The 72089-nt window shown below is 38.0% G+C and overlaps 1 protein-coding gene across 1 annotated transcript; it reads left to right on the forward strand.

The window, feature by feature from the left end:
* The first annotated feature begins 8784 nt into the window (after positions 1-8784).
* On the forward strand, positions 8785-57745 carry LOC126077138 (sulfotransferase 1E1-like). The gene is made up of 8 exons (XM_049886173.1): positions 8785-8865; positions 15590-15750; positions 18809-18934; positions 19688-19785; positions 34911-35037; positions 35576-35670; positions 47279-47459; positions 56763-57745. Exons 2-8 carry the CDS (start codon positions 15603-15605, stop codon positions 56873-56875), a joined length of 888 nt encoding a protein of 295 aa, XP_049742130.1. The 5' UTR covers positions 8785-8865; positions 15590-15602; the 3' UTR covers positions 56876-57745.
* The last annotated feature ends 14344 nt before the right edge of the window (positions 57746-72089 follow it).

Genomic DNA, 72089 nt, shown 5'->3' on the forward strand with positions numbered 1-72089 from the left:
TACAACCAGGATGCTCCTTAGAAGCAAGGGTGGTGAGAGTAGGTCTCACATACTTTGGACATGTTATCAGGAGGGATCAGTCACTGGAGAAGGATATCATGCTTGGAAAAATAGAGTCAGCAAAAAAGAGGAAGACCCTCAACGAGATGGATTGACAGTGGTTGCAGCAATGGGCTCAAGCATAGCAACAATTGTGAGGATGGCACAGGACTGGGCAGCGTTTCCTTCTGCTGTGCACAGGGTTGCTATGAGTCGAAACTGACTCTACAACACTTGACAACACAACAACATTATGTATATGTGTATGCGTATGTGTATGTATATGTGTGTGTATATATATATATTTATAATCACAGAGAACCAGCTTCTCTAAAAACCTAGCCAAAAATAATTGGTATTTCTTTTATTGAATATGTGATGAAAATGTTCCGTAATGGTAGGCAGGACCCATCTAGTTCCTCCAATCTAATGGCAAGGAAGGAGTTGTTCATAGAGGCAATTGGAGACACATTTCAGTTAATCCTCCGATTCCTGACTTTCCTCTTCCTCTGCTAATCCAGGTGAATAGATACCAATTATTGTACCTTGGTTGGCCACTGGAAAGATTTTAAGACCCCAGGCACCACACAATAAAATAGAATCTAGAACAGAAATGCTAAAAAAAATTGACTGGGATGTCCCATGACCCTAAATCTCAGAACCAGGAAAACAAACCCTGGTTGAATGAAGTGTTTGAAGAATGGCTTGGTTTTCAAAGTTTACTCAGACATTTGAAATGTAAATTGACTATACTTTATGATATTTTAGTATCCTGAAGTATGATAACAATTTTTTTTCTGTTGATATGCCTGTTTAAGCTACACAGCAAATATAAGTATGTAAATTTATAAACTGCCTCCAATAATTCAGTGAGGAATGATTGGATACCTAGTATGCCCAGAAACCATGCTAGCCACTGTTGCAAGAGTGAGTAAGGTACAGTTAAGGGTCTACCAAAGAATCTAATGATTACAATTCTTTACACAAGATGATTCTTTCAGTGTACAAAATTTTTTGAGTAAAATGCATTAGTATCCATAATATCAGTGTTGAAATGATTAAAAAAAAGTGGAAATAAAATGAACTTAATTTTTTTAAGTGTTTTAGGCTTAAAAAATCTTTCACATTTTAATGTTTAATGTGAATTAAGGCAAGTTAATTTTCTCTTTTAAACAGATATAACATTTAATTTTTTATTTTTAAAATTATATGTAGTCACATCACCCTGCGAGATAAACACAATTTGACCATTGCCCTTGATTCCTGAGAGAAAACGCTTGAAATCTCTTGAGTACTTGAGATGACTCACAAGGAAAAGGAAGAATTAACTGGTTAAAAGTAAGAAGCAGCCATTATCTTGGGAACATTTTATCACCCGGACATGCTGGCCCCGTGTTTATTTTCAGTGTTTTGGGATATGACAACAGATCTACCCAAATCCAAAAAGTCAAGATAGAGGGTTTTTTTTTGTGTGTGTGCTTTAGTTGAAAATTTGCTGCTTAACCTGGTTTCTCACGCAAAAATTTATATGCACATAGTTATGTGACCCCTTGATGGCATAGTGGTTAAGTGCTACAGCTGTTAACCAGAGGGTCGGCAGTTCAAATCTGCCAGGCGCTCCTGGGAAACTCAATGGGGCAGTTCTACTCTGTCCTGTAGGGTTGCTATGAGTTGGAATTGACTCGATGGCACTGGGCCTGGGATGTGACCCTAGTTGTTTTTGTTGTTATTGTTAGGTGTCATCAAGTCAGTTCTGATTCATAGTGACCCTATATACCACAGAACGAAACACTGCCTGGTCCTGTGCCATCCTCACAATCATTGTTATGCTTGAGACCATTGTTGCAGCCACTGTGTCAATCCACCTCATTGAGGGTCTTCCTCTTTTCTGCTGACCCTGTACTTTACCTTCTCCAAGGACTGATCCCTCCTGACAACATGTCCAAAGTATATAAGACACAGCCTCACCATCCTTTCTTCTAGAGAGTATTCTTGTTGTACATCTTTCAAGAGAGATATGTTCATTCTTTTGGCAGTCCATGGTATATTCAGTATTCTTCGCCAACACCATAATGCAAAGGCGTCAATTCTTTGGTCTTCCTTATACATTGTCCAGCTTTAAAGTGCATATGATGCGACTGAAAATATCATGGCTTGGATCAGGCACACCTTAGTCTTCAAGGTGACAACTTTGCTTTTCAGCACATAGTTGTCATCCCTATAATGTGACAGCACACTCCTCCTTTCCACCCTGGATTCCCCATGTCCATTCAACCAGCTCCTATCCCTTTCTGCCTTCTCATCTCGCCTCCGGACAGGAGCTGCCCATTTAGTCTCTTGTAACTACTTGAACTATGAAGCACACTCTTCATGAGTATCATTCTATGCCTTATAGTCCAGTCTATTCTTTGTCTTAAGCGTTGTCTTTGGAAATGGTTTTAGTTTTGGGCTAACAGCGAGTCCGGGGGCATGTCTTCTGGGGTTCCTCCAGCCTTAGACCATTAAGTCTGGTCTTTTTATGAGAATTTGAGATGTACAGCCCACTTTTGTCCTGCTCTGTCAAGGACTCTCTGTTGTGTTCCCTGTCAGGACAGTTATTGGTGGTAACCAGGCACCATTTAGTTCTTCTGGCCTCAGGCTGAAGGAGTCTCTTGTTTATGTGGCCCCTTTTGTCTCTTGGCCTAATGTCTTCCTTGAGTCTTTGGAGTTCCTCATTCTCCTTTGCTCTGGGTGGGTTGGGACCAATTGATACATGTAAGATGGCCACTCACTAGCTTTTAAAACACCAGATATCACTCATCAAAGTGGGAAGCAGGACGTTTTCTTTTGTTATGTCAATTGACCTAGATGTCCCCTGAAACCATGATGCCTAGACCCCTGCCTCTGCTACACTGTCCCTGATAATGTTTGGTTATATTCAGGAAAATTCTAGCTTTTGGTTTAGTGCAGTGGCGCTGACTTCCCTTGCATTGTGTGTTGTCCTTCCCTTCACCTAAGATAGTTCTTATCTACTATCTACTTAGTGAACTCCCCTCTCCCTCCTCCCCCACCCTCATAACCATCAAAGAATGTTCTCTTTTATGTTTAAAACTTTTCTTGGATTCTCCTAATAGTGGTCTCATACAATGTTTGTACTTTTACAACTAATTTCACTCTGCAGAATGTCTTCCAGATTCATCCATGTTATGAGATATTTCAAGGATTCTTCACTGTTCTTTATTGTTCGGTAGTATTCCATTGTGTGACTATACCATAATTTGCTTGTCCATTCGTCCATTGATGGACACCTAGGTTGTTTCCATCTTTTTGCTATTGTGAACAGTGCTGCAATGAACGTGGGTGTGCATATACCTATTAGTCTGATGGTTCTTATTTCTCTAGGACATATTCCAAGGAGTGCGATTGCTGGATCATATGGTAGTTCTATTTCAAGCTTTTTAAGGAAGTGCCAGATCGATTTCCATAGTGGTTGTACCATTTCACATTCCCACAAGCAGTATATAAGTGTTCCAGTCTCTCCACAACCTCTGCAACATTTATTATTTTGTGTTTTTTGGATTAATGCTATCCTTGTTGGGGTGAGATGGTACCTCATTGTAGTTTTGATTTGCATTTCTCTAATAGCTAATGGTCATGAGCCTTTCCTCATGTATCTGGTAGCCAACAGAATGTCTTCTTTTGTGAAGTGCCTGTTCATATCCTTTGCTCATTTTTTAATTGGGTTATTTTTCTTTTTGTGGTTGAAGTTTTGTAGTATCTTATAATTTTAGAGATTAGACTCTGATCGGATATGTCATAGCCAAAATTTTTTCACAGTCTTTTCTTTTTTAATAATTTTTATTGTGCTTTAAGTGGAAGTTTATGAGTCAAGTCAGTCTCTCACATATAAACTTATATACACCTTACTATATACTCCCACGTACTCTCTCCCTAATGAGTCAGCCCGCTCCCTCATTCCAGTCACTTCTTTCGTGACTGTTTTGCCAGTTTCTAACCCCCCCACCCTCCCATCTCCCCTCTAGACAGGAGATGCCAACATAGTCTCAAGTGTCCACCTGATATAAGTAGCTCACTCCTCATCAGCATCTCTCTCCAACCCATTCTCTAGTCCAATCCATGTCTGATAAGTTGTCTTCTGGAATGGTTCCTGTCCTGGGCCAAGAGAAGGTTTGGAGACCATGACCACCAGGATTCTTCTAGTCTCAGTCAGACCATTAAGTCTGGTCTTTTTATGAGAATTTGGGGTCTGCATCCCACTGTTCTCCTGCTCCCTCAGGGGTTCTCTGTTGTGCTCCCTGTCAGGGCAGTCATCAGTTGTGACTGGGCACCATCTAGTTCTTCTGGTCTCAGAATGATGTAAGTCTCTAGTTCATGTGGCCCTTTCTGTCTCTTGGGCTCATAATTATCTTGTGACCTTGGTGTTCTTCATTCTCCTTTGATCCAGGTGGGATGAGACCAATTGATGCATCTTAGATGGCTGCTTGTTAGCATTTAAGACCCCAGATGCCACATTTCAAAGTGGGATGCAGAATGTTTTCTTAATAGAATTTATTTTGCCAATTGACTTAGAAGTCCCCTGAAGCCATAGTCCCCAAACTCCCATCCTTGCTCCACTGACCTTTGAAGCATTCAGTTTATTCAGGAAACTTCTTTGTTTTTGGTGCTGTCCAGTTGAGCTGACCTTACCTGTATTGAGTATTGTCCTTCCCTTCACCTAAAGTAATTCTTATGTACTATCTGATCAGTAACTAACCCTTTCCCACCCTGCCTCCCTCCCCCCTCTCGTAACCACAAAAGAATGTGTTCTTCTCAGTTTAAACTACTTCTCAAGATCTTATAGTAGTGGTCTTCTACAATATTTGTCCTTTTGCATCTGACTAATTTCATTCAACATAATGCCTTCCGGGATCCTCCATGTTATGAAATGTTTCACAGATTCGTCACTGTTCTTTATCGATGCGTAGTATTCCATTGTGTGAATATACCATGATTTATTTATCTATTCATCCGTTGATGCACACCTTGGTTGCTTCCAGCTTTTTGCTATTGTAAACAGTGCTGCAATAAACATGGGTGTGCATATATCTTTTCTTGTAAAGGTTCTTATTTCTCTAGGATATATTCCGAGGAGTGGGATTTCTGGGTTGTGTGTAGTTCTATTTCTAACTTTTTAAGGAAAAGCTAGATAGATTTCCAAAGTGGTTGTACCATTTTACATTCCCACCAGCAGTGTATAAGAATTCCAATCTCTCCGCAGCCTCTCCAACATTTATTATTTTGTGTTTTTTGGATTAATGCCAGCCTTGTTGGAGTGAGATGGAATCTCATCCTACTTTTAATTTGCATTTCTCTAATGGCTAATTATTGAGAGCATTTTCTCATGTATCTGTTAGCTGTCTGAATATCTTCTTTAGTGAAGTGCGTGTTCATTTCCTTTGCCCAATTTTTAATTGGATTGTTTTTCTTTTTCTCGTTAAGTTTTAACAGAATCATATAGATTTTAGAGATGAGGTGCTGGTCAGAGATGTCATAGCTGAAAATTTTTTCCCAGTCTGTAGGTGGTCTTTTTACTCTTTTGGTGAAGTCTTTAGATGAGCATAGGTGTTTGATTTTTAGGAGCTCCCAGTTATCTGGTTTCTCTTTGTCATTTTTAGTAATGTTTTGTATTCTGTTTATGCCTTGTATTAGGGCTCCTAACGTTGTCCCTATTTTTTCTTCCATGATCTTTATTGTTTTAGTCTTTATGTTTAGGTCTTTGATCCACTTGGAGTTAGTTTTTGTGCTTGGTGTGAGGTATGGGTCCTGTTTCATTTTTTTGCAAATGGATATCCAGTTGTGCCAGCACCATTTGTTAAAAAGACTATCTTTCCCCAATTAACTGACACTGGGCCTTTGTCAAATATCAGCTGCTCATATGTGGATGGATTTATATCTGGGTTCTCAATTCTGTTCCATTGGTCTATGTGCCTGTTGTTGTACCAGTACCAGGCTGTTTTGACTACTGTGGCTGTATAATATGTTCTAAAATCAGGTAGGGTGAGGCCTCCCACTTTCTTCTTCTTTTTCAGTAATGCTTTATTTATCCAGGGCTTCTTTCCCTTCCATATGAAGTTGGTGATTTGTTTCTCCATCACATTAAAAAATGTCATTGGAATTTGGATCGGAAGTGCATTGTATGTGTAGATGGCTTTTGGTAGAACAGACATTTTTACTCTGTTAAGTCTTCCTATCCATGAGCAAGGTATGTTTTTCCACTTATGTAGGTCCCTTTTAGTTTCTTGCAGTAGTACTTTGTAGTTTTCTTTGTATAGGTCTTTTACATCTTTGGTAAGATTTATTCCTAAGTATTCTATCTTCTTGGGGGCTACTTTTTCAGTCTTTAGGTTGTCTTTTTACTCTTTTGATGAAGTATTTTGATGAGCATGAGTGTTTGATTTTTAGGAGCTCCCAGTTACCTAGTTTCTCTTCTGGTGTTTGTGCATTGTTAGTTGTGTTTTGTATTCTGTTTATGCCATGTGTTAGGTCTCCTAGAGTTGCCCTTATTTTTTCTTCTACGATCAATATAGAGTTAAAAAAAAAAAAAAACTGACTTTTTTTTTCTAGATAGAATGTATAAATCGGCCAAGGTTAGATCATTGGTACACACATTTTGTAATTCTTTGTGGACCCGTATTTAAGGAAACTAAAGATCTAGGTGAGAGTTTTTCTGTGGTTTTATTTTTACCAGTTAGTGAAGTCTTATCATTAGAAGATTTTCTAAGGCAAAGTATGTTCGGAACCTCCATAGTTGCAGTCATTGCGTTATTTCGAAGCATTCCTAACATCCTTGCAGCCAGTTGCTTACATGTGAAAGTGAGATGGACTTAAGGTTAAACCCACTGAGATTAGTTTGTTTTCATATCCTGCCATTTTGGTTGAAATAATTTTTTTTTTTCACTAAACATTAAAGGAAGCCTCAAAAACTCTTATCATTAATAACATTAATAATTTTAAAATTAAAAATTTGAAATCATGCCACAGGGTTAAAATTATAGTGTATATTACATTTGTACATGTAATGAATTAAATTTTTAAACATGTTTTATTTTAACTCAAATAAAATGACAAACTGCATAAAATCAAATAATATCAAATACTAAATTTAATCCCCTAGTTACTCCTGTTATACTTTGATTTTCTATCATGAAAAGCCCCATTTCTCAGAAACATTGAATTCTTCTTTATACTTTGGATAGGTTTGGAGAGTATTGTCTTCTGCAACTGACAACTACTATGCTTCTAACTTCTTATCTTTTTTGAAAAAAATCAGCAGTTTCATTCAGTAAATATGTGTTCAACATTTAAGCTACTAGATTCCAAGTAGTGTACTAATTACAGAGAAATACACTGTCCTTAAACTACATATAGTCTAGTAAGGAAGCTGGACAAGTAAACTATTAATTATAGCACAGTTAAATAAGTGATAGTAGGGAGTAAGCTCAGTCCCTGGGTGGCACAAACCATTAAGCACTCGGCTACTAACTGTAAAATTGGCAGTTCAAATTCACCCAGAAGTACTTCAGAAAAAAAGCCTAGTTATTTACTTCCAAAAGGTCATAGGCATTGAAGACCCTATTCACAGTTGTACTCTGATATACACGAGGTTGCCATGAGTCGGAATCCACTCCATGTAAACTGGAAAAAACTAGAAAGAGCAAGTGCAGGGTTTGATGGGGGAAGCGGGAGGAACATCCAAATTTCACTTGCAAGAGTCAGGGAAGGCTGCCCAAAAGAAGTGCCATTTTTTTTAAATTGAGAGAAAAATGGAGAACTAACCAGGGTCAGCTAGTTTGGAGATACTTATGGTGGTGGTGGCACAGGGGAGGGGCAAGGGAGAATTTCCTCAGCTGAAGACAAAGTACATGCAGAGACATGAAGAGGAGAAAATTGGCGGATTCAGGGATTCCACAAACCCTTGGCCTTTCATTTTTTCATTCCTTTGTCTAACTTCCAACATTGTCAACGGCTCCATTTATTTGGAATGTCCACATTCTACCATTAAACATGTGATTGGTAACAGAGAGAAGTCAGGATCTTTAAAATAATAATCTAAAGATCAGAGATATTTATATTTTCTTTAGCTGTCACCTGTTTTTGCTTTTCAAGACTGTGAAAGAGTTAAAAGAGCAAAATATTTTTAATAGAAGGTGTTTTCTAATTGACTTTTTAGGACACCACCGAATACAACAGAGCCTTTTTTGGCAGGTCTGAGTAAAATGAGCAAGGTGTTGGGATCCAGGGTCCTCACAGCTTCCTGTTTCTTCCCTGTCCTTTCCTTCTCTCCTCTTGCTCCTCTAAGAAGTTTATTCTTTTCAAGGTCAACCCCACCCATGTTATCATTAATCGGTGAGTGAGTTAAGGACTTCCCCTTCCCAATCTCTCTCTTGTTTTGCTCCAGACCCCTTCTCCCTCCCCTTATTCTTCATTTCCTCTCCCTCCCTTTCCCCAAACCCCTGGTGGCTATAGGCAGACTTAGGAATTTGATTATGAGCAAAGGAAGGAAAGATAACAGCAGAGGCTTCCCATGTCTATGTATGAACAAGCATGACTGTATGGCTACGTGCATCTGTAGGTACGTGTCTATATTTATGCTACTCTATTGCATCTGCTAAGCCAAGCCCCACAATTTAATCTCCACCTCCTTTCCTGGCATTCAGTATAAATACTCACAAGAAACATTCCAAATGCACAAGTGGTTCTCATCTTTTCTGCAGCTAAAAACCTGTGTGGGGATTTGAAGAGGACTGACAAAAGCAGCCAGTTTCTTTCACAGGATCATCTAGCCAGGTTGTATCTTTTTTTTTTTTTTTTTTATATTATTAGTAGAATTAATCCTCAGGTTTTAGGTATAGAAAATATGGAATATAAATTATACATCACAAAGCTGTTAAAAAGAAAATATACAGAAAATAGATTTCATATTGATATTTTGGTTAACTAACAATATAAAGCATTTAAAGTCTTTTTTAATCATTTCTCTGTGACTTAAAATAGTAGCTTCCCTTTACATAGGGCTTTGCTATTTCAGGAGCTTTAACATAAAATTGCAATATTGTGGTTACCCTGTAAGTCCTGCACACCGGATTATCCACAGAGCAGTATAGGTAGAAACAGGTAGAGCGGAGCCTGACTTCTAGTCTTGTGTTCATTCCTGTGCAATGCATTGGAAGTGGTCTATTAGCACAGTGGTTCTTGTAAATATGGCTGTTACTTTAAAGACCCTTCAGATAAATGCAGAAGTTCAAAGTCCTTGACAGCTAATCGACAGATAGGTCATTGAGAGAGTATTGCCTAATTTACCTAGGAACCTTTAGTAGAAACTAGAGAGTGCAAAGAGACTTGATGTAAAAATTAAATTTAACAAATATTTCTGAGCACCTACTTTGTGACAGAGACGGTGCTGAGAGTTGGGGTAGCATGATGCACAAAAGGATAGTTTCTGGTCTCTCATTTTTACCCATATGTAGGTTCTTGTTTTGCGCCATGATCTTTCCACCGACGTGTTTCCAAACGCAAACACAAATCCAGCTTGAAAATAAGGAGTTCTCTTTGCACATACTGGAAATGTTTAAAATGGTTGAACGTGAAAGAAAAAGAGGGGTGGTTTGTGTAAATACAGCACATGAGGTGCAAGAGAAAGCAGACTACAAGTTATAGTGGCAGAAATATGTGATGGAAATATGTGTAGCATGAAAGGAAATTAATTCAGAAATTTATGTCGTATAAAATAATTATTAATGTGTGAATATCAGCAAAATTCATTTGATTCAAGCTAGTATACATCTGGGGAAAAGGAAAATTTTGCCCACATAATAATTGCCAACAAATTATACTAGCTGACGTGAAGACAAATAATTAACTAATATTTACAGAATATTTCCCCAGGGGGGAAATGTGCAAATAAGTGGGCAGTTCATTTTTTCTCTCCAACATCTATAACCCAGTAACCTTCCAGTTTATTCTGATTTGTGGCAATCCCATCTACGTCAGAGTAGAACTATGCTCCAAAGGATTTTCAGTGACTGATTTTTTAGAAGTAGATATCACCAGGCCTTTCTTCTGAGGCACCTCTGGGTGGACTTGAACCTCCAACCTTTTGGTTAGCAGTCGAGTGCATTAACCACTGCACACGCACAGGCTCCTCAGCATCTATAGATTCCACTTAGAAATTAAGATATTAACACTTTTTAGAATGCTTGTCTGAGAAAACATAGCTTTAAATGCAAAGTTGGCCCTGAAATACAGGTCTGTGAAAAACAAAGCTGAGGTTTTAAATCCAAAATGAAGCTTTACTGCTTTCATTTGTCTGTGCCTTCTGTGTCTGATCAGAAAACACTGAAACAGCAGCACCTTTGGATAGAAGTGGAATTCTAAGAGGGCAGGAGTAAGTAAACGCCATGCATCTCTGCCCTCGTGGTTTGCCAGCACTTATCACAGTGCCTAGGAACAAGTTAGGCACTCTTTCAGAGAGTATTTGCTGGATGAAAGGCAAGTTGGTGGATGGAGGAGGGGAGGATGGAGATGATGAGGAGAGGAGAGGAGAGAGGAAAGAAATACTTGAGGAAGGAAGAGGAAGGAGAGAAGATCTTTCTGCATTTAATCACTAAATCACAGGTTTAAAGATTTTTCGTTGGTGTCTCTGGACAACACTGATCTATATACTCAGGAAATGAAATTGATACTTACTGTCAAACTGAAATGCATCTTTTGAGGAAGAAGAGAGCAGCTAGAGGAAGATGAGAGGATGAATCCATACATTGTGATTTGAGACACTACTAAAAGGAATTAATGAGAAAAGAGATTTTATTATATGATGCCTAGTTTCCTCCAAGACCAAACATTAGCTGAGAGCGGCAACTAGAATTCAGCCAACAAATTAATGATAAGCTACTCCAAGTTGACTACAAGCCAATTCTTACAAACTTGGCTGAACACCAAGAAAGTAGTTCACATTCCTGAATAGAAGGCATTTTTCTGCTATTGAGAGATCTAGTTTGTGAGAGCAAGAAGGGTTGTGGAACAAGCTGATATACTGTTGAGACTGGTCTCTATTCTGGGAATTGGAATCGCATCACTTTGGTGAGATTACATCTGAAGCACCTGAGAGGGAGATATCTGAAAGAATAGAAATTGCCCTGAGGGACTGAGTTTTTTTTCCATTTAAGAACATTCATGGCAAGAACATTCATGACTAGTCTTGTTTCGTGGTTTCCAAAGCATATGTTAAGCCATTCTTTCCTTAAAAACACTTTCATGATGCCTCTCTTCTGTTGTGAAATCTGGGGCCAAGACAAAATGAATGTCATGCTGGTTTGCCCCAGAGAACATTAGAGGCAAACAAGTCAGAGCAAAAGTCACATTAGGTATGTCCAGATTTCACACTGTCCAGTAAGAAAGTAAGTGAGATTACTGACTTTGAGTTTTTTCAGATCACCCTTTGGAATTTTTTCCAACACATATTTTCCCTGCTTTGAATCAAAATGTTACATGTGATGTGTATTGTTATTGTTAACTGCAGACTTAATGCTCTATTAGCTGTATTGTTATATAGTTGCATGAGATTGACATAATAATATAAGCTCATATTTATTAAACATTTACATTTTGGCTAGGTTTGTTCTCTCATCTAATTCATAATAACTATTTCAGGGAAGAATTATTATTACTATTATTATCATCATATTTTACAGATGGAGCCCTGATGGTGAAGTGGTTATATGTTTAGCTGCTAACCAAAAGATTGACAGTTTGAATCCCCCAGCCTCTCCTTGGAAACCCTATGGGGCAATTCTACTCTCTCCTACAGGGTCACTATGAGTTTTTTTCTTTTTTCTTTCTTTTTACAGATAAAAAAAATGGAGCGTAAGTAATTTGCCAAGGTTTAAAAAAGAAAAAAAAAAAAAAAGCAACAAAAACTCTTGCTGTAGAGCTGATTCCGACTCATAGCGACCCTACAGGACAGATTAGAACAACCCCATAGAGTTTTCAAGGAATTCCAGCTGGATTCAAATTGCCGGCCTTTTGGCTGGCAGACATACCTCTTAATCACTATGCCACCAAGTTTTCCTTGCCAAGGTTACACGGCTTCAAGTAGCAGACTTAGGGTTTAAAATCGGGTGGTCTACTCTAGAGCCCAAGCTTTTAATAACTATACTCTGGTTCTGTGTACATTAATCATTTGAACTAATACGAAAGTGAAACTTTTTGAACATGTGTTTCTTGTTATAGGAACACCTTTAAATATTTAGTTAATAGCACTAATCATGCAAAAAATTTGACACATTTGATTATATGAACACTTAAATTTCTATATATCATTTAAAAAGTTAAAATAAATATCAATATAAGAGGAAAAACTACTGATATTATCAACATATAAATCAATGGTAAATTATTATTTATAAATCAATTAGAAATAGGTGACAATACAGGTGGGCAAAATGGTCAAAGTGATTAAAATAACTGATACATTTATGAAATATGAAAACATACGAAAAGATATAAAACACTACAATACAGATAAAAAAAGAATTATCATCTCAGATTACAAAAAAATAAACACCCAGTATTGGTGAAGATTTGAGAAAATAGATAATTTTATACATTGTGCAAATTGTTACAATCTTTTAGTGATTTGCTAAAAATAAAATCATCAATATTTTTCATACACCTACCTTTTAACTCAACAATTTAATTGACCCTGCAGGATAAGTGTACAAAGACATCTGCTCCAAGATGTTCATTGCATTGCTGTTTTATATTTGTAAAAACTGGAAACAAAGGAGGTTTCGATCAATAATGGATTGTATCATCTGTGGTACAGTCGGCATTCTATATCCGCAGGCTCCACGTTTGTGGATTCAACGCACCATGGATCAAAAATATTTAAAAAAACAAAGAAAGTTCCAAAAAACACTTGAATTTTTCCCATGCCCAGCACTATGCTAAATCCACGTGAATTAAATGATGTCTATTTTTAGGCATACTCTGGAAACCCTGGTGGTGCAGTGGTTAAGAGCTACGGCTGCTAACCAAAAGACTGACAGTTCAAATCCACCAGGTGCTCCTCGGATCCTCTATGGGGCAGTTCTACTCTTCTCTATACGGTCGCTATGAGTCGGAATCCACTCCACAGCAGCGGGTTTTCTTTGGTGGGCATACCCCTCTGTAGCCTCCCACAACTACACAAATCCTTAGTCTCTCTCCAGCATTCCTTGTCTGAACATTGTTTGTCTTAAGTCTTGTCATTATCCCCTAAACAATATGGTATAGCAACTATTTACATAGCATTTACATTGTATTAGGTGCAATGAGTAATCTCGAGATGATTATATGGGAGGATGTGCATAGGTTATATGCAAATACTATGCCATTTTATATAAAGAACTTGAGCATCCTCAGATTTTGGTATCCACAGAGAGTCATGGAGGAACAACTGTACATTCATAATATGGACTGCAATGTGTCATCTATAACAATAAAAACAATATCTGTATATTGAAAACAAATTATGCACACATTACATAGTTTGATGAAACATAGATAATAGAAGGAATGCAAAGTATAACATAATTAAGTTCTGATGCACCTATGTGTAGATTTCATGTGTATTTAAATACTTGGAAGTATGAGTACAATACTATCAACAGTTAGTTATTATCTCTTAAGAATAAAGAGTGTGATTTCATTTTCTCTGTACCATTTAAATTTTTCAACAAGTATGCTATCAGATCTAAAATAATTACAGTTATGTTTGTATTTACAGGTATATGTCTACATATATGTATAAATGTGTGCTTGTTTAGTCTTTTTTGCATAAGATAGGTGTGGTTTCTGTTCTCATGGAACTGGGTACAGAACAAAAATAACCTGAGTTGATAATGGTGTCTGCTTTTTCCTAGAATTTTGTGACATGTAAATAAGATTATATAGTAAAACTTTTGATCCCTGACAAAAAGTGCCTGATAAATAACATCCATTTTCCTTCTTCCTGTGGTTGTAGAAAGAGGAAATATGCACTTTTTGCCAGGAAGGTCAGTTGGAAGTTTTTTTTTTTTTTTAATAGCCAACCAGCAGTTTGAACTAGGTTCTGAACTAGATCATGACCATAAAAATGAAAAAGAGGGGAAAATATCAAAAATGGAATTAATGGCATTTTAAATGGTACCAGGTTTTGGTGAGAAAGAGTTAGGAGACAACATCTGTAGGCTTTCTTCTCTAGTGTGCAACCTATGAATGTAGTAAGGAAAGCACAGCCAGAGGTCTTTGGTATAAGTAAATGGTCAAATTATTTGGTTTGTAAGACCCTTATCTTTCTAAAATTCTACCATCAGATATTTCTTGCTTTGAATTTATCCATTTGTTACACTGTCTACTAAATTTATTTGCCTTTTACAATGCATCTATCATGGATTGTGACTCTCTGTATTAAAAGAAATACAGTGGGTAGCTTAAAGAATCATTTTCTCTGAGAGTCCCCTGTTATAATACAAACTCACTAGAAAAGAAAATAAAGCCACAACAGTCACTAATGTATAAATATAAGACAATTTACTGGACAACTTTTTGAAAAAGATAAACTAGACGGAGATATAAAACTAGAGGGCGATATTAAATAGCTAGTGTCAAGGAAGGGCAAGATTTGTTTAGGCGTTATATCACAAACTCAAAATAAGGCAAGTGTGGGCAGTTGAAAAAAGGCACCAAAGGCAGTAGAAAGCCAGTGAAGAAAAGCTTGCTGAACTAAAACTTCTATGACTAGCTGAATATTAAGTGGATTTTCCTGGGATCAGGAGATGAATAATCAAATTATAACCTTGCTAGACCTTGCTATTTTCAGGTAAGTTACTCAGTTGGAATGTCCACTACTTTATTGATCAAGTGAGAAGAAAAGTAAAGGTATGTTAGAGGTCACAGTCAGAAACTTCTGTGCTCTCAAAAATCTGTATCTTAGATATACCCATGAAAATGTCACTAATTTCATCTGTTTTACAATACATTCACCAATCATTTGAATTATTTTCATGAAATGGAACACATTTAGGGATCTAAGAAGCCCTGACTTTAAGCTCTGACAATAACTATCAAATGTGATCAACAATCTTTATTGTTATTTAATGTTTATATAATTGAACTCTGGCAAATATTGTTATATTTCTGGACTTCTAAGTCTTTTTATATGCCCCATCAATTTTCATAGCGAAATTACAGGTTCTGTTTTTTTCATTTATTGTAGAACTTATTTATATCATACATTTTTACTTAGTTAAGCATTTTATTTTATAATGTCTCTTCCTTATTATTTTATATATTAGAACTATCTTCCTGGTAGCATTAGACACTCTTCAAGCACAAAGACCATACCATATGCTTCTTTAATAAGCTTTTACTCCATATACCCAGCAAGTGGGATGAGCTAGTATGTAGGAGGACCTCAATATATGTAATTATTATTGGCGTTAAAATATTTGAAAATCTATATAAAGCAGAAAATTTAACTTTGTTCTTGCAGTTACCACTCTGTGATGGATTCTTCCAAATCTGAGTATGCTGAAAAACTTTGCAATGTCCGTGGACTTATAATATACAAAGATTTTGCTAAAAATTGGGATAATGTGGAGGCATTCCAGGCAAGGCCAGATGATCTCCTTATTGCCACCTATCCCAAATCTGGTAAGTATCCTTGATATGTCAGCATTGTTCCTTTTTCAACTAGAAATGATAAAGTCAGTTTGAATGGTAAATATCATGGAGTTCATTTCTTACACATTCATCTTCCAGCTAATTGCCCAAATTAAATGAAGAATAACTTTGGTATAGACATAGAAAAGAAGCATGTTATCCCCCAGTTCCATGCTCACAATCTATACCTATAAACTGAGCAACACTTTGACAAATAAATATTTTTGGTCAAATAGGAAATGTACTCAGTATAGATGGATGAATATAAAAGCTTAACTATAAAACAACTGCAATTCAAACTACAAACTGTTTAGCTTAGGTCATTAATGTTATCTTTGTTGTTGTTGTTGTTAGGTGCTGTCGAGTTAGTTTCAACTTATAGCAACCTTATGTACAACAGAACAAAACACTGTCTGGTCCTGTGCCATCCTCACAATTATTGTTATGCTTGAGCCCATTGTTGCAGCCACTGTGTCAATTCATCTTGTTGAGGGTCTTCCTCTTTTTCTCTGACCTTCTACTTTACCAAACATAATGTCCTTTTACAGGGACTGATCCCTCCAGATAACATGTCCAAAGTATGTGAGACAAAGTTTCACCATTCTTGCATCTAAGAAGCATTCTGGTTGTACTTATTCCAAGACAGATTTGTTTATTCTTTTAGAAGTCCAGGGTATATTCAATATTCTCCAGCACCAAAATTCATAGGCGTTAATTCTTCTTCAGTCTTCCTTATTCATCATCCAGCTAAATATACAATGTTGCCTTTATGTATACAAAATACTTTTAAATAAGTCTATAAATTCTTAAAAAAACTCTTTTATCTAACCAGTTCCTCAACTTTAAAGCCATCTACAAAACACCACTTTTAAGCAACATATTTTTTTTTTTAATTAACTCAACATTGTTGATACTTCTGGCTCATACAATCATAAAAAAAAAAAAAATACAGAAATTACAATGATCCAATCCAGACTTATCCATTTGGTTGTTCCATTAGCACTTAAAAATAAACATGCCAAATATTAAACTCATTATCTTCGATTACCCTAACCCTAAAACTGTGTTTCTACTTCTCTTTCCTGTCTGGATCAAAGACAGAACCATATCAGTTCTGTTAGTCTCCAAGGGCTGCTGTAACAAAATGCCACAAACTAGATGGCTTGCAAGGACAGAAATGTATTGTCTCAAAGGTCTGGAAAGTAGAAGTCCAAATCATTTTGCCTTCTAGGCCTTTGCTCCCCCCAAAGTTGGGGGGAAATTCTTTGTTTTCTCTCCCCATTCTTGTAGCCCCAGGCATCCCTTGGCTTTAGATACAAAAACTCATCCCAAAGAAGTTCACATTCGCAGGTACCAATGATTTATGACTTCGACATATCTTTTAGGGGGACACAATTCAGCCCAAAACACCAGTCATCCAAAAAAGAAACCTTAGAGCAATTCTAAATTCAATTCCTTTGCTTCTACATCTCCCATATTCAATCAATCAGAATGTTTTGCCCATTCAGTCTCTTATAAAATTTCTTGGCTCCCCTTTCATTTTCCTCTCATTGCATTGAACTATCTTTTCTGCCACTAAAAGAATTCTTCAAAAACACAGTTCTGATAACCTTGTTCTCTTCTTTAATGTGTATCAATGCCATTTCATAACTGTTAGAAAACAACTCAAACTCTTTAGGATGTACTGTTGCTCTTGTGGGCCATCAAGTTGATTCTGACTCATAGTAACCCCACAGAATAGATTAGAACTGCCCCATAGGGTTTCCTAGACCATAATCTTTACAGAAGCGGATAGCCAGGTTTTTCTACCATGAAGTTAAATGGCTGGTAGTTTGGAACTGCCCACCTTTTGGTTAGCAAACTAGCACTTAACCATTGTGCCAACAAGTCTCTTTTAGCATGAACTACAGTTTAGGTTTTGCTTGGCACTTTATGGTATTTTATGGGTGGTGCCTCTTTGCTTTTGTAAACTCATCCCCACTCATCTCTTCAGGTAGACTCTTTGTTTTAAGCTTTATTATCTATTTCCATTTCTTTTCCTTACCATTATACCATTGTTGTGGTCCTGGGGTGGTGTGAAGGTCTCTCACATGGCTCTTAACCAAAAGGTTGGCAGTTTTAATCCATCCAGTGGCACTGTGAAAGAAAGGTCTGGTAATCTGTTCCCATAAAAGATTCCAGCCAGAAAAATGGTATGGAGCAGGTGTACTCTGTAACACACAAGGTCACCATGAGTTAGAATAGACTCCACAGCAGTGGGTATGCCATTCTTAAGTACCTGGCCTCTGGGTTGAAAAAAAAAAAAAAGTCCTCTGCTTGCTGGAAACCTTTCATACCTCACACAGCTAGAGAATTTATGCCACTGTTTAGAGCTCAGTCCAATTATCATGTATTTTGAAGGTATTTCTTGTCCAAAAGTCACAGCAGCTGCAGAAGCAGCAGTCTGAGGTATATGTTCCTCCCTTGCAGTCTTTTAAATTTTTGTGTCAATCTATATTATAGCATATTGAGAAGGAAGTGTTGCAATTATTGAACATTTTCTGACTCTTCAAAAGGCCTTTGGCCACCTTACAGCAGAGACTAGATATACTATTTTCTATATCCTCTGAACTAGCACCCAACCTGAGACAGTAGACTTTCAGTAGTTTGTGGTAGAAGCATGCTTGAGTCCATCACTGTTAGTCAAGTCTCCTTACTTTTTAGAAGTAAAAACTGAAGGCTAAAACTGTTATCAGCTTGCTGAGTGTTACAACTCTTCATGGGCAAATTTGAAATCATTTTCTAGGTGTCTCTTATTACAGTCCAATCCCATTATTACAATATCCATCCTTAATTTATTGAGGTTATATTTGGGTCAGTTAAGTATTTTTGGAAATATTTATTTTCTCTCCTGGATATTCTGACACCCTTCGAATAACATTGCATTTGTACCTTCCAATAACATTGCATTGGTATCTTCCTAATTTATCCATCCAAAAATCTGGCACTGCGTTCATTAGCTCTGCACTGTCAGTGGGAGACTCATACTAAGTATGCTTCATTTTTACAGGTACAACCTGGGTTAGTGAGATTGTAGACTTGATCTATAAAGAAGGTAATGTTGAAAAGTGCAAACAAGATGTCATTTTTAATCGAATACCTTTCTTGGAATGCAAAAATGAAGAGCACTTTGATGGTAATGTTCAAGTTGATTTTAAAAGCTATACTCACGTATTTTAACTTGTGGATATAAATAGTGCAAGAAATGAAATTATAAACTAGGGTGGAATTAGAATTATGTCTTCTCCATAGGACAGCATGTGAATTTAACTTTATAACTTGAGAGGGTTTCAGCATTTGTCTGAAACAGAGGAAAAAAGGACAGCTTTTATATGTCTTCAACGAAGCCTACTTATACATGAGCACTCATTTGGCTGAACCTCATAATACTTTAAATACTGGGAAAATGCCTATATATTTTCAGTTATATATCAAAAAGGATATTAATTACATGTTATTTTAATATTCTGAAAAATTGGGAACAACCTAAATGTTAATCAATAATATGGTATAATAATACTATGAAATAATTAAAAAATTTAGGATGATCTATGCTTAGTGGCATTGTAGGTTGTGTAAAATATATTAAAGCAATTGGAAAATTTAAAAACATCTCATCTATGTGTAGAGTATTTGTGTGACTGTGAGGCTGGGTCGATAGATACATATGGAAAGCTGTTTACCAAAATGTTAATAATGATTATTCTTGTGAGATAAAATATTATTTGATTTGATTTTTTTCTCTACAATTTCATCTATCTATAACATTCTTTATAGTAGGTTTATATTGTTATTTTAACACAATATAGTCTTAAGTTACATCTACTTTAAAATAATATGTTTACAATTTTTAAACTTGTTTAACATTCATTTTCTTGCTTTAAATCAGGAATAAAACAATTAGAAAATATGGCATCTCCTAGGATAGTAAAGACTCATCTACCACCTGAATATCTTCCAGTCTCATTCTGGGAAAAGAATTGCAAGGTAACCAGAGTCACGTGTTCCTAGAACTTTATCCAAGTCAAAGAAATTTAAGAGTGATAAAGTCAGTATCATCTTTAAGTGTGCCTTATGCACACTTGTGTACTTATTCTGTCATTGAATCTATAGGAATTTAATACATTGTACACGTAATACACATATTATACATAATCTATGTAAATATAATATGTGAATTATAGTCGGTATAATTACTGAATCATTTCAATTCCAAGTATTCCATTTACCATCAGAGAGGATTCTAAGAAAATGAGCTAAACTTTCTGAGCCTTAGTTTCCTCATCTGTAAAAGAAGAAGAATAATAGTATCCTTTCTACAGGGCTGTTATAAGGATCGAATGAAATAATGCTTGCAAAGAGGACATCACAGAGCCTAACATGTTGCAAACGCTCATAAATGGTAGCTGCTTTTGTATTTGTTGTTTCTAATCGTATCCAAGGCTCTCTTTTAATAAAATATTGTGTTTGGAATTGTGGGGCAAAAAAACCAGACAACGATCTTAAGTAGCTAATAGTACAGTACAGCAGAAAAGATATGGACATATATACCTATAAAAAATTTTCTTCTGGCATATAGCATTTATTGAGTGCTTATCATGTACCAGGGCTGTAAGAATTAACAAGCCACATGTCATACTTATCCTCACAGACACATCATCCGTTGGAGGAAAGGGAAAAGAAAACAGACAAAAGAATAGGTGCTGTAGGTCTCTAAGAGCCCTGGTGGCTCAGTGTTTAAGTGCCGGGCTGCTAACCAAGAGGTCAGAAGTTCAAACCCATCAGCTAAAAAGATGTGACAGTCTGCTTCTGTAAGGATTACAGCCTTGGAGCCTTGAGAACACAGCTCTACTCTTTCCTATAGGGTGGCTATGAGTTAGAATCGACTAGATGGCAATGGGTTTGATTTTTTTTTAAATAAGTGTCTTGCTTCCGTAGGTAAGTAAAAAGTTCTGTTCTAAACACTGGGGGCAGAGAAGGCACCTAGTGGTAAGTAACATCTTGGCTGATATTTGAAGCAGGCATATGAGTTATTTTTTGCCACCCCATAAACAATTAAGGATGGAGCTGAACTCAGTTCAGTTGACTAGAAGGTTGAGTGTACATGCTGGCAGGATGAATGAAGGGAGATAAGCAGGGGATTGAATATAAGAGGCTTTAGAAGTTATCTTAGTTGCCTGGTGCTGCCATAATAGAAATACCACAAGTAGGTGGCTTTAAAGAGCAGAAATTTATTTCCTCACAGTTCTAAAAGTCTAAAACAGTGTGTTGGCTGTGTTGGTTTATTTTGTGGGACTTTCTTCCAGTTTCTGGTGTCTGTTGGTGATGCTTGGTGTTCCTTTGCTTGTAGACAGGTCCTCATACAGTGTCTATCTTCCCACTGAGTGAATTTCTGTGTCCATCTTTTTTTTAATAATCCAGGAGTAATTAGGTTTAGGACCCATCCTATACTGATATGATCTAATTAACATAACAAAACAACCTTATTTCCAGCGTCTACAGATATAGGGGCCAGGACTTCAGTGCATATTTTTTGGACGCACTATTCAACTTATAGTAGCAGCCAAATTAAGACGTTTGGACTCCTACGAGGAAAGCGAAGGGCGTGGGATGTGGTTTAGAATAGGATCTGTCAAAAGAGTTGAGAGTTTAGGGAAAGAAGGGATCATATTTCCCCCCTCCAAACCCCTGAAAGAATCATAAAAACCCTCATGGAGGACCTGGATCCAGACTTTAAAATATGGATAGTAATCCAAGGCAAAGAATATCCAAGAAAGACAAAGTTACATGAAATTAAGAAGCAAAAATTTGAATCATATTCATATGAACATGACATGAATATGAATTGACAAAGATTTCCATTCAGCTCTTAGGTGAAAAACATTTGAGAGAGTTGTTGCAAGTTACATTTAAAAAGTTGAGTATGTCTAATGATAGCTTTCCTAATAAAGTTCACTTTTATTTTGTAGTGACTGGAAAATTTCACCACAAGAGCTTAAAAATGAGAGCCATACATCTTTTTGTTTGTTTGTTTTTAATAATTTTTATTGAGCTTTAAGTGAACGTTTACAGATCAAGTCAGTCTGTCACACATAAGCTTATATACACCTTACTCCATACTCCCATTTATTCTCCCCTTAATGAGCTAGGCCTTCCAGTCTCTCCTTTCATGACAATTTTGCCAGCCTCTAACCCTCTCTACCCTCCCATCTCCCCTCTGGAAAGGAGATGCCAACACAGTCTCAAGTGTCCACCTGAAACAAGTAGCTCACTCTTCATCAGCATCTCTCTCCAACCCATTGTCCAGTCCCTTCCATGTCTGATGAGTTGTCTTCGGGAATAGTTCCTGTCCTGGGCCAACAGAAGGTTTGGGGACTATGACCACCGGGATTCCTCTAGTCTCAGTCAGACCATTAAATCTGGTCTTTTTATGAGAATTTGGAGTCTGCATTCCACTGTTCTCCTGCTCCCTCAGGGGTTCTCTGTTGAGCTCCCTATCAGGGCAGTCTTCGGTTGTGGCCAGGCACCATCTAGTTCTTCTGGTCTCAGGATGATGTAAGTCTCTGGTTCATGTGGCCCTTTCTGTCTCTTGGGCTCTTAGTTGTCGTGTGACCTTGGTGTTCTTCATTCTCCTTTGATCCAGGTGGGTTGAGACCAATTGATGCATCTTAGATGGCCACTTGTTAGCATTTAAGACCCCAGATGCCACATTTCAAAGTGGGATGCAGAATGTTTTCATAATAGTATTATTTTGCCAATTGACTTAGAAGTACCCTCAAACCATGTTCCCCAGACCCCCGCCCCTGCTCCGCTGACCTTTGAAGCATTCATTTTATCCCGGAAGCTTCTTTGCTTTTGGTCCAGTCCAGTTGGCTGACCTTCCATGTATTGAGTGTTGTCATTCCCTTCACCTAAAGCAGTTCTTATTTACTAAGTAATCAGTAAAAAACCCTCTCCCTCCCTCCCTCCCTCCCCACCTCGTAACCACAAAAGTATGTGTTCTTCTCAGTTTATACTATTACTCAAGATCTTATAATAGTGGTCTTATACAATATTTGTCCTTTTGCCTCTGACTAATTTCGCTCAGCATAATGCCTTCCAGGTTCCTCCATGTTATGAAATGTTTCACAGATTCATCACTGTTCTTTATTGATGCGAAGTATTCCATTGTGTAAATATACCACAATTTATTTACCCATTCATCCGTTGATGGACACCTTGGTTGCTTCCAGCTTTTACTATTGTAAACAGTGCTGCAATAAACATGGGTGTGCATACATCTGTTTGTGTGAAGGCTCTTGTTTCTCTAGGGTGTATTCCGAGGAGTGGGATTTCTGGGTTGTATGGTAGTTCTGTTTCTAACTGTTTAAGATAACGCCAGATAGATTTCCAAAGTGGTTGTACCATTTTACATTCCCACCAGCAGTGTATAAGAGTTCCAATCTCTCTGCAGCCTCTCCAACATTTATTATTTTGTGTTTTTTGGATTAATGCCAGCCTTGTTGGAGTGAGATGGAATTTCATCGTAGTTTTAATCTGCATTTCTCTAATGGCTAATGATTGAGAGAATTTTCTCATGTATCTGTTAGCTGCCTGAACATCTTCTTTAGCGAAGTGTGTGTTCATATCCTTTGCCCACTTCTTGATTGGGTTGTTTGTCTTTTTGCGGTTGAGTTTTGACAGAATCATATAGATTTTAGAGATCAGGCACTGGTCGGAGACGTCATAGCTGAAAATTCTTTCCCAGTCTGTAGGTGGTCTTTTTACTCTTTTGGTGAAGTCTTTAGATGAGCATAGGTGTTTGATTTTTAGGAGCTCCCAGTTATCTGGTTTCTCTTTGTCATTTTTAGTAATGTTTTGTATTCTGTTTATGCCCTGTATTAGGGCTCCTAACATTGTCCCTATTTTTTCTTCCATGATCTTTATCGTTTTAGTCTTTATGTTTAGGTCTTTGATCCACTCGGAGTTAGTTTTTGTGCATGGTGTGAGGTATGGGTCCTGTTTCATTTTTTTGCAAATGGATATCCAGTTCTGCCAGCACCATTTGTTAAAAAGACTATCTTTCCCCAATTAACTGACACTGGGCCTTTGTCAAATATCAGCTGCTCATATGTGGATGGATTTATATCTGGGTTCTCAATTCTGTTCCACTGGTCTATGTGCCTGTTGTTGTACCAATACCAGGCTGTTTTGACTACTGTGGCTGTATAATAGGTTCTGAAATCAGGTAGAGTGAGGCCTCCCACTTTCTTCTTCTTTTTCAGTAATATTTTATTATCTGGGACTTCTTTCCCTTCCATATGAAGTTGATGATTTTTTTCTCTATCACATTAAAAAATGTCATTGGAATTTGGATCGGAAGTGCACTGTATGTATCGATTGCTTTTGGTAGAATAGACATTTTTACTATGTTAAGTCTTCCTATCCATGAGCAAGGTCTGTTTTTTCACTTAAGTAGGTCCTTTTTAGTTTCTTGTAGTACTACTTTGTAGTTTTTTTCATATAGGTCTTTTACATCCTTGGCAAGATTTATTCCTAAGTATTTTATCTTCTTGGGGGCTACTGTGAATGGTATTGATTTGAGATTTCCTCTTCGATGTTCTTTTTGTTGATGTAGAGGAATCCAAGTGATTTTTGTATATTTATCTAATAACCTGAGACTCTGCCAAACTCTTCTATTAGTTTCAGTAGTTTTCTGGAGGATTCCTTAGGGTTTCCTGTGTATAAGATCATGTCATCTGCAAATAGAGATAATTTTACTTCCTCCTTGCCAATCCGGATGCCCTTTATTTCTTTGTCTAGCCTAATTGCCCTGGCTAAGACTTCCAACACGATGTTGAATAAGAGCGGTGATAAAGGGCATCCTTGTCTGGTTCCCGTTCTCAAGGGAAATGCTCTCAGCCTCTCTCCATTTAGAGTGATGTTGGCTGTTGGCTTTGCATAGATGCCCTTTATTATGTTGAGGAATTTTCCTTCAATTCCTATTTTGGTGAGAGTTTTTATCATAAATGGGTGTTGGACTTCGTCAAATGCCTTTTCTGCATCAATTGATAAGATCATGTGGTTTTTGTCTTTTGTTTTATTTATGTGGTGGATTACATTAATGGTTTTTCTGACATTAAACCAGCCTTGCATACCTGGTATAAATCCCACTTGATTGTGGTGAATTATTTTTTTGATATGTTGTTGAATTCTATTGGCTAGAATTTTGTTGAGGATTTTTGCATCTATGTTCATGAGGGATATAGGTCAGTAATTTTCTTTTTTTGTAATGTCTTTACCTGGTTTTGGTATCAGGGAGATGGTGGCTTCATAGAATGAATTGGGTAGTATTCCGTCATTTTCTATGCTTTGAAATACCTTTAGTAGTAGTGGTGTTATCTCTTCTCTGAAAGTTTGGTAGAACTCTGCAGTGAAGCCATCCAGGCCAGGGCTTTTTTTTTTGTTGGGAGTTTTTTTGATTACCGTTTCAATCTCTTTTTTTGTTATGGGTCTATTTAGTTGTTCTACTTCTGAATGTGTTAGTTTAGGTAGGTAGTGTTTTTCCAGGAATTCATCCATTTCTTCTAGGTTTTCAAATTTGTTAGAGTACAATTTTTTGTAATAATCTGATATGATTCTTTTAATTTCAGTTGGGTCTGTTGTGATGTGGTCCTTCTTGTTTCTTATTCGGGTTATTTGTTTCCTTTCCTGTATTTCTTTAGTCAGTCTAGCCAATGGCTCATCAATTTTGTTAATTTTTTCAAAGAACCAGCTTTTGGTTTTGTTAATTCTTTCAATTGTTTTTCTGTTCTCTAATTCATTTAGTTCAGCTCTAATTTTTATTATTTGTTTTCTTCTGGTGCCTGATGGATTCTTTTGTTGCTCACTTTCTATTTGTTCAAGTTGTAGGGACAGTTCTCTGATTTTGGGTCTTTCTTCTTTTCCTATGTGTGCATTTATCGATATAAATTGGCCACTGAGAACTGCTTTTGCTGTGTCCCAGAGGTTTTGATAGGAAGTGTTTTCATTCTCATTGCATTCTATGAATTTCCTTATTCTCTCCTTGATGTCTTCTATAACCCAGTCTTTTTTCAGGAGGGTATTGTTCAGTTTCCAAGTATTTGATTTCTTTTCCCTAGTTTTTCTGTTATTGTTTTCCACTTTTATGGCCTTGTGGTCTGAGAAGATGCTTTGTAATATTTCGATGTTTTGGATTCTGCAAAGGTTTGTTTTATGACCTAATATGTGGTCTATTCTAGAGAATGTTCCATGTGCGCTACAAAAAAAAAGTATACTTTGCAGCAGTTGGGTGGAGAGTTCTGTATAAGTCAATGAGGTCAAGTTGTTTGATTATTGTAATTAGGTCTTCCGTGTCTCCGTTGAGCTTCTTACTGGATGTCCTGTCCTTCTCCGAAAGTGGTGTGTTGAAATCTCCTACTGTAATTGTGGAGGTGTCTATCTCATTTTCAGTTCTGTTAAAATTTGATTTATGTATCTTGCAGCCCTGTCATTGGGTGCATAAATATTTAATTTGGTTATGTCTTCCTGATCAATTGTCCCTTTTATCATTATGTAGTGTCCTTCTTTATCCTTTGTGGTGGATTTAAGTCTAAAGGCTATTTTGTGAGAAATTAATACTGCTACTCCTCTTTTTTTTTGCTTATTGTTTGCTTGATATACTTTTTCCATCCTTTGAGTTTTAGTTTGTTTGTGTCTCTAAGTCTAAGGTGTGTCTCTTGTAGGCAGCATATAGATGGATCGTGTTTCTTTATCCAGTCTGAGACTCTCTGTCTCTTTATTGGTGCATTTAGTCCATTCATATTCAGCGTAATTATAGATAAATAAGTGTTTAGTGCTGTCATTTTGATGCCTTTTTATGTGTGTTGTTGACAATTTCATTTTTCCACATACTTTTTTGTGCTGAGACGTTTTTCTTAGTAAATTGTGAGATCCTCATTTTCGTAGTGTTTGACTTTATGTTTGTTGAGTCATTACATTTTTCTTGGCTTTTATCTTGAGTTATGGAGTTGTTATACCTCTTTGTGGTTACCTTACTATTTACCCCTATTTTTCTAAGTAAAAACCTAACTTCTTGTATTGTTCTATATCGCCTTGTATCACTCTCCATATGGCAGTTCTATGCCTCCTCTATTTAGTCCCTCTTTTTGATTATTGTGATCTTTTACATCTTGACTTCAGTGATTCCCTGTTATGAGCATTTTTTTTTAATTAATCTTAATTTGTGTTTGTGATTTCCCTATTTGGGTTGATATCAGGATGTTCTGTTTTGTGACCTTGTGTTGTGCTGGTATCTGATATTATTGGTTTTCTGACCAAACAATATCCTTTAGTATTTCTTGTAGCTTTGGTTTGGTTTTTGCATATTCTCTAAATTTGTGTTTATCTGTAAATATCTTAATTTCGCCTTCATATTTCAGAGAGAGTTTTGTTGGATAGATGATCCTTGGCTGGCAGTTTTTCTTCATCAGTGCTCTGTATATGTCGTCCCATTCCCTTCTTGCCTGCATGGTTTCTGCTGAGCAGTCTGAACTTATTCTTATTGATTCTCCCTTGAAGGAAACTTTTCTTTTATCTCTGGCTGCTTTTAAAATTTTCTCTTTATCTTTGGTTTTGGTAAGTTTGATGATAATATGTCTTGGTGTTTTTCTTTTTGGATCAATCTTAAATGGGGTTCGATGAGCATTTTGGATAGATATCCTTTCGTCTTTCATGATGTCAGGGAAGTTTTCTGTCAGGAGATCTTCAACTATTTTCTCTGTGTTTTCTGTCCTCCCTCCCTGTTCTGGGACTCCAATCACAGGCAAGTTATCCTTCTTGATAGAGTCCCACATGATTCTTAGGGTTTCTTCATTTTTTTTAATTCTTTTATCTGATTTTTTTTCAGCTATGTTGGTGTTGATTCCCTGGTCCTCCAGATGTCCCAGTCTGCATTCTAATTGCTCGAGTCTGCTCCTCTGACTTCCTATTGCGTTGTCTAATTCTGTAATTTTATTGTTAATCTTTTGGATTTCTGAATGCTGTCTCTCTATGGATTCTTGCAACTTATTAATTTTTCCACTATGTTCTTGAATAATCTTTTTGAGTTCTTCAACAGTTTATCAGTGTGTTCCTTGGCTTTTTCTGCAGTTTGCCTTATTTTGTTTGTGATGTCTTGAAGCATTCTGTAAATTAGTTTTTTATATTCTGTATCTGATAATTCCAGGATTGTACCTTCATTTGGGAAAGATTTTGATTCTTTTGTTTGGGGGGTTGTAGAAGCAGTCATGGTCTGGTCCTTTATGTGGTTTGATATGGACTGCTGTCTCCGAGCCATTACTGGGAAACTAGTTTTTCCAGAAAATCTGCTAAAAAAAAAATGCAGTCAGATCCCTATGAGAACTGCCTTTGGATTATAACCTCCACCTTGTTCCCTGTAAGGATGAAAGTCTGAGATTTGGATCATATATGCTTGGCTGTAGCTGGTTCTGTGTTTTTAGTCCAATTAGGGGTGGATTTTTGGTCCCTGGGTTTTTTGTGTTTTTTTTTTTTTTCTCTCAGGCCAGAAGAGTGGGTTAGGAAAAGACCAAAAGAAAAGAAAAAAAAGGGGGGAAAGCAAAGCCACAGCGGGGAGGGTTATATCTCCCTCTGGCTCTGGAAATTCCAATGTTAATGAAGCCGCCTGGGGAGGGTGGGGGAGGGATCAGAGAGATAGGAGAGTAGTACCTCAGAATATAGCCAGAGTTGCTTGTCTTGCTTGGAATGACTATTTTATCTGAGATTCCTGAGGGTCGTGTGACCTATGTGTGCTGGCTGTGTGGAGATTGCCCCTGGGGATCTGGCCCACTGAAGCCGCGATCAGATCCTCCGCTGCCAGTCCCACGCCCAGCGTCAAGTTTCCCCTGCTGGGACGGTGCACTCCTGACTCCAAAATCAGTCACTGCCTCCCGGGGACTTCTCGTCCCACCAGCCGCGTTGCCACACCACCCTCGCGGACCAGCTGGGACTCCTCCCGGGGTTAATTCAGGGGAGTTGAGCTGCTCCCCGTGCTTGTGCCTTGACAGCGCCCAGTCAAAAAGCCCGGCGGCAAGATTCCCTGGCTGGGACGCTGCACTCCCAGCTCCAAGACCAGTCACTGCCTCCCGGGGACTTCTACCACTGGCTGCATCGCCACACCTCCTGTGCGGACTGGCTGGGCCCCCTTGCGGGGTGAGTTCAGGGGGGTAGGGCTGCGCCCCTTGTTTTTGCTGTCAGCTCCCCTGGGCCCTGCCCTAAATCAGGCGCCAAGGTTACCTGACTGGGGCGCTGGCTCCAGGCTCCAAAAACAACACTGCTTCCCCGTATTTGTTCGTTTTCCATCTCTAAATCTGTGTTTGTTGTTCAGGGTTCGTAGATTGTTATGTATGTGATCGATTCACTTGTTTTTCCGAGTCTTTGTTGCAAGGGGATCCAAGGTAGCGTCTACCTACTCCGCCATCTTGGCCCCGCCTCCTCTATTGGCTAGAATTTTGTTGAGGATTTTTGCATCTATGTTCACGAGGAATATAGGTCTGTAATTTTCTTTTTTTGTGATTTCTTTACCTGGTTTTGGTATCAGGGATATGGTGGCTTCATAGAATGCGTTAGGTAGCATTCCGTCAATTTTCTATGCTTTGAAATTCTTTAGTAGTAGTGGTGTTAACTCTTTTCTCTGAAAGTTTGGTAGAACTCTGCAGTGAAACCGTCCGGGCCAGGGCTTTTTTTTTTGTTGGGAGTTTTTTGATTACCGTTTCAATGTCTTTTTTTGTTATGGGTCTATTTAGTTGTTCTACTTCTGATTGTGTTAGTTTAGGTAGGTAGTGTTTTTCTAGGAATTCATGCATTTCTTCAAGGTTTGCATATTTGTTAGAATACAATTTTTCATAATAATCTGATATGATTCTTTTAATTTCAGTTGGGTCTGTTGTGACATGGCCCATCTCGTTTCTTATTCGGGTTATTTGTTCCCTTTCCTGTATTTCTTTAGTCCGTCTGGCCAATGGTTTATCAATTTTGTTAATTTTTTCAAAGAACCAGCTTTTGGCTTTGTTAATTCTTTCAATTGTTTTTTCTGTTCTCTAATTCATTTAGTTCAGCTCTAATTTTTATTATTTGTTTTCTTCTGGTGCCTGATGGATTCTTTTGTGGCTCACTTTCTATTTGTTCAAGTTGTAGGGACAGTTCTCTGATTTTGGCTCTTTCTTCTTTTTGTATGTGTGCATTTATTGATATAAATTGACCTCTGAGCACTGCTTTTGCTGTGTCCCAGAGGTTTTGATAGGAAGTGTTTTCATTCTCATTGCATTCTATGAATTTCTTTATTCCCTCCTTAATGTCTTCTATAACCCAGTCTTTTTTCAGCAGGGTATTGTTCAGTTTCCAAGTATTTGATTTCTGTTCCATAATTTTTCTGTTATTGATTTCCACTTTTATGGCCTTATGATCTGAGAAGATGTTTTGTAATATTTCGATGTTTTGGATTCTGCAAAGGTTTGTTTTATGACCTAATATGTGGTCTATTCTGGAGAGTGTTCCATGTGCACTAGAAAAAAAAGTATACCTTGCAGCAGTTGGGTGGAGAGTTCTGTATAAGTCAATGAGGTCAAGTTGGTTGATTTTAGCAATTAGGTCTTCTGTGTCTCCGTTGAGCTTCTTACTGGATGTCCTGTCCTTCTCCAAAAGTGGTGTGTTGAAGTCTCCTACTATAATTGTGGAGGTGTGTATCTCACTTTTCAGTTCTGTTAAAGTTTTTTTTTTATGTATCTTGCAGCCCTGTTATTGGGTGCATAAATATTTAATATGATTATATCTTCCTGATCAATTGTCCCTTTAATCATTATGTAGTGTCCTTCTTTATCCTTTGTGGTGGATTTAACTTGAAAGTCTATTTTGTCAGAAATTAATATTGCTACTCCTCTTCTTTTTTGCTTATTGTTTGCTTGATATATTTTTTTCCATCCTTTGAGTTTTAGTTTGTTTGTGTCTCTAAGTCTAAGGTGTGTCTCTTGTAGGCAGCATATATACGGATCATGTTTCTTTATCCAGTCTGAGACACTCTGTCTCTTTATTGGTACGTTAAGTCCATTTACATTCAGCATAATTATAGTTAAGTATGTGTTTAGTGCTGTCATTTTGATGCCTTTTTATGTGTGTTGTTGACAATTTCATTTTTCCACTTACTTTTTTGTGCTGAGACGTTTTTCTTTGTAAATCGTGTGTTTCTCATTTTTGTAGTATTTGACTTTAGGTTTGCTGAGTCGTTATGTTTTTCTTTTGAGTGATGGAGTTGTTATACCTCTTTGTGGTTGCCTTAATATTTACCCCTATTTTTCTAAGTAAAAACCTAACTTGTATTGTCCTATATTGCCTTGTATCCCTCTCCATATGGCAGTTCTATGCCTCCTGTATTTTGTCCCTCTTTTTGATTACTGTGATCTTTTACATACTGACTTCAATGATTCCCTGTTTTGAGCGTTTTTTTCTTTTTAAAATTAATGTTAATTTGTTTTTGTTATTTCCCTGTTTGAGTTGATATCAGGATGTTCTGTTCTGTGACCTTTTGTTGTGCTGGTATCTGATATTATTGGTTTTCTGACCAAACAATTTCCTTTAGTGTTTCTTGTAGCTTTGGTTTGGTTTTTGCAAATTCTCTAAGCTTGTGTTTATCTGTAAATGTTTTAATTTCGTCTTCTTATTTTAAAGAGAGTTTTGCGGGATATATGATCCTTGGCTGGCAGTTTTTCTCCTTCAGTGCTCTATATATGTCATCCCATTGCCTTCTTGACTGCATGGTTTCTGCTGAGTAGTCTGACCTTATTCTTATTGATTCTCCTTTGTAGGAGACCTTTCTTTTCTCCCTGGCTGCTTTTAAAATTTTCTCTTTATCTTTGATTTTGGCTAGTTCAATGATAATATGTCTTGGTGATTTTCTTTTTGGATCAATCTTAAATGGGGTTCGATGAGCATCTTGGATAGATATCCTTTCGTCTTTGATGATGTCAGGGAAGTTTTCTGCCAATAGAGCTTATGCTATTCTCTCTGTGTTTTGTGTTATACCTCCCTGTTCTGGGACTCCAATCACACACAAGTTATCCTTCTTGATAGAGTCCCGCATGATTCTTCATTTTTCTAAATTCTTTTATCTGATTTTTTTTTCAGCTATGTTGGAGTCTATTCTCTGGCCCTCCAGATCTCCCACTCTGCATTCCAATTGCTTGAGTCTGCTCCTCTGACTTCCTATTGCATTGTCTAATTCTGTAATTTTATTGTTAATCTTTTGGATTTCTGAATGCTGTCTCTCTATGTATTCTTGCAACTTATTAATTTTTCCACTATGTTCCTGAATAATCTTTTTGAGTTCTTCAACTGCTTTATCAGTGTGTTCCTTGGCTTTTTCTGTAGATTGCCTTATTTCATTTCTGAGGTCATCCCTGATGTCTTGAAGTATTCTGTAAATTAGTTTTTTATATTCTGCATCTGACAATTCCAGGATTGTATCTTCGTTTGGGAAAGATTTTGATTCTTCTATTTGGGGAGTTGTAGAAGCAATCATGGTCTGCTTCTTTATGTGGTTTGATATCGACTGCTGTCTCTGAGCCATCGCTAAGATATTGTAGTGATTTATTCTATATTTTCTCACTGAGTCTTATCTTGTTTTGTTTTCTTTCAATATACGTAGATGGGCTACTAGATTGCGCTGTCTTGATTGTTGTCGCCCTTGAGTCACTTATGTCCTAGTACCAGCTGGTTTGTGCTGTTACCAGATATATAAGCCTAAGAGTCCATTCACTATTCCTGAGTAGCATTTGATTTTGGGTCATCAAGTGGGTGGTGTAGACTGTCACCTATCCACCTAGAGAAGTAGTGGTGATAGTTGTGTGCACCAGATTCTAGTAGCAGCAGGGGTTCACACTCTGGGGGGGGGGCAGGATGCTGACAGGCTTCTCCCAAGTGCCAGTGAGGTAGGTGTTTCTCTATTCCTAAAGCACTTTGGTGGATGGGCTCTGCAGCTGTACCTTAGGCCCCCAATGCGAGTACCTCTACAGATTGGTAGGTGTCACCCCCCTTAGACCCCTAAGGCAGGAGGCTAGGTTGTCTGGGGGGAGCTTCAGCCCTCAGTTCCCTGTTGTGGGTCAGTGAGGGCTCTGTTAAATACGCAGAGATATCAGACCTGGGAAACTTGTCTTTCCAGTAATCCGCTAAAACAATTACAGTCAGATCCCTATCAGAAATGCCTTTGCATTATAACAGCCACCTTGTTCCCTGTAGGGATGAAAGCCCGAGACTGTGGATCACGTATGCTTGGCTGGAGCTGGTTCTGTGTTTTAGTCCAATTAGGGAAGGATTTTTGGTCCCTGGGTTTTTTGTAACTTCTTCTCTCAGGCCAGGAGAATGGGTTAGGTAAAGACCAAAAAAGAAAAGAAAGAAAGAAAAACCTCAGTGCTGTTCACTCTCTGGCTCAGGAAATTCCAATGTTAATGAAGCCACCTGGGAAGGGGAGGGGAGGGGAGGGTTCAGATAAATAGGAGAGAATAGCACCCCAGAATATAGACAAAGTTACTTATCTTGCTTGGGATGACTGTTTTATCTGAGGTTCCCGAGGGGTGCGCATCGACTGTGTGCACTGGCTGGGTAGAGATTGCCCCCAAGGGTCAGGACCAAGTCCCGTGCTTGCGCTGTCTCAGAAGCCGTGGTTAGTTCCTCCGCTCCCAGTCCAAAGCCCAGCGCCAAGTTTCCTCGGCTGTGACGCCACACTCCCGCTCCAAAACCAGTCGCTGCCTCCCAGTGACTTCTTCTCCTGTCAGCCGCGACGTTGTGCTGCCTGCGTGCACTGGCTGGGCTTCCCCTGAGGTCAGTTCAGGGAGCTAGGGCTGCGCCCCATGTTTGCGCCATCTCAGGATGCCCTGTCAGCTCCCCTGTGCGCAGTCCAAAGCCTGGCGCCAAGGTTTCCTGACTGGGACGCTGGCTTCAGGCTCTGAAAACAGTGGCTACTTCCCCATGGTTGTTCGTTCTCAGTCTCTGTCACTCAGGTCAACTCTTTAGATCTGTGTTTGATGGTCAGGGTTTGTAGATTGTCATGTATGTGATCAATTCACTTTTTTTTCTGAGTCTTTGTTGCAAGAGGGATCTGAGTTAGCTTCTACCTAGTCAGCCATCTTGGCCCTGCCCAGAGCCATACTTCTTAACAATAAACTAGAAGTTTTCTTCAAAGTTGAAAATGGAGAGACTTGAGCAAGACAAGCTAATGACGATGTTCATATCCAGTAAACAGCTGAGTGTCAGGAACAGCCCTCTGATGGCATTGCTTAGGTGCTTGAGATCAGAGAAGACCACGGTAATACTGGAGTCGAGGCAGAACTTTTCCTGCAGCATTGAAGGTCACACCTGTAAGAGGCTGTGGAGATGTGATACAACTAATTAATTTAGTGGAGAGGAAACATGTCTAGAATGATTGGTCCTTTGCACATGATTATAGAATTATTTATGTTAGACCTATCACCTAAAACCAAGACTTTCTGATTCCTAGTTCATTCTCGTTTCTACTTTATGTAAAATGGAAACTCCACAATATGTTCACGGAGACTATATTTTCACTGAGGTCAAGGTACATTTAAATGGACCCTCATAAACATCTTTTCTTCAATACTGCAAATGAGGTAACAGTGGGACTTTTTCTTTTCTTTTCTTTAGTAGGAAGAATGGAGGTGTAGTATAAAGGCTAGAGGACTGTGCTGTTGGCTGAGTGGTTTACCCAATTATTTACTCACAATAATTTGCTCACAATAATTTATCCTTATTCAGCCTAGTTTAGTTTCTTCATTTATAAATATAATATAGTAATAATTTAATTTGTTCAGTCTGTATCAAGGGGATTTTGTGAGATTCAAATGAGGTAAGTGAAAATGGTGTAAAAATAAAAAGTGAAAGCTAACCTTGGACAACATTTAAACCCTGCTGTCACTTCAGGTTACGGAGTGAGATCTCCTCTTTAGATTTTATATATTGTATACACTTTCTCTAATGAGTATGTACCATGTTTATAGTTGGAAACATAAATGTGCTCTTTATGAAACTTGATGAGGCTATTTTAGAAACATACAATTTCATCCTTTTAGATGATCTATCTTTGCCGGAATGTCAAGGATGTGGCTGTTTCTTATTATTATTTCCATCTGATGGTACCTGCCCATCCAAATCCAGGAACATTTCCAGAATTTGTGGAGAAATTCATGAATGGAGAAGGTAAGAACAGCTCTTTTTCTTTTTTACACTATGAGTCCCTAGGAGAATAGCCCTTACTATCTAAACTGTGAAAAGTGTAATAAATACTCATATAGTTACCATCTCCAGTTGATAAAGCTGGTTTGTAGGTGGTAAATTTGGGACTGGGACTTAATCTTCTGATGACATGACCTTTGATAATTCTACTCCCTTCACTAACAAACTGATAACACACACACACACAAACACACACACACACACACACCAGGTTCAAAAAATACTTTCCTAACCTCTGATCAAATCAGTGGGAAGTGGACTTACCTTTCTTTCTGTCTGTATCATAAGCTACATCATATTAATGAAAGTCGAGATTGTGTTTCTGGACACAGATTATTGAAGGTAATTCTGTCTTGCTGCTGAGCAGTTTACTTAAAATATAAGGCTGAGCTACTAGTTCTCATTCAGTTATCACTTAATTTTATTTCTTTGCTTCTACTATTGTTTTTAATGCATATAAAGATAACACTAAGCTCTTAATTTTTTTTTTCTCTAATTTTAGTTCCTTATGGTTCCTGGTATAAACACGTAAAATCTTGGTGGGAAAAGAGTAAGAGCCCAAATATACTATTTCTTTTCTATGAAGACATGCACGAGGTGAGAACCTGGAAACACACAGGCAAATTAATAATTTCTAAGCTTTGTCATTTGATAAGTCTTTGGATGCCAAAATCTGCCTTTAAACGATGACAATCATCACCCAGCACTTTAAAGGAAAAGACCACATTATTTAATATATTTAGCACAAACTTGAAACTACTAAGAAAAAATCTGTGAATGAATATATTTTAAAACCAGGTCTGAAAATTTTCCAAAGATAAAGGAAAAGAAATTATGGTTTCGTCTTATCTATTTTTGAGTTTATAAAACAATGAAAAACAACAACAAAACACACACACATACGTACACACACACAAGGGATAGCGATGGGCTGGAAGTCAACTGTCTCCAAATCTATAGACATCAGAACTATTGGATAGAGGTTATGAATAACTATGCTTGATATGTTTACAAAGAAACAGGAGACTACTAAAATTAACAAAACAGGTTGAAAAAATAGCCAAATTGAATTTCTAAAAATTGTTTTATAAATTAGAAAATCGAGATGAATTAAATAAGAGATAACATGGCAAAATGAAAAAGTCTGACAATAGCAAATACTAGTCAGATATGGATCAGTAAGACATATCACACTTTTGGCCAGAGTCTGAACAGATACAACCACGATGAAAACCATTTGTCATTATTTAGCAATGGCAAGTGTGCACATATCTTATGGCCCAGAAATTTCATTCTCATGTATATACTCTAGGGAAACTCTGTATACATGAGGTTATGTGTACAACAATTTTTATAGCATCATTTTCCATAACCATAAAAATTGGAAACAACCCAAATACACATATACTGAAGGATGAATACTTAATGTATGGTACAGTCCTGCAATGAAATCTTATGTTGTAATGAAAAGGAATAAACTTCAAATACACATAAATATGGATGAATTTTGGGCAAAAAATGTTGATTAGGAAAAAAACAAACACACAAGTCACAGAAATAGTAACACTACTTACAGTATGGTTATATTGCCTTATATATTCATTTCAAAACTGGGTAAAACCAAACTATGTATTGTTAAGGTATGCATACATATGCAGGAAAACAATAAAGTAAAACTATGAAAAATCCAAGTTTGGAGTAGAATTTTTTTTGTGGGAATGGAGTGTGAAAGGGATATAGTCAGAAACTTGCAAATGTGAAAACTTGAAGAACTGTGTTCTATGCCATAAGTTAGGTAATAGGTGTCAAATTAATTTTTACTCTTTAAGCCACATATGTGCTCATACTTTATAATTTAAGGAAATATAGAAAAATGCTGGTTCACGTTATTAAGAGATGAAAAATTTCTTCTTTCTCTCATCCTTCGTAAGCACCAAGGAAGCAACTGATCTGCATATCTTGTTCACATTTTTTCCCAGCTATTAAAATCATCATAGTGTTGAAATAATTGTAGAGATGTTTAGAAGAGGACACTTTTAAAATGAAATTATGATTAATATTTTAGAAATTGAGTTATTATTTATCTACAGAATTCACACTAAACTAAATTTGAATAAGGAAAGCAGCCATGATCTGTAGTTTATTATATAACCTAATTATTATATTCTGTAACTATAATAAGGAAAACACTTAGAAAATTTAAAATGTGCACAAAGAAAATGCATTAGCTAAATTCTCCACCAACAAATTTTTTATGTACAGTCTTTTTCTCTTAGTCCTTATTTGGTCAGTAATGACCACATTTAGGTTTCCTCTATATTTAAATTAATAATGAGCCCCAGAAAGAATACATCATGGTTGTTGTTTTTTCTATAATGTATTAAGAAAAAACAGAGCAAGACATATTACCTCTATATGCAAACACACAGTCTCATGAAGTAAATAGACAAATAAAAAATTATAAGACTACATCTATGGTACTATAGATTGATATGGAAACTTATAAGGACAATAAACTGATACCTAACCTGAAGTATGAAAGACAAGCTATAATTTGCAGGATAGACAAGTTGGTAAACCATGCTAGGTAAAGGGAACTGTGCACTAGAATAAACATGGCACTGGGTACTATAAACAGTTGCGTTGGGTGATTTGGCTGGGTAAACTAGAGTACTCCCTAGTAAGAGTGCACTAGAAATAGAATACACTGTAGTAGTGACATGGAGATGAGGACTACTGTTGTTATGGTATATATACTACTGATGTTCCAGGTTGAGTATTTGGCTTTTCACACTTTCCTGGTTTCTTTGCTCTAACCAGTTACACCAATAAATTAAGAGAAAAAAGAAAGCTGTCGATATATTCTCACACTGAAACTTGATCTTTCAGAGGGTATTGTAGTCTTTGAGAGTTTATACTCATATTCATAGACAATGATTACTGAGCATCTACTGTGTACCAAACACTGCAATAAGCACTTTACAGACAGACATTATTTCATTTAGGTCTTCTAAGTAGATTTGATTTCTGTGTATTCCATCTGATGAGGTCCAGGTGCATACTCATTGTTTATGTTGTGGAAAAAGGTATTTGCAATGCATCGTTGGTCTTGCAACATTCTGTTATGTGATCTCCAGCATCCTTTCTATCACCAAGACCATATTTTATAACTTCTGATTCTTCTTTTTTCCAACTTTTGCATTCCAATCAACATCATTTATCAATGCATTTTGATTGCATATTTGATCAATTTTAGACTGCAGAAACTGGTAAAAATCTTCAATTTCTTCATCTTTGGCTTTAGTGGTTTGGAGTGTAAGTTTGAATAATAGTTGTATTAACTGATCTTCCTTGTGGGTGTATAACTATTATTCTATCACTGATGGTGTTATACTTCAGTATAGATCATGAAATGTTCTTTTTTGATGATGAATGTGACACAATTCTTCCTCAATTTGTCATTCCCGGCATAGTAGACTATATGATTGTCTGATTCAAATGGCTTATAGCAGTCCATTTCAGCCCACTAATGCCTAAGATATTGATCTTAATGTGTTCCATTTCATTTCTGATGACTTCCAATTTTCCTACATTCATACTTCATACATTCCATGTTTCTATTATTAATGGATGTGTGCAGCTATTTCTTCTCATTTTGAGTCATGCCACATCAGCAAATGAAGGTGTGAAAAGCTTACTCCACTCTCATCATTAAGGTTAACTCTACTTTGAGTAGGCAGCTCTTCTGCAGTCATATTTTGAGGGTCTTCCAACCTGAAAGATACACAGGATATCCCACCTGAATTTACAGACCATCTCAAAAACAGATCAGATGCATTGAACACTAATGACCAAAGACCAGGCAAGTTGCGGAATGACATCAGGGACATAATATATGAAGAAAGCGAAAGGCCATTAAGAAGACAGGAAATAAATAAAAGACCAAAATGGATGTCAGAAGAGACTTTGAAACTTGCTCTTGAAGGTAAAGTAGCTAAAGCAAATGGAAGAAATGATAAAGTATTAGAGCTGAACAGAGGACTTCAAAAAGTGCCTTGAGATAATGAAGTAAAGTATTGAAATGAAATGTCCAAAGAATTCAAGTTAGAAAATCAAAAGGGAAGAACACACTTGGCATTTCTCAAGCTGACAGAACTCTAGAAAAAAAAAAAAAAAAAAAACAAGGCTCAAGCTGAAATATTGAAAAGTATTCTGTGGGAAAACATTGAACAACTCAAGAAGCATCAAAAGAAGATGGAAGGAATACACAGAGTCACAGTACCAAAAAGAATTGGTTGATGTTCAACCCTTTCAGGAGATAGCATATTATCTAGAACCACTGGTATTGAAGGAAGAGGTCCAAGCTGCACTGGAGGCATTAATTAAAAACAAGCCTTGAGGAATTGATGTAACACCAGTTACGATGTTTCAACAAATGGACACAACGCTGGAAGTGCTCACTTGTCTATGCCAAGGAAATTGGAAGACAGCTACCTGACCAACTGACTGGCAGAGATCCATATTTGTGCCCGATCCAAAGAAGGTGATCAAACAGAATGCAGATATTATCAAATAATATCATTAATATTACACTCAAATAAAGTTTTGCCGAAGATAATTCAAAAAAAGTTGAAGCAGTATTTCCACAAGGAACTGCCAGAAATTCAAGCCAGATTCAAAAGAGGACATGGAACAAAGGCTATCAGATGGATCTCGGCTGAAAGCCGAGAATACTAGAAAGATGTTTACCTGTGTTTTATCAACTAAGCCAAGACATTTGAGTGTGTGTGTCATAACAAATTCTGGATAACTTTGTGAAGAATGGGAAACCCAGAACAATTAATTGTGCTCATGAGGAACCTGTACTTAGACCAATAGGCAGTCTTTTGAGGAGAAAAAGGGGATACTGTGTGGTTTTAAAAAAGAAAAGGTTTGTGTCAGCATTGTGTACCTTCACCATATGTATTTATTCTGTATGCTAAGCAAATAATCCTAGAAGATGGATTATAGGAAGAACTTGGCATCAAAATTGGTGGAAGACTGATTAACAACTTGCATTATGCAGATAACACAATCTTGCTTGCTGAAAGTGAAGCGAACTTGAATGGCTTACCAGTGAAAATCAAAGACTACAGTCTTCAGTTTGGATTACACCTCAACGTAAAGAAAGCAAAAATCCTTACAGCTGGACCAATAAACAATATCATGATAAATGGAGAAAAGACTGAAGTTGTCAAGGATTTTATTCTACATGGATTCACAATGAATGCCCATAGAAGCAGCAGTCAAGAAATCAGCCGTGGAGGAGGTGGAGCCAAGACGGAGGAATAGACAGACACTTCCTTTGAGCCCTTTTTACAACAAAAACCTGAAAAAAAAAAAGGGAAACAAGTATAGTTGTGACAAGCTGGGAGCCCTGAGCATCAAAGGTAAGCTTAGACAATGAACTGAGGGGCAGGGGGAGGAAGAGGCCGTTCAGAAGCAGAGAGGACTTACTGGACCTGAATCGCCAGGAGCCCTCAGGCACCATTCCTGAAGTGGTGGCGGTGGCGGGGGAGGGGGATTTGTTCCTAGCGTTCAGCCTCAATTACCTCAGGGAGAAGCAGCCAGCCACACAGCCCACTCACACCTCCGGAACCTGAGGAGAATGGCGCTCTCAGCAAAAGCTAAGTATTTGCGTATATTTTACCTTGCCCCCCCCACCCTCAAGCTGGCTTCAGTGGCTGAATCCCTAGGCCTGAGATAGAACCTGGTGAGCACCTAGACCCATCCTCCTGGCCTTGAGGAAGGAAAAAATTTGGAACTGGGGTGAAAAGATAATTTGCTAGCTTCATTAACCGGGGGAGCTTAGGACAGAAGCAGCTCCTGTCCAGGCATAAACTGTCTGTGGACCTTGAGCACCTTTCCCTTCTGCATGGACCTGTGTGGGCCTATTTTGGGAGAATAGGCCCTTGCTGGAAAACTCCAGCCATTTCAGCTGTGCAGTGGAGAGGTGGGTGTTTGAAGTTTGACATTGCTTTGCCTATTAAACAAGGTCCTCACCTACCCACATCAGGGACCTAAGGACTGGTAGCTCCACTCAGGTCACCCAGCCACCCACGACAGGGGTCCAAAGGTAACTGATATCTCCCAGTCCTTACAACCAAAACCTTTGGGTGCCCATGGTCCCTCTGCAGAACCCACCCACCAGCACGATCTAGGGAACAGAGACGTGTTTTCCTCGGAGATACTTGAGGGTAGATTCTCAGCTCCCTGCCTTGTTCAGAGCGTGACCCTCTGCTGCAATCAGATACCAGTATATACCCCAATCACCCCTGCCCCTCTAAGACTGTATGACAGAGCCTGTACCACACACTTGATATTAGCTACCTGGAAACCTGAGCTGAATTCATACAGGAAAACTGAATGGACGTCTAGACTGATATATCTGATAACAGCTCTAGCCAGCTGGGGACAGGACACCAGAGCTCCAAAGGCGAAAGTAATCAAGCTAGCTCACTCAAGCAACCCATAAGGGTATACTGAAACAAAACAAAGCAAGCAGCTACAACACAGTAAGTAAGCATAAACTAATACAATAACTTACAGATGACTCGGAGACCACAGTCAATATCAAGTCACATAAAGAAACAGACCATGATCACCTCAACAGGCTCTCAAAAGAAAGAATCCAGGATCTTCTAGATGAAAGTGGATTCCTGGAATTACCAGATGCAGAATACAAAAGTTTAATATACAGAACCCTTCAAGACATGAGAAAGGAAATGAGACAATATGCAGAACAAGCCAAGGAACACACAGATAAAGTAACTGAAGAAATCAGAAAGATTATTCAGGAACATAATGAAAAGTTGAATAAGCTGGAAAAATCCATAGACAGACAGCAATCAGAAATTCAGAAGATTAACAATAAAATTACAGAATTAGATAACTCAATAGAAAGTCAGAGGAACAGAACTGAGCAAGTAGAAGCTAGAATTTCTGAACTCGAAGATAAATCACTTGGCACTAATATATTTGAAGAAAAATCAGATAAAAGATTTTAAAAAATGAAGGAACCTTAAGAATCATTTGGAACTCTATCAGGAGAAATAACCTCTGAGTGACTGGAGTACCAGAACAGGGAGGGATAACAGAAAATACAGAGAAAATTGTTGGGGATTTGTTGGCAGAAAACTTCCCTAATACTGTGAGAGATGAGAAGATATTTATCCAAGATGCTCATCGAACTCCACATAAGGTGGATCTTAAAAGAAAGTCACCAAGACATATTATAATCAAGCTTGCCAAAACCAAAGATAAAGAGACAATTATAAGAGCAGCAAGGGATAAAAGAGAAGTCACCTACAAAGGAGAGCCAATAAGAATAAGCTCAGACTACTCACCAGAAACCATGCAGGTAAGAAGGCAATGGGATGACATGTTTAAAAAATTGAAGGAAAAAAATTGCCTGCCAAGAATCATATGTCCATCAAAACGGCCTCTTAAATATGAAGGTGAAATTAAGACATTTCCAGATAAGCACAAGTTGAGGGAATTCATAAAAACCAAACCAAAACTACAAGAAATACTAAAGGGAGTTCTTTGGTTAGAAAATCAATAATACGAGGTATCAACCCAAGACTAGAACACTGGGCACTGTCAACCCAGACAGGGAAATCCAAAAAACCAAAGCAAGATTTAAAAAAAAAAAAAGCCCAACACAGGGTAACAGCGATGTTATTATATAAAAGAAGACAACATTAAAATAATAAAGAGGGACTAAGAAATGTAATCATACAGCTTCCATATGGAAAGGAAGATATGGCGATATAAGGAAATAAAAGTTAATTTTAAATTTAGAAAAATAGAGATAAATAATAAGGTAACCGCAAAGGAGACAAACTACCCTACTCATCAAAATAAAATACAAGGTAAAAATACAGACTCAGCAGAAACAAAATCAACAACAACAAATATGAGGAAAGGACAATATATAAAGAAAATCTACTCAGCACATAAAATCAAGTGGGAAAAAGAAACCGTCAAGAAAAAAAGACATCAAAATGATAGCACTAAATTCATACCCATCCACAATTACCCGGAATGTAAATGGATTAAATAAACCAACAGACAGAGAGTAGCAGAATGGATTAAAAAACAAGATCCAAATATATGCTGACTACAAGAGGCACACCTTAGACTTAGAGACATAAGCAAACTAAAACTCAAAGGATGGAAAAAATATATCAAGTGAACAACAATCAAAAAAGAGCAGGAGTGACAATATTAATTTCTGACAAAATAGACTTTAAAGTTAAATCCATCAGAAAGGATAAGGAAGGACACTCTATAATGATTAAAGGGATGATACTCCAAGAAGATATAACCATATTAAATATTTCTGCACCCAGTGACAGGGCTGCAAGATACATAAAACAAACTCTATTGGCATTGAAAAGTGAGATAAACAATACTCCACAATAATAGTAGGAGACTTCAACACACCACTTTCGGCGAAGGACAGGACATCCAGGAAGAAGCTCAGTAACGACATGGAAGATCTAAATGCCACAATCAACCAACTTGACCTCATAGACATATACAGAACACTCCAACCAACAGCAACCAACTATACTTTCTTTTCTAGTGCACATGGAACAGTCTCTAGAATAGCCCACATATTAGGTCATAAAGCAAACCTTCGTAGAATCCAAAACATTGAAATATTACAAAGCATCTTCTCTGACCATAAGGCCATAAAAGTGGAAATCAATAACAGGAAAAGCAGGGAAAAGAAATCAAACACTTGGAAGATGAACAATACCCTGCTCAAAAAAGACTGGATTATAGAAGACATTAAGGATGGAATAAAGAAATTCAGAGAATCCAAAGAGAATGAAAACACTTCCTATCAGAACCTTTGGGACACAGCAAAAGCGATGCTCAGAGGCCAATTTATATCAATAAATGCACACATCCAAAAAGAAGAAAGGTCCAAAATCAAAGAATTATCCCTACAACTTGAACAAATAGAAAGAGAGCAACAAAAGAAACCCTCAGGCACCAGAAGATAACAAATAATAAAAATAAGAGCTGAACTAAATAAAATAGAAAACAGAAAAACAATTGAAAGAATTAACAAGACCAAAAGCTGGTTTTTGAAAAAATCAACAAAATTGATAAACCACTGGCCAAACTGACAAAAGAAAAACAGGAGAGGAAGCAAATAAACCGAATTAGAAATGAGACGGGCAATATTACAACAGACCCAACTGAAATTAAAAGAATCATATCAGATTACTATGAAAAAATTGTACTCTACAAATCTGAACACCTAGAAGAAATGGATGAATTCCTAGAAACACACTACCTACCTAAACTAACACAGAGGTAGAACAACTAAATAGACCCATAACAAAAGAAGGGATTGAAAAGGTAATCAAAAAACTCCCAACAACAACAAAAAAAGCCCTGGTCCAGATGGCTTCACTTCAGAGTTCTACCAAACTTTCAGAAAAGAGTTAACACCACTACTACTAAAGGTACTTCAGAGCATAGAAGAGGATCGAATACTCCCAAACTCATTCTATGAAGCCACCATATCCCTGATACCAAAACCAGGTAAAGACACCACAAGAAAAGAAAATTATAGACCTATATCCCTCATGAACATGGATGCAAAAATCCTCAACAAAATTCTAGCCAATAGAATTCAACAACATATCAAAAAAAATAATTCACCATGACCAAGTGGGATTCATACCAGGTATGCAGGGATGGTTCAACATTAGAAAAACAATTAATGTAATCCACCACATAAATAAAAGAGAAGAATCACATGATTTTATCAATTGATGCAGAAAATGCATTTGGCAAAGTTCAACACTCATTCATGATAAAAACTCTCAGCAAAATAGGAATAGAAGGAAAATTCCTCAACATAATAAAGGGCATTTAAACAAAGGCAACAGCCAACATCACCCTAAATGGAGAGAGTCTGAAAACATTCCCCTTGAGATCGGGAACCAGACAACAATGCCCTTTATCACCACTCTTATTCAACATTGTTCTGGAAGTCCTAGCCAGAGCAATTAGGCTAGATAAAGAAATAAAGGGCATCCAGATGGGCAAGGAAGAAGTCAAAGTATCTCTATTTGCAGATGACATGATCTTATACACAGAAAACCCTAAGGAATCCTCCAGAAAACTACCGAAACTAGTAGAAGAGTTCAGCAGAGTATCGGGATACAAGATAAATGTACAAAACTCAGTTGGATTCCTCTACACCAATAAAAAGAACATCGAAGAGGAAATCACCAAATCAATGACATTTACAGTAGCCCCCAAGAAGATAAAATACTTAGGAATAAATCTTACCAGAGATGTAAAAGACTTATACAAAGAAAACTACAGTACACTTCTGCAAGACACCAAAAGAGACTTACATAAGTGGAAGAACATAACTTGCTCATGGATAGGAAGACTTATCATTAGGTGAAGGGAAAGACAGCACAGAATACAGGGGAGGTCAGCACTATTAGACTAAACCAAAAGCAAAGGAGTTTCCTGAATAAACTGAATGCTTCGAAGGCCAGTGTAGCAGGGGCAGGGGTCTGGGGACCATGGTTTCAGAGGACATCTAAGTCAATTGGCATAACCAAATCTATGAAGAAAATGTTCTGCATCCCACTTTGAAGAGTGGCGTCTGGGGTCTTAAACGCTAGCAAGCAGCCATCTAAGATGCATCAATTGGTCTCAACTCACCTGGATCAAAAGACAATGAAGAACACCAAGGACACAAGGCCATTATGAGCCCAAGAGACAGAAAGGGCCACATGAACCAGAGACTACATCATCCTGAGACCAGAAGAACTAGATGGTGCCCTGCTACAACCGATGACTGCCCTGACAGGGAACACAACAGAGAGCCCCTGAAGCAGCAAGAGATCAGTGGGATGCAGACCCCAAATTTTCATAAGACCAGACTTAATGGTCTGACTAAGACTAGAAGGACCCCGGTGGTCATGGCCCCCGGACCTTCTGTTGCCCCAGGATAGGAACCAATCCAGAAGCCAACTCTTCAGACATGGATTGGACTGGACAATGGGTTGGAGAGGGATGCTGGTGAGGGGCGAGCTTCTTGGATCAGGTGGACACTTGAGACTATGTTGGCATCTCCTGCCTGGAGGGGAGATGAGAGGGTAGAGAGTGTTAGAAGCTGGGGAAATGGACATGAAAAGAGAGAGCGGAGGGAGAGAGCGGACTGTCTCATTAGGGAGAGGGTAGCTGGGAGTGTGTAGCAAGGTGTGTAGGGGTTTTTGTGTGAGAGATTGACTTGACTTGTAAACTTTTACTTAAAGCACAATAGAAATTATTTAAAAAAAAAGAAAAAGAAAGTAATCAAACGCCATAGTACACTGGGCAAATCTCTTGCAAAAGACCTCCTCGAAGTGCTAAAAAGCAAAGATGTCACTTTGATGGCTAATGTCCACCTCTCTTAAGCCATGGTGTTTTTCAGTTGCTTCATATGCATGTTACAGCTCAATATTAAATAGTGAAGATGAAAAAAGAATTGTTACCTTTGAATTATGGTGTTGGCAAACACTATTGAATATACCACAGACTGCCAGAAAAATGAACAAATTTGTTTGGGAAGAAACACAACCAGAATGCTCTTGAGAAGCGAGGATGGCAAATCTTTGTCTCTTTTACTTTGGACATATTACCAGGAGAGACCAGTCCCTTGAGAAGGACATCTTGCTTTGTAAAGTAGCAGCTAAAAAGAGGAACACTCTCAATGAAATGGATTGACACAGTGGCTGCAACAACGACCTCTAGCACAGCAACAATTATAAAGAAAGCGCAGGACTGGGCAGTGTTTCCTTCTGTTGTGTATAGGGTCACTATAAGTTGAAACCGCCTCGATGGCACCTAACAACAGCAAGTTCTTCTAGCAATCTTTGAGGTATCTTTTATGTCCACATTATGGGTGATGGAAATTATGCTTAGAGAGAATAAAAAATTACCACTTCCTCGAGACATTCTCTATTGTCTATTGCTTTTCCTCATTGGTAGTCTAATTCCAATATCAATTTAAAAAAAAAGAAAGAAAAAGTTTTATCTCTCTCTCTGATCGAAATGTAATTCAAATTTGATTTAGAGAATTAAAGTTAGCAATATTAATTTAGTCATTTAGCTATCAAAGCTTTTTTTTTCTTCCTAGGATATCAGAAAAGAAGTGATAAAAGTGATTCATTTCCTGGGAAGGGTGCCATCAGAGGAGCTTGTGGAGACGATTGTGAATCATACTTCATTCCAAGAGATGAAGAATAATCCAACCACCAATTACACAGCAATGCCAGACGAATTTATGAACCAGAAAGTGTCCGCCTTCATGAGAAAGGGTGAGAAAGTCATGTGGTTTGTTTCTATTGCTTTTGGGAGTCACAAGTTAAAATGGTTACACACAAAAACCTAATGAAGTCTGTTCATGCTAAAGGATCCATCTTATGGTTTTTTCAGTGCTGTCTTACATTTGGCCACCCTCTTCATTGAGTAACCAGTTCTGCCGAGGCATAAAACACTGTATCCAACTGAGAAGTGGTTAACCAAAAGGTCTGTGGTTTGAACCTACCAAACGCTCCATGGGAGAAAGATGTGACTATTGCTATTATAAAGATTACAGCCTTGGAAACTCTATCCACTCTGTCCTATAGGGTTGCTATGAGTTGGAACTGAGTGGATGGCAATTTTTTTTTAAATTTTTTCTACTACTTAATTGCTGTTATTCATTGAGTTTTTAGTATATGCAGCATATTATAATAAGAATGACCAGCAGCCACACCAGCACTAACATTAATGCCACTCTCTACTAACATCTACTAAGGCTAACTATGTGTTTTGGTGCTGTATCAGATTTTATATATGTATATACAATCTCTAAATTCTAACTAGAAACTTGGGAGAGAGCTTCTATTATTATCTTACTGTAAAATGAGGAAACAAATTTAGAAGAAGTAGTTAATTTTCCTCTGGCTAAGTGGCAGAAATTTTTTAAGACTAAGTGGCAAAGAAAGAATTAAAATACATGTTTGCTTAGCAAAAATATCAAAGTACAGTGAGGTGAAATTCTATTTAGGAGGAGGCGTGTTCTGATGAGAAATAGTTTATAAAATCCAAAGGCATGCAGAATCTACAAAGTATTGATACATCCTGTTTAACTGATATATAAGGAAGCAGAAACAGAATAGAGAATATATAGCTTTTTAAACCAAATTGTCAGTAAGAGACCCAGGGAATTTTTTTTTTTTTTTTTTATAATAACTTTTATTAAGCTTCAAGTGAACGTTTACAAATCCAATCAGTCTGTCACATATAAGTTTACATACATCTCACTCCCTACTCCCACTTACTCTCCCCGTCTTGAGTCAGCCCTTTCAGTCTCTCCTTTCTTGACAATTTTGCCGGCTTCCCTCTCTCTCTATCCTCCCATCCCCCCTCCAGACAAGAGTTGCCAACACAATCTCAAGTGTACACCTGATATAATTAGCTCTCTCTTCATCAGCGTCTCTCTCCCACCCGCTGACCAGTCCCTTTCATGTCTGATGAGTTGTCTTCAGGGATGGTTCCTGTCCTGTGTCAACAGAAGGTCTGGAGAGCATGACCGCCGGGATTCCTCCAGTCTCAGTCAGACCATTAAGTTTGGTCTTCTTATGAGAATTTGGGGTCTGCATCCCACTGCTCTCCTGCTCCCTCAGGGGTCCTCTGCTGAGCTCCCTGTCAGGGCAGTCATCGATTGTGGCCGGGCACCAACTAGTTCTTCTGGTCTCAGGATGATGTAGGTCTCTGGTTCATGTGGCCCTTTCTGTCTCTTGGGCTCTTAGTTGTCATGTGGGCTTGGTGTTCTTCATTTTCCTTTGCTCCAGGTGGGTTGAGACCAATTGCTGCATCTTAGATGGCTGCTTGTTAGCATTTAAGACCCCAGACGCCACATTTCAAAGTGGGATGCAGAATGATTTCATAATAGAATTATTTTGCCAATTGACTTAGAAGTCCCCGCAAACCATGTTCCCCAGACCCCCGCGCTTGCTCCGCTGAGCTTTGAAGCATTCATTTTATCCCGGAAACTTCTTTGCTTTTGGTCCAGTCCAATTGAGCTGACCTTCCATGTATTGAGTGTTGTCTTTCCCTTCACCTAAAGCAGTTCTTATCTACTGATTAATCAATAAAAAACCCTCTCCCACCCTCCCTCCCTCCCCCCCTCGTAACCACAAAAGTATGTGTTCTTCTCAGGTTTACTATTTCTCAAGATCTTATAATAGTGGTCTTATACAGTATTTGTCCTTTTGCCTCTGACTCATTTCGCTCAGCATAATGCCTTCCAGGTTCCTCCATGTTATGAAATGTTTCAGAGATTCGTCACTGTTCTTTATCGATGCGTAGTATTCCATTGTGTGAATATACCACAATTTATTTACCCATTCATCCGTTGATGGACACCTTGGTTGCTTCCAACTTTTTGCTATTGTAAACAGAGCTGCAATAAACATGGGTGTGCATATATCTGTTTGTATGAAGGCTCTTGTATCTCTAGGGTATATTCCGAGGAGTGGGATTTCTGGGTTGTATGGTAGTTCTATTTCTAACTGTTTAAGATAACGCCAGATAGATTTCCAAAGTGGTTGTACCATTTTACATTCCCACGAGCAGTGTATGAGAGTTCCAATCTCTCCACAGCCTCTCCAACATTTATTCTTTTGTGTTTTTTGGATTAATGCCAGCCTTGCTGGTGTGAGATGGAATCTCATCGTAGTTTTAATTTGCATTTCTCTAATGGCTAATGATCGAGAGCATTTTCTCATGTATCTGTTGGCTGCCTGAATATCTTCTTTAGAGAAATGTGTGTTCATATCCTTTGCCCACTTCTTGATTGGGTTGTTTGTCTTTTTGTGGTTGAGTTTTGACAGAATCATGTTGATTTTAGAGATCAGGCGCTGGTCGGAGATGTCATAGCTGAAAATTCTTTCCCAATCTGTAGGTGGTCTTTTTACTCTTTTGGTGAAGTCTTTAGATGAGCATAGGTGTTTGATTTTTAGGAGCTCCCAGTTATCGGGTTTCTCTTCATCATTTTTGGTAATGTTTTGTATTCTGTTTATAGCTTGTATTAGGGCTCCTAGGGTTGTCCCAATTTTTTCTTCCATGATCTTTATCGTTTTAGTCTTTATGTTTAGGTCTTTGATCCACTTGGAGTTAGTTTTTGTGCATGGTGTGAGGTATGGGTCCTGTTTCATTTTTTTGCAAATGGATATCCAGTTATGCCAGCACCATTTGTTAAAAAGGCTGTCTTTTCCCCAGTTAATTGACACTGGTCCTTTGTCAAATATCAGCTGCTCATACATGGATGGATCTATGTCTGGGTTCTCAATTCTGTTCCATTGGTCTATGTGTCTGTTGTTGTACCAATACCAGGCTGTTTTGACTACTGTGGCTGTATAATAGGTTCTGAAGTCAGGTAAGGTGAGGCCTCCCACTTTCTTCTTCTTTTTCAGTAGTGCTTTGCTTATCCGGGGCTTCTTTCCCTTCCATATGAAATTGGTGATTTGTTTCTCTATCCCCTTAAAATATGACATTGGAATTTGGATCGGAAGTGCGTTAAATGTATAGATGGCTTTTGGTAGAATAGACATTTTTACTATGTTAAGTCTTCCTATCCATGAGCAAGGTATGTTTTTCCACTTAAGTATGTCCTTTTGAATTTCTTGTAGTAGAGCTTTGTAGTTTTCTTTGTATAGGTCTTTTACATCCTTGGTAAGATTTATTCCTAAGTATCTTATCTTCTTGGGGGCTACTGTGAATGGTATTGATTTGGTTATTTCCTCTTCGGTGTTCTTTTTGTTGATGTAGAGGAATCCAAGTGATTTTTGTATGTTTATTTTATAACCTGAGACTCTGCCAAACTCTTCTATTAGTTTCAGTAGTTTTCTGGAGGATTCCTTAGGGTTTTCTGTGTATATAATCATGTCATCTGCAAATAGTGATAACTTTACTTCTTCCTTGCCAATCCGGATACCTTTTATTTCTTTATCTAGCCTGATTGCCCTGGCTAAGACTTCCAACACGATGTTGAATAAGAGCGGTGATAAAGGGCATCCTTGTCTGGTTCCCGTTCTCAAGGGAAATGCTTTCAGGTTCTCTCCATTTAGAGTGATATTGGCTGTTGGCTTTGCATAGATGCCCTTTATTATGTTGAGGAATTTTCCTTCAATTCCTATTTTGGTAAGAGTTTTTATCATGAATGGGTGTTGGACTTTGTCAAATGCCTTTTCTGCATCAATTGATAAGATCATGTGGTTTTTGTCTTTTGTTTTATTTATGTGATGGATTACATTAATGGTTTTTCTGATATTAAACCAGCCTTGCATACCTGGTATAAATCCCACTTGATCAGGGTGAATTATTTTTTTGATGTGTCGTTGGATTCTATTGGCTAGAATTTTGTTGAGGATTTTTGCATCAATGTTCATGAGGGATATAGGTCTATAATTTTCTTTTTTTGTAATGTTTTTACCTGGTTTTGGTATCAGGGAGATGGTGGCTTCATAGAATGAGTTGGGTAGTATTCCGTCATTTTCTATGCTTTGGAATACCTTTAGTAGTAGTGGTGTTAACTCTTCTCTGAAAATTTGGTAGAACTCTGCAGTGAAGCCGTCCGGGCCAGGACTTTTTTTTGTTGGGAGTTTTTTGATTACCGTTTCAATCTCTTTTTTTGTTATGGGTCTATTTAGTTGTTCTACTTCTGAATGTGTTAGTTTAGGTAGGTAGTGTTTTTCCAGGAATTCATCCATTTCTTCTAGGTTTTCAAATTTGTTAGAGTACAATTTTTCATAATAATCTGAAATGATTCTTTTAATTTCATTTGGTTCTGTTGTGATGTGGTCCTTCTCATTTCTTATTCGGGTTATTTGTTTCCTTTCCTGTATTTCTTTAGTCAGTCTAGCCAATGGTTTATCAATTTTGTTAATTTTTTCAAAGAACCAGCTTTTGGCTTTGTTAATTCTTTCGATTGTTTTTCTGTTCTCTAATTCATTTAGTTCAGCTCTAATTTTTATTATTTGCTTTCTTCTGGTGCCTGATGGATTCTTTTGTTGCTCACTTTCTATTTGTTCAAGTTGTAGGGACACTTCTCTGATTTTGGCTCTTTCTTCTTTTTGTATGTGTGCATTTATCGATATAAATTGGCCTCTGAGCACTGCTTTTGCTGTGTCCCAGAGGTTTTGATAGGAAGTATTTTCATTCTCGTTGCTTTCTATGAATTTCCTTATTCCCTCCTTGATGTCTTCTATAACCCAGTCTTTTTTCAGGAGGGTATTGTTCATTTTCCAAGTATTTGATTTCTTTTCCCTCGTTTTTCTGTTATTGATCTCTAGTTTTATTGCCTTGTGGTCTGAGAAGATGCTTTGTAATATTTCGATGTTTTGGACTCTGCAAAGGTTTGTTTTATGACCTAATATGTGGTCTATTCTAGAGAATGTTCCATGTGCGCTACAAAAAAAAAGTATATTTTGCAGCAGTTGGGTGGAGAGTTCTGTATAAGTCAATGAGGTCAAGTTGGTTGATTGTTGTAATTAGATCTTCCGTGTCTCTGTTGAGCTTCTTACTGGATGTCCTGTCCTTCTCCGAAAGTGGTGTGTTGAAGTCTCCTACTATAATTGTGGAGGTATCTATCTCGCTTTTCAGTTCTGTTAAAATTTGATTTATATATCTTGCAGCCCTGTCATTGGGTGCGTAAATATTTAATATGGTTATGTCTTCCTGATCAATTGTCCCTTTTATCATTATATAGTGTCCTTCTTTATCCTTTGTGGTGGATTTAAGTCTAAAGTCTATTTTGTCAGAAATTAATATTGCTACTCCTCTTCTTTTTTGCTTATTGTTTGCTTGATATACTTTTTTCCATCCTTTGAGTTTTAGTTTGTTTGTGTCTCTAAGTCTAAGGTGTGTCTCTTGTAGGCAGCATATAGATGGATCGTGTTTCTTTATCCAGTCTGTGACTCTCTGTCTCTTTATTGGTGCATTTAGTCCATTTACATTCAGGGTAATTATAGATAAATAAGTTTTTAGTGCTGTCATTTTGATGCCTTTTTATGTGTGTTGTTGACAATTTCATTTTTCCACATACTTTTTTGTGCTGAGGCGTTTTTCTTAGTAAATTGTGAGATCCTCACTTTCATAGTGTTTGACTTTATGTTAGTTGAGTCGTTACGTTTTTCTTGGTTTTTGTCTTGAGTTATAGAGTTGTTATACCTTTTTGTGGTTACCTCATTATATACCCCTATTTTTCTAAGTAAAAACCTAACTTGTATTGTTCTATATCGCCTTGTATCACTCTCCATACGGCAGTTCAATGCCTCCTGTATTTAGTCCCTCTTTTTGATTATTGTGATCTTTTACCTATTGACTTCCATGATTCCCTGTTATGTGTATTTTTTTTTTTAATTAATCTTAATTTGTTTGTTTTTGTGATTTCCCTATTTGAGTTGATATCAGGACGTTCTGTTTTGTGACCTTGTGTTGTGCTGCTATCTGATATTATTGGTTCTCTGACCGAACAATATCCTTTAGTATTTCTTGTAGCTTTGGTTTGGTTTTTGCAAATTCTCTAAACTTGTGTTTGTCTGTAAATATCTTAATTTCGCCTTCATATTTCAGAGAGAGTTTTGCTGGATATATGATCCTTGGTTGGCAGTTTTTCTCCTTCAGTGTTCTGTATATGTGGTCCCATTCCCTTCTTGCCTGCACGGTTTCTGCTGAGTAGTCAGAACATATTCTTACTGATTCTCCCTTGAAGGAAACCTTTCTTTTCTCCCTGGCTGCTTTTAAAATTTTCTGTTTATCTTTGGTTTTGGTGAGTTTGATGATAATATGTCTTGGTGTTTTTCTTTTTGTATCAATCTTAAATGGGGTTCGATGAGCATCTTGGATAGATATCCTTTCGTCTTTCATGATGTCAGGGAAGTTTTCTGTCAGAAGTTCTTCAACTATTTTCTCTGTGTTTTCTGTCCCCCCTCCCTGTTCTGGGACTCCAATCACCCGCAGGTTATCCTTCTTGATAGAGTCCCACATAATTCTTAGGGTTTCTTCATTTTTTTTAATTCTTTTATCTGATTTTTTTTCAGCTATGTTGGTGTCGATTCCCTGGTCCTCCAGATGTCCCAGTCTGCATTCTAATTGCTCGAGTCTGCTCCTCTGACTTCCTAGTGTGTTGTCTAATTCTGTTATTTTATTGTTAATCTTTTGGATTTCTACATGTTGTCTCTCTATGGATTCTTGCAACTTATTAATTTTTCCAGTATGTTCTTGAATAATCTTTTTGAGTTCTTCAACAGTTTTATCAGTGTGTTCCTTGGCTTTTTCTGCAGATATCCTAATTTCATTTGTGATATCATTAAGCATTCTGTAAATTAGTTTTTTATATTCTGTATCTGATAATTCCAAAATTGTATCTTCATTTGGGAAAGATTTTGATTCTTTTGTTTGGGGGGTTGGAGAAGCTGTCACGGTCTGCTTCTTTAAGTGGTTTGATATGGATTGTTGCCTCCGAGCCATCACTGGGAAACTAGTTTTTCCAGAAAATCTGCTAAAAAAAAACAGCAGTCAGATCCCTATCAGAGTTCTCCCTCTGGCTCAGGCTATTCAGATGTTAATGAAGCCGCCTGGGGAGGGTGGGGGAGGGAACAGAGAGATAGGAGAGTAGCACCTCAGAATATAGCCAGAGTTGCTTGTCTTGCTTGGAATGACTATTATATCTGAGATTCCCGCGGGCGCGTCGCCTATGTGTGCTGGCTGTGTGGAGATTGCCCCCAGGGGGTCTGGCCCGCTGGAGTCACGGTCAGATCCTCCGCTTCCAGCCCCACGCCCAGCGTCAAGGCTCCCCTACTGGGACGGTGCACTCTCGACTCCAAAATCAGTCGCTGCCTCCCGGGGACTTCTCGTCCCTCCAGCCGCGTGGCAGTGGCGCCCCCGTGAACCAGGTGGGCCCCCTCCCGGGGTTAGTTCAGATGGGTGGAGTAGCTCCCCGTGCTTGTGCCGCGACCGAGTGTCCCGGCTGGAACGCTGTTCTCCCCGCTCCAATACCAGTCGCTGCCTCCCGGGGACTTCTCCTACCGGCTGCGTCCTACGCCGCCCGCGCGACCCGGCTGGTCACCTTCCCGGGGTTAGTTCAGGGGGAGGAGCAACTCTCCGTGTTTATGGCGTACCTGCGTGCAGTCCAAATCCCTGCGGGACGGTTCCCCTCCTCGGATGCTGCTCTTTCTGCTCCAAGATCAGTCACTGCCTCCCGGGGACTTCTCCTAACGGCTGCGTCCCACGCCGCCCGTGGAACCGGCTAGTCCCCCTCCCGGGGTTAGTTCAGGGGGGTGGAGCAGGTCTCTGTGCTTGTGCCATACCTGACTGGTACGCTGGCTCCAGGCTCTGGAAACAATCGCTGCTTCCCCGTATTAGTTCGTTCTCCGTCTCTAAATCTGTGTTTGTTGTTCAGGGTTCGTAGATTGTTATGTATGTGATCGATTCACTTGTTTTTCCGTGTCTTTGTTGTAAGAGGGATCCGAGGTAGCGTCTGCCTAGTCCGCCATCTTGGCTCCGCCCTGGGAATTTTTTAAATAATAGGAATAACAAACCTACCACTGGGTTAAAATGGAGCCCCTAAAAAAGGGTTAATTCTCAATTTATCTATGTTTTAATTATCCATTCCTAACATTATCTCAGGCTCCTTTACCAATATACTCATACGCATTTTTAAAATAAAACACTGGATTTAAAATAATTGTCATGCTAGCAGGGGGCTGTTTACTGCTATCCCCACGTATCCTACCTGATCCTCAGGGTTTACATTTTCTGTCTTCCAATTTTTGTTTTGTTTCAGTAGGAAATTTCAGGATTCCCTGAACTAGGCAGCAGGTGAACCACTGAATAATTTTTAAAAGTGGGTGGCTTTCTTCTTCCAGGGGAGTTGAAAAGGGAGTGGGAAGGGCCTGATAGGTTATTGTAATAACTCAGGTGGGAAATGCTGAGGAGCTTCATTATCTGAAAGAGGAAGCTGGAATGGAGAGGAGGTAATGGATATGAAGAACACATGAATGTGAATAAAGACAGATATTGGGACTGAAGATAAAAATTCATGCCTTGGATAGCCAGTGTTGGCATTAATCAGGTTATGGAAAATAGCACAAATAAAACATAATTTGGTGGGAAGAAAATACATTTGTTTTTGAACTAGCTGAATATGGAATGCTTCTGCATCATTCAGGTGTTAATGTCATGTAGGCAGTTAGATATGGAGGCATAAGGCTGGATTTGAGACTTATCAGCATGACCATGGTATTGACACCTTGAGAGTGGGTGAAACATGGATCATATATCGAGAACCCCAACATTGAGGAAAAATTGCAGAAGAAAAATTAAGTGAAAGATAATAATAAGGGTAAGTCAGAGAATTAAATGTTTTTTTTTTTTTTTTTTTTTAGCCCTTCAGGACAACCCATCTTTGCAAGTTCAATTATGCATATTACCTAGGATATAAGTAAAATAAAGAATCATTGATGTTGTGAGAATAAAATTTGATTAGTTATTAATAAAGGTGATAAATATTAAAAATCTCATTGTTCTGGCTCAAAGACATAATTAATATTGTTATTTCTCCTTTGTTACAGGAATCGTAGGAGACTGGAAGAATCACTTTACAGTAGCCCTGAATGAAAGATTTGATATGCACTATGAGCAGGAAATGAAAGGGTCTACACTGAAATTACAAACCAAGATCTAAGAAGGGCTTTCTTGTCTTAATATTTCTGAGAATAAACTTTCTTTTCAGCATGCTTCAATTTTTTTCCAAGATTGGTAGAGAGGAAAATTTAAAAATGTTATTTTCAATGCTTTTTAGAATATAATCCGTACCTGTGATTTCCTTCTTGATTTTGTTTCACTTTCCTCAAAATGGCTTAATTTAGAATTTATCTTTGCATAAATGGAAGACTGAAGTTGTCCCCGTCTTTAAATTATGAAGTCTACAGGACACAAAGGACACTCACAACTAATTGTGAGTTTTAAAAAATGTTTTTTATTGAAGTATTCTAAGTTATTTGGCCCAAACATTAAAATACTTTAAAAGATCAGTATTAATGTAGTAGGTAGAAAAGTTATATTGACATTTTCAAGTGTATTAGTCGTTTAAGAACTTGAATTTTATCTAAGCCTCACTTGTTGCTCAAGCAGGTAATAATTGCTCATTTTATGTAAGCCTTAGTAATTTACTGGAGCCCTGGTGGCACAGTGGTTAAGAGCTCAGCTGCTAACCAAGATATTGGCAATTCAAATCCACCATCTGCTCCTTGGAAACCCTATGTGACAGTTCTACTCTGTCTTATAGGGTCACTATGAGTTGGAATCTAATTGACTTGATAGGAACAGATTTTTTTTTTTTAGATTAATTTTACTGTATGATGGGAGAGTTCTTAATCATATTGACCAATCAGGAGTCAAGTGAAGGTTCATGAGTTAGGTTTACATTGTTTTGTAAGCTCTTCAGATAAAGGGGCAATGAAAGCCTCTTCTTTCTGCTTTTTCATTTTTTATATTTTTTTCTTACAAATATTATACAAATGAGCTATGAGAGTGATATAGGGGCACATATTATTTTGGCTTCTCAGTTACATAAAAATAAACAAGCATTCCAAATGCTTCATTTTTGACATTACTTTTTTAGTGATTAATGATCTATATATACATATATATCACTGTACCTGGAATCTGAAAATTGTGGCAGAAAAATTAAATAATTACCACAAATTGTGGGCCTAACAGAACTGATTTTCATATGCTTCTAAATAATTCCAATGACCTTTATTCATGTTTATGTACCTTCAGCTAATTTGAAATACTTATGTCTTAGATTTCCTTCTATTGCATATCCAGTGGAATGAAAGGAAGCTCTGTAAACTTAAGTTTTTAGACTGTGGTGTTTGTTGGTAAACAAATAAATAAAATTTTTAAAATGTTTAGATAATTTTTGTTGGTATATATCACTTTTTTACTGCATTGCATTGATTTTTTCAGTAGCAGGATTATTATAACAACCAATGCTTCTTTTCTCTAAGACAGAACACACACAAGATCATGACAGACTCACTGAGTCTTCAGAATTATAACACTCACCATTTTAATTCCTCCAATAAAAAGTCAAAACTAGGGAGAAAGCAATATGATTTGTTATGTGCTTTTTTTTTGGAGAGAAGTCCAGAAATTTTTCAGCAGCCTGTTCAATAATTACTTACATTTTTGAAAACTAAAGCTATTGTTTAAAAAATATTATGTAGTTGTTCATCTTACAAAAATTGGAGAGTCCTGGAAAAGACTTAAGATTTTGCTGGGAACAGGGAGGGAATCGGTAGCTGAATCTTAACTCTTCAAGGCAACAATTGTTATTTATTGTATTTTTTATGTACTAACATTTGTCATGATTATTTTTTTACCTACCATTCTACTACATAATAACTTTCTCATTAAATGCATTATGAAACTCATAGTTGATACTACTTACATATAACTAAACAAGAGTTAATCCAATTATCTTTCTGACATCAGCCCTTAGTGGGGCAGATTTGTTAACTTGGCTGAATTTTGGACTAATCACATTTCTCAAGAACTTGCAATGAAATTTCTTATACCTGCCTAGAAGAAGGGAGGGGCCTGGCTCTAGCTTAAATTTCACATAAAAACTCTAAACACCCTTAGATTTGTTGACATATTCCCTGAGCTGGGCTTATAGTCTTTGTGTAGGCTGCAGTCAATGAGGACCATGTATAATATCATGGGGTAAGTTACACAGACTTGGTGACTATAACTTTTACTCTGTGTCTCTAGGAAAGCTAGAAACTTATGGTTACCCAATGCTTAAGGTTTACTAATAATTAGACCTCTAGAACAACACCTTCAGCTCCAATGCTAGATGCATACAAGCACTTAATAAATGTTTGCTGACTGACCGATTGATTAGTGTCATATCAAAACTAGATAGTGCTCAATAAACATTTATTTATGAGGGTGTTGTTGTTGCTAGTTGTTGTGGAGTCAATTCTGACTCAGAGTGACCCCAGGTGTATAATTGCTCATAATTTGAGACATGCCATAAAGTAAATTTAGTAAATAATTAAATGGGAGAGAATGTACAAATACCATGCACAGGAGAATTTCAACTAATTATTCATAACTCACAAGCCTTAGGGTGGTATATGCATAGTAAATTTTTTTCTAAAATGTAGCATGAAATAAGAAACTCTTTCTTCAAAAATATCAATAAAATTGATAAACATCTAGCAAGTCTGACAAATGTAAAAAGATACTAGATGTAAATCACCAATATTAGGAAGGAAACAAAGAATAGCTCCACTGATTCTGCACCCAATGAAAGAATAATAAAGAAATACCACAAATAACTTTATGCTCATAAATTTGACAACTTAGAAAAAAAGGACCAATTCCTCAAAAATGACAAACTCAAAAAAATTGAAATAGATAACCTGAATGAATCTATCACTGTTAAGTAGGTTAAATGTGTCATTGAAATTCTCTTGAAAAATAAATTCCCAGGCATAGACATTTTAGTGGAAAATTTTATAAAATATGTAAAAAAGACCTAAGACTACTTTTACACAATCTCTCCAAGAATATAAAGGGTAAGGGAACAATTTCCAAGTAATTCTATAAGAAAAGTATTATTCTTACATGAAATCCAGATAAAGGCAGTGCAAAGAAAGAAAATTAAAGACCAATATCTTTCATGAACTTGGACACTAAAATCCTCAATAAAATATTATCAATCTGAACCTAATATATAAAAATAATTACACACCATGAACAATTGGAATTTATTTTAATTATGTAGAATTATTTTATATAGGGTCGCTTTGAGTCAGAATTGACTTGATGGTAACAGGATTTTGGTTTCTCGGTGGTATAGTGTTAAGCGTTGAGCTGCTAACCCACCAGCAGCTCTGCAGGAGAAAGATGAGATAGTTGGCCTCTGTAAAGATTACAGCTTTTGGAAGCCATTTAGGGAAGTTCTATCGTGTCCTGTAGAGTCATTATGAGTTGGAATTGACTCTATGGCAAGAAGTTTGATTTTTGACGGTGCAACAGTTAAGCGGAAACCCTGGTGGTGTAGTGGTTAAGTGCTACGGCTACTAACCAAGAGTTCAGCAGTTCAAATCCACCAGGCACTCCTTGGAAACTCTATGGGGCAGTTCTACTCTGTTCTATAGGGTCGCTATGAGTCAGAATCGACTTGATGGCAGTGGGTTTTTGGGTTTTAACAGTTAAGCAGCTCAGCTCCTAAACAAACAATTGGTGGCTGGAATCCACCCAGTGGCTCTTCTGGAGAAAGACCTGGCGATTTGCTCCCATAAAGATTACAGCTTAGAAATCCCTATGGGGCAGTTCTACTCTGTCATTGGGGTTACTATGAGTTGAAATCAGTGTAATCTACCATATCAATATGCCAAAGAAGAAAAATCATATGATCACATCAATCAATGCCCATTCATAATAAATAGTCTCAGTAAACTAGAAGAGAATTATGTTAACTTGACACAGGGTGTTATGGATTAAATTGTGTCCCCAAAAAATGTGAGTTATAAACCCTAACCTCTATGCCTGTGGTTATAATCCCAGTTGGGAATGAGTTATCTTTTTATGTTAATGAGGCAGGATTAGTGTAGAATGTATCTCAATTTCTTTTGAGATAAAAAAGAGATTAAATACAAACTAGAAGCAGAGATGTGGGAACGTATGCTAAGGCACATGAAGATCACCCAGAAGCAGAATTTCAAAGATTCAAGAACCTTCTTCCAGAGCCGACAGACAGGGAAAGGCTTCTGCTAGAGCTGGCACCCTGAAATGAGACTTCTAGCCTCCTAAACTGTGAAAGAATAAGTTTCCGTTAGTTAAACCACTAACTTGTGATGTTTCTGTTATTATGGCACTAGAAAACTTAGAATTTGGTACCGAGAAATGAGGGTGCTGCTCTAACAAATACCTAAAATGTGGAAGCGGTTTTGAATTTGAGTAATGGGTAGAGGCTGGAGGAGTTTTCAGGTGCCTATTATCAAAAGCCCACACGTCTGTCAGTTTGTTGTACTGTGGGGGCTTCCATGTTGCTGGGATGCTGGAAGCTATGCCATCTGTATTTAAATACTAGCAGGGTCACCAATAGCCCACAGGTTTCAACTGAGCTCCCAGACAGAGACAGACTAGGAGGAAGGACCTGGGGGTCTAACTTCTGAAAGGAATTATTCAGTGAAAACCTTATGAATAACAGTGGAACATTGTCTGTTATAGTGCCAGAAGATGAGCCCCTCATGTTGGAAGGGACTCAAAATAAGACTGGGGAAGAGCTGACTCTTTAAAGTAGAGTCAACCTTAATGATATGGAGAGAGTCAAGCTTTCGGGACCTTCATTTGCTGATGTGGCACAATTCAAAATGAAAAGAAATAGTTGCAAATATCCATTAATAATAGGAGCATGGAATGTATGAAGTATGAATCTAGGAAAATTGGAAATGGTCAAAAATGAGATGGAATGTATGAACATTGATATCCTAGGCATTAGTGAGCTGAAACGAACTGGTATTGAGTATTTTGAGTCAGACAGACATATGGTCTACTATGCCAGGAATGAAAACTTGCATTAATTATCAGAAAGAACATTTCAAGAACTATCCTGAAGTACAGCTCCGTCAGTAATAGGATAAAACCCATATGTCTAAAAGAAAGACCAGTTAATATGAGTATTATTCAAATTTACGCACAAAACACTAAGGCCAAAGATGAAGAAGTAGAAAACTTTCACCAGCTTCTACAGTTTGAAATTGATTGAACATGCAGTAAGAGTGCATTGATAATTACTGGTGACTGGAACGTGAAAGTTGGAAACAAAGAAGAAGAATCAGTAGTTGGAAAATATGGCCTTGGTGATAGAAACGATGCCAGAAATTGCATGACTGAATTTTGCAAGGCCAACAACTTCTTCATTGCAAATACCTTTTTTTTCAACGACATAAATGGCAACTATCCACATGGATTTCACCAGATGGAATACAAAGGAATCAAATTGACTATATCAATTGACTACATGGTAAAGCTAATATCACCAGTCAGAACAAGGCCAGGGCCGACTGCTGAACAGACCATCAATTGCTCATATGCAAGTTCAAGTTGAAGCTGAAGAAAATTAGAACAAATCTATGCAAGCCAAAGTATAACCTTGAATATATCTCACTTGAACTTAGAGACCATCTCAAGAATAGATTCGATGCTTTGAACACTAATAACGGAAGACCACACAAATTGTGGGATAACATCAGGGACATCACATATGAAGAAAGCAAGAGATCATTAAAAAGACAGAAAAGAAAGAAAATACCAAAATGGATGTAGAAGAGCCTCTGAAGCTTGCTTTTGAACATCAAGTAGCTAAAGTAAAAGGAAGAAATGATGAAATAAAAGAGCTGAACAGAAGATTTTAAAGGGTGATTGAGAAGACAAAGCATGCTGTTATAATGACATGTGCAAAGACATGGAGTTAGAAAACCAAAAGGGAAGAGCACTCTCAGCATTTCTCAATCCAAAAGAAATGGAGGAAAAAATTCAAGCCTTGAGTTGAAATATTGAAGGATACTATTGGGAAAATATTAAACAAGGCAGGAAGCACCAAAAGAAGATGGAATGAATACACAGAGTCATTATACCAAAAATAACTGGTTGATGTTTAACCATTTCGAGAGGTAGCATATGATCAGAAATCAATGGTACTGAAGGAAAAAGGCCAAGGAGCAACAAAAAAAAAGGAATTGGCAAAAAACAAGGCTCCAGGAACTGACGGAATACTAGTTGAAATGTTTCAACAAATGAATGCAGCTCTGTATGTGTTCCTTCATCTTTGCCAAGAAATTTGGGAGACAGCTACGTGGTTAACTGACTGAAAGAGATCCATATTTATGCCCATTCCAAAAGAGGGTGATCCAACCAAATGCAGAAATTATCAAACAATATCATTATTATCACACACAAGTAAAATTATGCTAATGATCACTCAAAAGCAGCTGCAGCAGTACATCGACAGAGAACTGCCAGAAATTCAAGCCAGATTCAGAAGAGGGCTTGGAACAAAGGACATCATTGCTGATGTCAGATAGATCATGGCTGAAAGCAGAAAATACTAGAAAGACGTTTACCTGTGTTCCATTGACTACACAAAAGCATTCTACTCTGTGGGTCATAACAAATTATGGATAACATTGCAAAGAATGGGAAACACAAAACACTTCATTGTGCTCATGAAGAACCTGTACATAGATCAAGAGGCAGTCGGTTGAACAGATCAGGGGATACTTTGTGGTTTAAAGTAAGGAAAGGTGTGTATGAGGTTGTATCCTTTCACCATACTTATTTGACCTGTATGCTGAGCAAATAATCCGAGAAACTGGACTATATGAAGAAGAACAGGGCATAGGGATTGATAGAAGACTCATTAATAAGTTGTATTGTGCAGATGATACAACCATGCTTGCTGACAGTGAAGAGGACTTGAAGCATTTACTGGTGAATACCAAAAACCACAGCCTTCAATGTGGATTACACCTCAACATAAAGAAAACAAAAATCCTCACAACTGTACCAATAAGCAACATCATGATAAACAGAGAAAATACAGAAGTTGTCGAGGTTTTCTTTTGACTTGGATCCACAATCAACAACTATGGAAGCAACAGTCAAGAAATAAAACCACACACTGGACTGGACAAATATGCTGCAAAAGACCTCTTTAAAGTGTTAAAAATCAAAGAAGTCTCTTTGAAGACTAAAGCCACCCTGAGCCAAGCCATGATGTTTTCTGTTGCCTCATATGCATGCTGGACAATGAATTACAAAGACTGAAGAAGAGTTGATGCCTTTGAATTGTGGTGTTGGCAAAGGATATTGAATATACCATGGACTGCCAAGAGAATGAACAAATTTGTCCTGGAAGTACAATCAGAATGCTCCTTAGAAGCAAAAATGGAGAGACTAAGTCTCACACATTTTGGACATGTTATCAGGAGGGATCAGTCCCTGGAGAAGGACTTCATGCTTGGTAAATTAGAGGGTCAGTGAAAAGGAGAAAATCCCTCAACTAGAAGGATTGACCCAGTGACCACAACAATGGGCTCAAGCATAACAACAATTGTGATGATAGCACAAGACTGGGCAGTGTTTTGTTCTGGGTCCTACGAGTCAGAACTGACTTGATGGCACTTAAAAACAACCAAAAGCAAAAACCAAACCCAGTGGCGTCGAGTTGATTCTGACTCATAGCGACCCTGTAAGACAGAGTAGAACTGCCTCATAGAGTTTCCAAGGAGCGCCTGGTGGATTTGAACTACTGACCTTTTAGTTAGCAGCTGTAGCTCTTAACCACTATGCCACCAGGGTTTCCTTAACAACAACAGCAAGAATTATTAAAGCCTAGATTGCCTTGAAGAGACTGTCGGCAGAATTATGGATGTCAAAAGAAATTCTGCTGAGGGCCTACAAGGAAGTGAGGAGAGCTATAAAGAAAGTCTCTATCATCTTAGAGAATGCATATGGCACTAGCAAAAGAATGTTACTAGAAACATAGACATTAAATGTGCTTCTGGTGAGGCTTTAAAAGAAAATGATGAACATGTGATTGGACAATGGAGGAAGAGTGATAGTTTTTATGAAGTGGCAAAGATCTTGTCTGAATTATGTTCAAATGTCTGATGGAAGGTAGAACTTGTAAGTGATGAACTTAGATATATGGATGAGGAGAATTCTAAGGAAAATGTTGAAAAGCCCAGGTGGTCTCTTCTTGCCACTTATAGTAAAGTGTGAGAGTAAAGAGATGTACACAAAAGTGAACTGTGCAAAATGAAAACAAAACATAAGATTTGGAAAATTTGTTGTACAAACTAAGGACATGTGCCCTAGAATTTTCACCAAGAATGAGGCAGCATAGTCTTTTGTTAAAGAGGCTAAGTCTGTGACTGATGAATTTAATCAACTACCACAGCAGAAAACCCATAAGTTTAGACTGAAGGGGACAGAGAAAGAATGCAAGAAGAGAATGTTGTCTACCTCTTGGAATTCTACAGGCAGAAAACAGGTCAAAGGAGTTACACCTGTTGACCTCCAAGGAGTAGCTTGGAGATCAGCAGAACTGTTGGAAGGAACACCAGAAGCAGGGTCTTTTCATTTTCAGAATTTGGGGCCACAGTCTCCTCGATCTCAAAGGATGGGGCCACAGAAATCTAGGTTTCAATGAATCTGATCTTCGCCAACTTGGTTCCGGAGTGTGAGGCTGCTGTTAAGGTGTGCCAGGAAGTGGGATCACTGCCCAAATCTGAAGGGGCAGGGCGGCCATACTTAAGGGACAGAAGAAAGGGGACTCCCAGGGCCATGTGAGTAGGATTGCCACTCACATGGACTAGGAAAAGGGGGCTGTCCAAAGCTGAGCGAGCAGAGTGACTGTCCCAGTGGGCCCGGAAGTTGGAGCTGAAACCCAGAGCCAACATCCAGAGCCTGAAGGGAAAGGCCATTTCCCAGATGGTCTCAAAGAACAGAGGATTATTTTCAAGCCTGAGAGCAAATGCAATGTGTTTTGCTGGGTTTTGGACTCGCTTGGCACCCATTATATCTTCTTTTCCACAAAGTTCTCCCATATGTAATGGAAATGTCTACCTTGTACTTGTTCCACCATTGTATTTTGGAAACACAATTTTTACTCTAGATTTCACAGGTTCATAGACGAACACAATTTTTGTCCCAGGATGGAATATGTCTAAGGCCTCACCCATTTACTATTTAGATGATTCAGAAGATGAGATTTTGAACTTGAGTTTGATATAAGACTTTTGGGATGATGTGATGCAGTGAATGTGTTTTGCATATAGCAAGAGCGTAAATTTTGGGGGCTCAAAGGATGGAATGTTATGGATTGAATTGTGTCCCCCAAAATTTGTGTTGTAAAATCTGACCTCCATACCTGTGTTTATAATCCAATTTGGGAATGGGTTGCCTTTATTATGGCAATGAAACAGGATTAGTGTAAGGTATATTTTGAGTCAATCTCTTCTGAGATACAAAATAGATTAAGTGTAAGCTAGAAACAAAGGTAGGGGAGTATTGATGCCAAGGCCCATGAAGATTGCACAGAAGCAGAAATTCAAAGAGGAAAGGACCTTCCTAGAGAGCCAATAGAGGGACAAAGACTTTCCCTAGAGCCAGCGCCCTGAACTTGGACTTCTGGTCTCCTAAACTGTGAGACAATAAATTTCTGTTTGTTAAAACCACCGCTTCTGTTATTTCTTTTATAGCAGCACTAGATAACTAAGACACAGGGTGTATACAAAAACTTCAACTCACATCATACTCAACTGTGAAAGAATACATTTATTTTCTCCCCTTAAGATCAGGAATTAGGTAAGAATGTGTAATCACTCTTCTCATCACAGTACTAGAAGTTCTAGCCACCTCAACAAAACAAGAAAAATAATTGAAAGGCATATAGATTATAAAAGAAGAAATAAAATAATCTCTGTTTGCAGTCAACATGATTGTGTGCATAGAAAATGCCCCAGAATTTACAAAAAATCTTCTAAAACTAGTAAGTTAGGTCAACAAGTTTGTAGGATAAAAGATAAGTGCACAATAATGACTATGTGATGACCAAAATTATAGACACATTATCCTCCTCAATCATTTCAAAGAAATGAAATATTGAGCTACAAACTTAAAATATATGCAGAGTCTTTATGCTGAAAACTACATAATACAGCTGAATGGAATCAAAGACCTAAATAAATGTAAAGATGTACTGTTCTCATGGATTGGAAGCATAGTGAGTGTTAATTCTCCCAAATGGGTCTATTGGTTTAATGCAATTCTTATAAAAATTCCAAAGTTATTTGGTAGATGTAGACAACGGCAACCTGAGGCACCCTATGATGTTGGAACTGTCCTCTATGTTGATTATCCTGGTGGATAAAAAAAAAAAAAAACAGGATAAAATACACATTGGATAAAATGCATAAAACAAAACACACACACACAAATTAGTACACATAAAATTGAGGAAATTTGAACAAGATTTTTGGATTGTTTCTGTCTTAGGCTGAGTTCCCTAGAGGAGCACAACCAGTGAAACATATCTGTAAATATATAGGAAGATTTACTTTAAGGAAATGACTCATGCAGTTGTGGAGGCTGGCAAGTCTCAAATCCGTGGATCAGGCATTAGGCTGGAGGCTTCTGCTGACTCACGTGGTTGCACGGGCTAATGAACCCAAAATCTGCAGGTCAAGCTGCAGGTTGCTAGCTCACTTCTCAAGAACCGAGGTCAGAGGATGGCAAGTTGAATGCAGGATTGAGAAATAGAGATATTTGCCAGAATAGCCATATACATTAGATGCAGGCCATGCCCCTAAGGAAATTTAATATTCAACTAATTAGCTGCTTACGTCAGATCACAAAATGCAGGATAATTACATAATATCTGCCAAACCACTGAGAATCATAGCTTAGCCAAGTTCACATATAACCTTAACCATCACAGTCCATCCCTTGTCAATTTGGCAGCTATACTGATCTCCTTAAACAATAAATAATCTCTAAGTAAAGACAGTTCTAAAGCCATACTTGCACCTAACATGATACAACCAAAAATGCATTAGCCACATTTACCTCTTATATTTTAGAATAAATAAGGAAGGGAAGAAAACAAATATATTTGCTATACAAATATGCACAAATACTTGTATAACAAAGTAAGGAAGAAATACAATTACAGTCTTTATTTCTGCAACTGGTACTGTGGTCATAGCTGGTATTTAGAACTACCTTCTTCCACCACCCATTCCGTATTCCCTTTGCCTTCAGCAAGCACCTCAGCAGGCCTTGGTTCTTAACTGGTGGGGTGACACAAAGCTTCATTCCTGAAGGATTGGGGCCATTAGTAGTTATATTGGAATTGAGATGACGTAGTTTTCCATTGATATTAATCACAAGGCCTGCTAGTACTATGAGATGTCCTAAGGGCTCTCTTGCATTCCAGACATACTCTTCTTTGCCTCCATTACATAATATCAATATAATTTCCCCTTCGTAATGAGGATCAATCACACCAGCCAATATGTTAACTTTCTTCTTTGCCTGTTGTCCTAGAGGCATGAGGACCCCAAAGTGTCCAGGTGGCATTCTTAACTTACAGTTTAATGGAATCGCTGTTGTGTCTCCTGTTGGGAGCATTCCTCCCCTTGGAACTAAGACCTCTAGACCCACAGAGCACAGGGTTGCAAGGACAGGAAGCAAAAATTTTTTGAGTGAGTTTCTAGGGGTAAAAGTGAGTGGTGTCAGTCCCAGTTCCATACCTTAATTCCTGGAGCCATGAATCCTGCTGTGAGAGAAACAGAACCATATACTAGATGCTGGTTTAGAGCATATACAGCCTCCTAGAGGACACTGAATAAACCCTAAAGGTAATGCCACCTTGCTGGCACCATTATTGTGTCTTTATAAGCCATTCCATTGTTCTATAAAGTCACTTGCTTCAGTATGATGGGGAACATGGTAAGACGAATGAATTCCATGAACGTGGGCCCATTGCCACACTTAATTTGCTGTGAAGTGAATTTCTGGATCAAGGCAATGCTTTGTAGGGTACCATGATGATGGATAAGGCATTCTGTAAGTTCGTGGATGTTAGTTTTGTCAGAAGCATTGTGTTTAGGGAAGTCAAATCCATAACCAGAGTAAATGTCTAAGTCAGTAAGAACAAAACACTGCTCTTTCCATGATGGAAATGGTCCAATAAGCAACCCGCCACAAGGTTGCAGGCTGATTGCCCCTCGGAATAGTGCCATATCAAGGACTCAGTAGCTGGCAGATTGGGCACCCAGCCAAACTGCCTTTGTGAATGGAAGTCCATGTTGCTGAGCCAAAATCTCCAATCCTGCCACAATGACCACTTTGTTCATGAGCCTGCTGGTAAATGACAGTAGTGGCTGGGTTAAGAGGCTTACTGGTATCCACAAAATGCTGAGAATGCTCTAGGGATAAAATAAATAAATAAATAAACAAACAAACAAACAAAAAAAGAAAAACCCATTGCCATCGAGTCAATTCTGACTCATAGCTAAGCTATAGGACAGAGTGGAACTGCCCCATAGGATTTCCAAGAAGCACCTGGTGGATTCAAACTGCTGTACTTTTGGTTAGCAGTCGTAGCACTTAACCACTACACAACCAGGGTTTCTACTTTAGTGATAGGTAACGTATTTACTGTGCTCTCTGTTTAGTGATAAAAGTACGTATGATTTTTCCTTTTTTTTGCCAGCAATGTTAAGGGTTTCTCTTACCTACTGAGGTAGAATTTTTTAAATGGTGAAGATAGGTCTTTTGAATAGTATAACAAGGGTCTATGATCCAACCTCTGACTCCTACACTTACTGCAGATATTTCTTTAAATTATGCGGGAAAATAAGCCAACTTGTTCTCAACGTCTTCGGAAGGAACTTTAACTAGCAAGCAATTTCCTAACTCTAAGAGATCTTCAAAGTTACTGTCCTGACCTGTCCACATGCCTCTCCCCCATACCTCCTTGTCACCAATTTTCCAATCACAATCCCTTCAAAGTCCCTGATCATCCAGCCAAACCATTGGCCACGCCCCATGAATTGGTATACGATTGCACATCTGGTCATCTCTCCTTCCAAGCAAAATACAAACAACAAGGTGTACTGTCCAAAGTTCTGCCCACTGGGACTATTTCCCTTCACCACTGTCCTTCATAGAGGTCCCAGAAACTTGCTGCAGTGCTGTCATTGTCCACTTCCAAATGGTGCCTGCATGCCATGCAGAACCATCTGTAAACTAGGTGCCAGTTTTCTCTTCCTTAGTCAACTGATTGTAAGGAACTTTCTATGAGGTCATAGGTTCTCATGGGAAGAAGAAAGGTAATGTGACAGGAGTGGGGACCATGGGCATTTGGGCTACTTCCTCATGTAACTTACTTGTGCCTCCAGGTCCTGCTTGAGCCTGATGTCCTATACACTACTTCCATTTAATAACAGGCAATGGCTGTGCCCTTCTGACTTTATGACTCTGTGAGTCAGACAACACCCAGTTCATGAAGGACAACTCAGGCTACATAGTGACTTGGTGGCTCGTGTTTGCACGTTCAGTCTCTACTCAGGTCCTATAGCCCAAAAGCTGTTTCTCAAAAGGAGAGTAGTTATCTGCAGAGTCTGGCAGAGCTTTGCTTCAAAATTCTAAGGATCTGTGCTGTGTTTCACCAATAGGAGCCTTTCAAAAAGACTCCAAACAGCATGTCTATCTGCCTCTGACACTTCAAGAACCATTGAATCAGCTGGATCATATGAACCAAGTGGCAGAGTCACTTTTACGGCAACCTAAACCTGTTGCAGTGCCTTCTCTTGTTTTGGGCTCAAATTAAAACTAGCAGCTTTTCAAGTCACTTGATAAATATGTCAGAGTAACATACCAAAAGAGTGATATGTTGCCTCCAAATTCCAAAGAGACCCACTAGGCACTGTGCCTCCTTTTTTTGTCTTAGGAGGGGCTAGATGTAACAACTTATCCTTCACTTTAGAAGAAATATCTCAAGATGCCCCACACCCCTTGACTATTATAAGTTTTACTGAAGTGGAAGGTGCTTGAATGTTTATTGGATTAGTTTTCTGCCATCTAGCACATGAACGTTTTACCATTATGTCTAGAGCCATTGATATTTCTTCTTTACCAGCCCCAATCAGCGTAATATCAATGTAATGGAGTACTGTGATGTCTTGTGGAAGGGAAAGGACATCAAGTTCCTCAAAGACTAAACCATGACATAAGGTTGGAGGGTTGTTATGCCCCTGAGATGGGACAGTGAAGGTGTATTGCTAGTCTTGCTAGCTAAAGGAAAATAACTTCTGGTGATCCCTCTAAGCCAGAACCAAGAAAAAGGCATTGGCCAAATTAGTAGCTGCACACTAGGTACTGGGAGATGTATTAATTTCTACAAGCAATGAAACCACATCTGGAACTGTAGCTGCAAGTGGAGTCACCACCTGGTTAAGTCTATGATAACCCACTGTCTTTCTCCAAGATCCATCTCTCTTTCTTTTTTTTTTTTTTTTTGTAGAGGCCAAACAGGCAAGATGAATGGGGATATGGTGTGAATCACCACCCCTGCATACTTTAAGCCCTTGATAGTGGCACTTATATCTGCAGTCCGTTCAAGAATGCAGTATTGTTCTTTGTTTACTATTTTCCTAGGTAGGAGCAATTCTATTAGCTTTCACTTGGATTTTCCTACAATAATATCTGTTACTTCACCTGTCAGGGATCCAATCTGGAGGCTGTACCGGTTGCTGAGTATTTCCATTCCAATTATGCATTCTGGAACTGGGAAAATCACTACAGGATGGATCTGAGTATCCACTTAACCCACTGTGAGATGGATCTGAGCTAAGACTCCATTAGTAATCTGACCTTCTTATGCTCCTACTCTGATTGGTGGTCCAGAGTGACATTGGAATTAGTGTCAGTTCAAAGCCAGTGTCCAGTAATTTTGCAAAAAATTCTGATTATTTCTTTCTCCCTGATGAACATCACTCTCATAAAAGGTTGTAGATTCTTTTTGGGAAGGCTGGGAGAAAGATTTTGAGGGCACTGGGTTGGGAGAAAGACTAACAGTACAAATTTTGGGCAGTGTAGCGAGGTCCTTTTTCAAGTGGACCCAGCCTCCCCTTCATTCAAGGGGTTTTGGGATGTAAACTTGCTAAAATCTGGAAATTGACTGAGAGACCATGACTCTCTATTCTGGCAATTTGAGTTAGACTGCCATTCACTTGACCTAGAATTCCTCCATGTGTACAGATCAAGTAAATATTTAGTAGAATTCCCTTTTATTTCCCTCTTAT

The sequence above is a fragment of the Elephas maximus genome, chromosome 5 (genome assembly GCF_024166365.1).
Source record: "Elephas maximus indicus isolate mEleMax1 chromosome 5, mEleMax1 primary haplotype, whole genome shotgun sequence".
Classification (NCBI taxonomy): domain Eukaryota; kingdom Metazoa; phylum Chordata; class Mammalia; order Proboscidea; family Elephantidae; genus Elephas; species Elephas maximus.

What these genes read in the sequence shown, in the direction of transcription:
- LOC126077138 (XM_049886173.1), top strand. Translation starts at nt 15,603, where the DNA reads ATGGATTCTTCCAAATCTGAGTATGCTGAAAAACTTTGCAATGTCCGT. An exon ending in AAATGAAGAGCACTTTGATG is followed by an intron (nt 18,935 to 19,687) that starts GTAATGTTCAAG and finishes GCTTTAAATCAG; the next exon opens with GAATAAAACAATTAGAAAAT. An exon ending in GTCCGCCTTCATGAGAAAGG is followed by an intron (nt 47,460 to 56,762) that starts GTGAGAAAGTCA and finishes CCTTTGTTACAG; the next exon opens with GAATCGTAGGAGACTGGAAG.